This window comes from Pantherophis guttatus, chromosome 4, assembly GCF_059756535.1.
Source record: "Pantherophis guttatus breed Tessera chromosome 4, ASM5975653v1, whole genome shotgun sequence".
Classification (NCBI taxonomy): Eukaryota; Metazoa; Chordata; class Lepidosauria; order Squamata; family Colubridae; genus Pantherophis; species Pantherophis guttatus.
The window spans coordinates 128,170,882-128,242,970 of NC_142066.1; the positions used below are offsets into that span (position 1 = coordinate 128,170,882).

At 40.0% G+C, this 72,089-nt stretch overlaps 1 protein-coding gene across 5 annotated transcripts; it reads right to left on the reverse strand.

Moving 5' to 3' along the window:
* Window positions 1-17,138: 17,138 nt before the first annotated feature.
* On the reverse strand, window positions 17,139-55,902 carry SDHAF3 (succinate dehydrogenase complex assembly factor 3). 5 transcript variants are annotated; one of them, XM_034401802.3, is made up of 4 exons: window positions 55,559-55,902; window positions 53,988-54,073; window positions 50,218-50,451; window positions 17,139-18,187 (listed from the first exon to the last, which is right to left on the reverse strand). In XM_034401802.3, exons 3-4 carry the CDS (start codon window positions 50,398-50,400, stop codon window positions 17,984-17,986), a joined length of 387 nt encoding a protein of 128 aa, XP_034257693.1. In that variant the 5' UTR covers window positions 50,401-50,451; window positions 53,988-54,073; window positions 55,559-55,902; the 3' UTR covers window positions 17,139-17,983. The 5 variants fall into 5 exon arrangements, with proteins under 5 accessions (XP_034257693.1, XP_034257695.1, XP_034257694.1 ...); XM_034401804.3 differs by lacking the exon at window positions 55,559-55,902 and adding an exon at window positions 55,423-55,553; XM_034401803.3 differs by lacking the exon at window positions 55,559-55,902 and adding an exon at window positions 55,404-55,520.
* Window positions 55,903-72,089: the final 16,187 nt, after the last annotated feature.

The following is a 72,089-nucleotide window of genomic DNA, read 5'->3' on the forward strand; positions in this document are numbered from 1 at the left end:
GATGTGAGGAGACTGGATTCACCAAACAGAACAATATTAAGAACTTTTGAAATACAGCCACGTTTTCATGAAGGCAATTCATAAATTAGTAAAACTTATTTAATCTTACTGTGTTCAGTTTATCAACTAGTAGATTAGTGGACTAATCAGTGTTTATATATAGCCCAGAAAGATGCTTCTGCATAATGCACTGGTAAAAACAGGACAACCTGACCCAAGCACTCAAATGACAATTATTTTTCACATTTATATAGGGCCTCTTATTTTAAAGTACTGAATAGAAATTAAAAGCAGGAGCATACTTGTCCTTAATATGCTCTAATAAAGTAATACAAAAAGAGAAAAAGATTGTGGCAGAAAAAATAATGTGAATCTTAGCCATCTATTTTTAAAATTATATAATGCTCTTATGATAATTGACAATTACAGGGAAGAGAGCATTTAAATGACATCTGACTTCCTTTTTAATTGTTTGTTTTAGATTACTGAATGGAAAATATAAATCTACTATTGCTAATCAATCATGAAAACACAAAAATATATAGAAGTTAATGAAAAACAAATATTTCTTGAGAGATTGAGTTGTCTCCCAATTTCTCAAGAAATATTGGTGATATCAAATAGCTCAGTATTTGAGCAAGGAAAGCAGAAAGGAAATATAACCCTAAGGGGAACTGCAGAAGTTTTTAATCCTCTCACTAGTGCAAATGCAGAAACTGGAAACTACTATTCCATACATGCTATTTCACTTTCATTGACCCAAAGCCACTGCTCATATAAGTAGCAATTTACCTTTGTCATTTTCACAGCTACTATCATTCAAGAAAGATTATTCTATTCCTTTCTTGATCAAACTTTAGGATTTGCTTTTTCAAAATGTTTAAAGGTAGGACTCCAATACTTATATTATCTCCCTGAAACTTCTTGACATCAAAAGATCATATTTTATTTCACTGACAAGTCCAACAGGTCTTCCAGCAAACAGCTGGAAAAACAGCTAAGAATGAATAAAATATTTTTTAAGATTAAGACAGGGGTGAAATCTAAAAAATTTCCCTATCGGTTCTGTGGATGTGGCTTAATTGGTGGGCGTGGCTTGGTGGTCAGGTGACTCAGTGGGCATGGCCAATAATAATAAATAATAAAAATAATAAACAAAGTACACAAAACAATAAAAGGTACTAAAAACCAACTTTCACACTTTACACACACACAACACAACATAACTGACTCACACACAATGTAAAAGCAGCTGCCCTTCACCCAAAATGGCCCCTGCAACAAGCAGGAATCTCTCAGAGGCACAAAAAGCTCAAAAACCAACTTTCACACCTTTTCCACAAAAAATGCCACATACAGCTTTGTGAGATTTTGTATGTTTGTGTAGTTAGAGTGAAACACTACAGAAACACACCAAATCTCAGAAAGCTGCACAAATATTTTATTTTTTTATTTTATTTTATTTATATTTTTAAATAAAAGCAGCTAAATTTAAAACTTCCTTAACTTTAAATTGCTATGTTAAAAAAAAAAACTCCTAAAAAAACCCCAATTAACTATTTTTTTAAAGTCCCCCCCAGGCCCCCCCCCCAGTTACTTACCAAATTGAAAGCACAAGGCAGGCAGATTGAGTTGCTCACCGATTGGATTGATTGCAGGCAGGCAGATTCAGTTGCTAGCTGGTGCAATTGATTGCAGCAGCTGAAGCAAGGCAGGAAAAGCGAACGAGCCCGAAAGAAGCAGCAAGCTGCCAAGTGGGCAAGTGGGGACTGGGCGATTGGGTGGACATGGGCAGGGGGGGCAGGGATTTTTGCTACTGGTTCTCTGAACTATCCACCGCCATCACTACCTGATCGCCCGATCTGGTCCGAACCGGGAGCATTTCACCCCTGGATTAAGATAGCAAAAGGATCAAATGGAACTAGTTGCTACTGACCCCTCACCTGAATCTGGTAGAGATGAAGATAAAGATCAGAAAGCATAGTCTGTCATAATGTGGATAACTGTAGTGTACCATATTGGTTGGTCTTTGCTACCTCTATTCTACAGGTGCTATGTTAGTGAGGCAGATTGGACCCGACATTAGTAAAGAATGAAAGATGAAAATCTGTTATTTTCCTACTGAATTTCCAAAGTATGTCCTGAGATATTCAAAGATTACCAATTGGTAATAATGGACTGCAAAGTACATTCCAACTGTAATTCCAACTGTAATCAAATGTGGAGTGTAGGCACCAAACTAGCTTGAAAAGTCATTTAAAATTGGATTTATCTCTTCTGTATGTGTAGCTAATAAACTAGTGAATCTGAGAAAATGTTAGCGAAGTTTATAAAAACTAAAATGCAGCTGGTCTCTTTGCTGAGCAAAAGTAGTGGCTTGCACGGTCTACCCATGCTAAGAAAGAATAGCAGAATTATAAAGAAGAAAAATGAGGACTCTCGTCATAACTAACTCAGTGGAGTAGACTCTGGACCTAATTTTTCTCTCTGAAACAGTTGAATGGAATGGCTGTTAATAGGCAACCATTTGGAGAGTCATTCTGAGTGGCTGATGAAGGACTGTCATAGCAAATCCATTTAAATTGGTGCAATGTCAGAAGCCAATAGCTCTGTCTGAATGTCCCTCGATCAGGTAGCATTTAACAATCTAACTCGGGTCAGACAGTTTGGCATTACAATGGTATTGCAGGAAAACTGCTAAAAATCGACTCCGTCAAAGGATTGATGTAATACAAAATGTGGTATTATCTTTCATTTTTCTACAAAATAACCTGAATACCCAGAAATCTTTTGGGTGGGCTATAAAATCAGTTTCACAGCACTGTAATTATTTTAAATAATTAATTTTATTTCCTTTTTCTTTAAAAATGAATTAACACAACCAAACCGTGAAGCAAATGTTCATGTTTGGCATAGTAGTTTGGTAAATATGCTATTAGCTTGCTTTGAAAGATAAATGGAGGACTTGACAATTATTTTGGCCCAAACATTTTTCAGGAACAGTATATTTTGTGATGTCAAGGAATCACAAAATAATGTGTTTCAATCAGTGGAATTATTCTATTTCAGTTCATTGAGTTAGTTACAATGTTAGTAAATGAGCTACTAAAATATTTATCATGCGTTATAATGGAGCCAGTTTGGTGTGGCGATTAAGGCATCAGGCTAGAATCTAGGAGACCATGAGCGCTAGTCCCATTTTAGGCATAAAGCCAACTGGGTGCCCTTGGGCCAGTCATTTTCCCTTGCCCTAGGGAAGATGCAGTGGTTTGCCTGGAACTTGTCTAGGCATTTCAGAGAATCAGGTATAATTAAATGGAAGAAAAAAATATTGGAACAGGATAATGATTTAATAAAATGACATGGCATAAACCAACATAATTATTACATCTATGTCTATATGAGATCAAGCTACCCTTGCCTACTGATGAAAGAATAGACGAAACCTTTGAGAAGCATTAATTACTGCATTGATATTAATTGTGTCCATGCTAATTAAAGAAAATGAAATTATCTCTCCCTTTGGAAGCATGTGGCTTACATTTATAGATTGATTAGATATTGTATAGTTTATATTTTGCATATGAGCTACCAGTTCTATAAATATTGAGACATAGCCTGAATGCTGTGATTGTCACAGGATTAAACTACGTATTAATTAAATCTATAACATGTAGCTACACTGGCATTTTTAAATTAACAGTCAGTGTGGCAGAGCCAACCTAAATCATTACATTACTTTAATATGAGATACTGAATCTTTAGTACATCACCTCAAAATCAGGAAAACCCAATATGCCAGATGATACCCAACCATTTTTTGAACTCAGATTGGTCAAGTAAGACTGTAAAGGTCCTGCCTAGAGACTACACAGGCCAGAATGAAGAGGAACTGACTCTGACTTAGTCCTACCTAGATTAAATGGCTTTGTATGTTAGAGTCCCATAGATTGGGGAATTTTCTATCCTTAATCTTAGATAAAATAATATATCCCATTTAAGAGTGGTTATTTATATAGTGTATGCTGAGAACATGACAAAAGAGAAATAAACATATACACACAATCCATGTAATTGTATACAAAATTTCTATGGGGATACGGCAGTGGGCTCATAACTGGATGTCCAATTCAATTTTCTAGGCAATCACTCTGGCACAGCTTCATGCAGATCTTCTAAAGAACCAGATCTTCTAGAGAATCTTCTAGAGAATGCACATTGTGTGTGCATATCTTGCCCAATATGTATGCATATCAGCACCACAATCGTAGCAAGGGGAATCTTTCCAACCCCACTGATACAGGGTAGAGGCACTTCTTCCAGTTTCACATCTAATTCTGCTCAATTGTTTCCAGACAGAGCAAGACAGGTTAAAACCAGATGGTTTGATAGAGGGATCACTAATGGCCAGGCCACAAGAAGGTACATTGGACCATTCTTCTCTCCAGGCATCCTTGGGATTAAACTGAGTAGATATTAAGTGAATAGCTGTTTTTCATAATGGCCTATGGAATTTCAATCTTGTAGTGGACTGTATATTTTCCTGGTGAATAGGGAGAGCCTTAATGTTCAGCATCCTTGACCATAGATGAATATGATTTTGTTGTCTTCTAATGTAGGGTGGTATGACATTGCTAAGTACTGAACAGGGCTGGGATGCAATGTGCCAGAGATGGTATGCAATAATTGGTGGACATGGATCTCTTAGGGGTGGATGCTATTAAGCCACACACCAGCACAATATTCATCTGTGAAATAAACCAAAGCCAGGACTGTTATTTGTAGGGTGTTAGCATCAGCACCCCAGAACATTCCAGCCATTCTGTTCAGTAAATTATGCAGATTTTCAATTGTGCAGCTGTTTTTTTCCCCCCAGATTTTGAAAAGTTAAAGATGGTGTGCAATCTAGGGATTTTTTTGGGTGCAGAGCTCCTGCTCCATGTATACCAATTGCATCCTTTCCTGGACTAGAAGTTCTTCAGAATCTCTCATGCCCTAGTCACATCAAAGCTTGATTATTGCAATGTGCTATACACAAGGCTGTTCTTGATGATCACTCAGAAGTATCTTTCTGATGATCACTCAGAAGCATTTCAAAACACTAGTTGTCACCTATAAATCCCTTCATGGCATAGGGCCAGATTACTGCCTATGTTCGATGGTTTCAGTCCAGCTGGTATGAATAAAAAGTGACTTTTGATCCCTTCTTATAAAAGTGTCTTCTACCAGAATCCAGAAAGTATGGCTCCTTTGTTGTGGCACCCATCCTTTGAAATTAGATCACTCATTAAAATCTTGTGATGGCATTCTAAAAATCTTTGAAGAACAGGCCTTGGGTTACAGCAGTGGTGGGTTTCAAAATTTTTTACTATCGGTTCTGTGACTGTGGCTTGGTGGGCTTGGCTTGGTGGGCGTGGCAGGGGAAGGATACTGTAAAATTTCCATTTCCACCCCAATCCAGAGGAAGGTTACTGCAAAATCCCCATTTCTTCCCGATCAGCTGGGACTTGGGAGGCAGAGAATAGATGGGGGCAGGGCCAGTCAGAATTTTTACTACTGATTCTCCAAACTACTCAAAATTTCTGCTACCGTTTCTCCAGACCTGGTCAGAACCTGCTGAAACCCACATATGGATTAGAGTGCACAGAGTACCTTATTGGGTATGTGTCTCTCCAGTATATGCTTTTGTGCTGAATTATCTTGTTTAAATACTTCATATTTGTTTTGATAATAATTTGATATATTGGTAGCTAACTAGAGCTAGTTTAAATTAAATTTAAACTGAATTGCATTGTAGGAATTAATTCCTATTTGCTTTACTGGAAGCTCTTTTTTAATGGCACTTGTGCCAAAGATATAAAATTTCAAGGTTTTGTTAAACTTCTAGTATCCATCACTGTTGGCCAAATTGTCTCATAGTTCTTTTTGCAACTTTTGGAGAACCACAGGCCCTGAGCCTTAGCCTAAGGAAATCTCATCTCCAGTATGTATGTTTGAATATAACAAAAAACAAAACAAAACAAAACAAAAAAACCATGGATATAGCCACTTGCTATGTATAAAAGATAACATTATAAAAGTTATTCTGCATTATAGACTCACAAAAATGATATATGAGAAGCACAGAAAATGGGGAAAGGAATACAAATCACAGACCAAAATTATCACACTGCAAGTTATCATCATGACAAAAAGCACACCAACTCATATCCGATGTAATTTATTTTGTTCAGTTTGTTTTAAGAATATCAAGAGAGTTCATATCGTCTCATTTTGTTAGTTTTAAAAATGTCAACAAGACCTCCTGATCTGTTAGTGTATGGTACCGGTGAACTCACTAAGAACTAATGAAAAAATAATATGTTCCCATTTCCCCTAATTTTAGAAAAGCAAAGAATGCCCAAAAGAATGATTAATGCATAAATAGTCTCTAAGTGAAATTGGTTATGTGTAACTTGGCACAAAGGACTTTTATGGAAAACACTTTTATGCAATCTTTCTCTCTGGGAAAACATTTTGTTTTTCCAATTATAAAATATGGTCAGAGATGACATACTATCTACATATGACCTTGAAAAAGTCACACTGTCTGGGTACAAAAGAATGACCACTGAATATATAAAAGCACTAATAAGTATATCCATCATGAATTTTCAGTCTCAGGATCATTAAATAAGTTTTCAGAAAACTGAGTGTGTATGCCATCTTTTAGTTGAAACTCTGCCTTATTCATTTTTCCATCATCATGAATCTTATCCCATTTGCTTCTTCCATAGTAGAATGGCAGCATATATCTAGAATTCCAAATGGGCAATTTAAGGCAAAATACAGTATGTGATTAATACAATGGATAGACTGGGTCAAAGTGGGAGGAGTTATGAATACCTGGGATGGCTAAACCCATCTCTTTATGTCTACTTGTTTTGTCAGAGCAGTAATAGCAATAACAGTCAAGACAACTGTTTCTTTGGGATTCATAGACAATGAGCACACTAGTGAAAAGGGAACTTTAAGTTCTATTATTAAACATATTTAAAAGCAAAGCATAAAAAGCATAACATAAAAAGCATAATATAAAAAGCATACAAACCCAGCAAGACAGTACCCAAACCTCTTTCAAGCTGTGAAGAGCTCCTGGTTCTGTGCAGAAGCTGCCTGTTTAAAAACCAATACTAGTGTTTTCATGGCCCTGCTTCTTTGATCAGGAGACTACAAGAACTGACTTTGACTGGGTAGCACATGACACTGGGATGGGAAGCTAGATAATAAAAACTTTTCAGCTATGTGAAGATTCCACCAACACCTTCTTTATTCAACAAGCAAGAGCAAAAAGCCACCTGTTTAATTTTTATTAATATGAAGGAGAAATGAAAACATGTCATTAAACTCCTTGAAATATAATGGTCTTCCACATTGCCATTACATTACTTCATTTGGATTAGCAAACTGCACTATGAATATGATTGCTAAGCAAAAAATGGAAATATGAAATTCCAAATCATGCTCTTTAAAGAAGCATTATCTGGCTGATATAATACAATTATATCATATTAAAATTGAACAAATATATGTATAAATATAAGTAAGGTGGTGTCCTTTTCTATAACAGTATATTTTTGACACTGGAGCATGTGCAGAGGCAAAAAAAATTCAGATTTCTGTGTGACATCTCTATGAACGACTATATTCTTTTGATGTTTCCATTGGAAATGGCTGTATAATATTGAAGTTACAGTGAGTGACAAAATTCATGGGAAACTTCACCTCCTACTTGGTAACAGTTTGTGGTTGCTCAGCAACCAGTTGGAGAAATGTTAAATCTTCAAAATAAGCACATATCCGTAAAACATAGAAGATCAGTTTGGTGTCAAAAGGCCTCTCACATATTCCTTTTGAAGAGGCAAGGCTACTCTTGTTTTTTCTTTACATTGCCATGATATATGCTCAAATTATCTCAGCTTGTCACAAAAATACCCATCAGGTCTGCAGATTTCCTTGCTACTTCAGATCGAATGCTGAAAATATGTAAAGATGTACTATGCATTTCAAGGTCAAAAGGTCTCAGTCCCAAAGCATCCTTGGAATAGAATATCAGAACAATACAGTGGATGTTTGGGTGGTTTAGGGATAGGGAATTGTGGTGGGTGGGAGTGTGTTTGGGGATTGTTATGTGTGTTGGACTTGGTCTTTGGGTGTTAAGTGAATTTTGTTGTATGGGTATACTGTGTCTACATGTACAATGACAATGTAGTACATGTAGACACAGTTGTTGTTGTTATTATTATTATCAACAGGATAGCTAAGTGAAGATTTTTCATCTCAAAATATTTTGCGAAGTTTTAAAAATAACTACTTGCTTATAATCGTTCAGCATTCAAATTAATCTGAACTATTCTGAGGATTTTTTTAATTTTCACAATAAATCTATAATTAAATTTGTGTGAAATTAATATTTTAGTCCTTTGTTAATTACTGTAGTGATAGCTATGGTGGAAGCATCATACCCAGTTATTGTTAGACTATTTAGCCAAAGGTATTGGACATTTCAGAATAACTCAGCTAAGAACTTAGCTAATTCCAGGTTAAGCCCAAACTTTCTAGCATGCCCTGACCGTAGCTACAAAAGCATTGTTACTACCACTCTGTTCATTTTCTGACTTAAAGTTATCCATTAGGCATGACAGTAACATGATGGCTGCTTCTATGACCACCATTTTATATATAGGAACAATAATACTATGAATTCAGGCACCAAGCTCAGGGCACTTATTATCTTACTTAGCAGCCTTGTGAAATAGATGAGAGATGCTGAGAGAGAGTGGGGGGGGGAGGGAGGGAGAGATAGAGAAAGAGAGGGAGGGAGGGAGAGAGAGGGGGGAGGGAGAGGGAGCTGTGAGATAGACAGACAGACAACATAGAAGAAATGAGACAGGACAGGACAGGATAGGATAGGATAGGATGAAATAATAATATATATATATATATGTTATTTGTCTCCTATGTTACCTACAACAATAATGGGGAGGGGTGGTCTGAGAGAGAGTAACTTGCCAAGTCACCAGACAGCTTCCATACCTAAAATGAAGCTAGAATTCACAATCTCCTGGTTTCTATGCCAGCAGCGTAACTGCTACTACAAACTAAGTCTTGTTAATTAATTCATTTCAGTATATTTCAGGAACACATTTAAAGTACAAAGATCTGGGGGGATTTATACTTTTATTTTACTGTTAATTCAAAAGTCCCAGGAAAACACATTTGGCACACGTTGCACTGTCACAGAAAAGTGTTGCAGATGCTGAGGTTCTTTAATTTAATGTATTGTTTTAATTCTGAAGCCATCCAACTCCGCAACTGTGGCCAGTTTAGAATTAAAAAAGAATTTTAAAGAAAAAAACATATCTCAAAGAAAGACAGTACAGTTGACTGTAACCCTGGTCCATAATACAAAAAGACAAAATCCTATCACAGGATTTGTCAGGCTTGTGAGAAAGTCAGAAAGTTAAAAGTTTGTGAAAAACCAGCAAGGTGGGTAGCATAGGCATGGAGAAGTCCTTGGAGAATACTTCCAGAAGCCATTAGATGCAAAAGCATGTTAGACCAAAGGAGGCAATAAAGTATTGGCTGGCTGACAGCCTGGGGTATAAGAGACAGTGAAGTGAAAACATAGGCAGATTTCCAGGATTCTGTTATTGATAATCCTTTTTGATATACTGGCAACTAGGTGATTAAGAGGTGGTCACTAAGTGAAACCACAATTTAGCTTAAGAGCTGTGGTAATGCAGTGGGCTAGAACACAGTACTGCAGACTACTTCTGCTGACTGCTGGCTGCCTGCAGTTTGGCAGTTTGATTCTCACTGGCTCATGGTTGACTCAGACTTCCATCTTTCTGAGGTCAATAAAATGAGGACCCAGATTGTTGAGGGCAATAGGCTGACTCTGTAAACCACTTAGAGAGGGCTGTAAAGCACTACGAAGCGGTATACAGTCAGGTCCAGAAATATTGGGACATTGACACAATTCTAACATCTTTGGCTCTATACACCACCACAATGGAGTTGGAATGAAACAAACACAATGTACGTTAACTGCAGACTGTCAGCTTTAATTTGAGGGTATGTACATCCAACTCAGGTGAACGGTGTAGGACTTACAGCAGTTTGCATATGTGCCTCCCACTTGTTAAGGGACCAAAAGTAATGGGACAGAATAATAATCATAAATCAAACTTTCCCTTCTTAATACTTGGTTGCAAATCCTTTGCAGTCAATCACAGCCTGAAGTCTGGAACACATAGACATCACCAGACGCTGGGTTTCATCCCTGGTGATGCTCTGCCAGGCCTCTACTGCAACTGTCTTCAGTTCCTGCTTGTTCTTGGGGCATTTTCCCTTCAGTTTTGTCTTCAGCAAGTGAAATGCATGCTCAATGGGATTCAGGTCAGGTGATTGACTTGGCCATTGCATAACATTCCACTTCTGTCCCTTCAAAACCTCTTTGGTTGCTTTTGCAGTATGCTTTGGGTCATTGTCCATCTGCACTGTGAAGCGCCGTTCAATGAGTTCTGCAGCATTTGGCTGAATGTGAGCAGATAATATTGCCCAAAACACTTCAGAGTTCATCCTGCTGCTTTTGTCAGCAGTCACATCATCAATAAATACAAGAGAACCAGTTCCATTGGCAGCCATACATGCCCACACCATGACACTACCACCACCATGCTTCACTGATGAGGTGGTATGCTTAGGATCATGAGCAATTCCTTTCCTTCTCCATACTCTTCTCTTCCCATCACTCTGGTACAAGTTGATCTTAGTCTCATCTGTCCATAGGATCTTGTTCCAGAACTGTGAAGGCTTTGTTAGATGTTGTTTGGCAAACTGTAATCTGGCCTTCCTGTTTTTGAAGCTCACCAATGGTTTACATCTTGTGGTGAACCCTCTGTATTCACTCTGGTGAAGTCTTCTCTTGATTGTTGACTTTGACACACATACACCTACCTCCTGGAGAGTGTTCTTGATCTGGCCAACTGTTGTGAAGGGTGCTTTCTTCACCAGGGAAAGAATTCTTCGGTCATCCACCACACTTGTTTTCCGTGGTCTCCCGGGTCTTTTGGTGTTGCTGAGCTCACCGGTGCATTCCTTCTTTTTGAGAATGTTTCAAACAGTTGTTTTGGCCACGCCTAATGTTCTTGCTATCTCTCTGATGGGTTTGTTTTGTTTCTTCAGCCTAATGATGGCTTGCTTCACGGATAGTGACAGCTCTTTGGATCTCATCTTGAGAGTTGACAGCAACAGATTCCAAATGCAAATAGCACACTTGAAATGAACTCTGGGCCTTTTATCTGCATATTATAATTGGGGTAATGAGGGAATATCACACACCTGGCCATGGAACAGCTGAGAAGCCAATTGTCCCATTACTTTTGGTCCCTTAACAAGTGGGAGGCACATATACAAACTGCTGTAAGTCCTACACCGTTCACCTGAGATGGATGTACATACCCTCAAATTAAAGCTGACAGTCTGCAGTTAACGCACATTGTGTTTGTTTCATTCCAACTCCGTTGTGGTGGTGTATAGAGCCAAAGATGTTAGAATTGTGTTGATGTCCCAATATTTCTGGACTTGACTGTATAAGACTAAATTCTATTGCTATTAACTTATGGTCTTATTTTCAAAGTTTTCTTTTAGTTATTTTTTTTTCATCACCATTGTAACTGAGAACAGTTGCTAAATGAAGCTATCTGTTCCTATAAAGTATCTCAATAAAGAACGATCCTGTGGAGTTGGTTTTCTTATCTTGTCTACCTTGCAGAGCTAACCAATAGCAAGGCAGAAAATAGGAAAGGCATTATAGGAAAGCAATTTGGTCTAAAATCAGGAATTGCTTAAAAGTTTAAAAGGAACACATGTGGATTAGACCATTTATTCATTCCAAAATTAGTTTCTTCTAGGTAAGCATTTTCATAATGAAGCCAGAGAAACCTGCATTTTGGGCTGATTATGTTTTTTTGACTGGCCACAGTTATTCCAGGAAATAGATAAAAAGTTTGGGCAGCTTTTCTAAGAATTCTTTATGATTATTGTGACATTTCAAAGTCCCACTCGTCTCCTTTATTAGGTATATTGCTTTATTATAATCAAACTATTTTTATGATTACTTGTACTTTTCAAGCTTATGTTATTATTTTAAAAGCATATACCTCCCCACACACTAAAACCCATACCTGAAAGATGTAACTGCCTTTATACTAAATTACAAACCTTTTATGAATTTTCCCTTTAATATACTGAATAGGAAGGTTATTAAATGAATTCAGCAATAGATCAGGAGCCATGGGTTGGGAGGAGAGATTAATGGAAAACAGGGAGTTCATTCTATTCTATTACTCTTCTTAAGCTTCCTCCTGAAGCAGGGATTCTGTAGGAAGAAAACCTGAGGATATCAAAATAATGGGGAGGAAGACTGTGAGAGAAGCAGGATGCAAGCAGTGAACCTTAAAAGAAGGTTCTTTATACTGGGGCTGGAAACAAATAGGAGACCAATTCATTTGTCCAAATCAAAGATGCATGAAAATATTATTATTCCAAGTCTGTTAATAAATGGACTGTCCCAATATTAATTTCTGAATTTAACATATAGCAGTATGTCCTTTTTGGGGTGCAGTGGAAAAAATAAATTTCTTCTTCACTGGTGTAGGAAGTTAGTACCCACCCCTCTCCTAGAAAAATAATTAAAAGGCAGAATATTTCCCCTAAAACAGAGGCAGAAACTCAGCTTCCCCCCTCCCCACCTTTGTCAATGGGCTATTAAGGCCTGGGCCAGTCTATTCTACATAACAAAGATCTACCTCCTGCAAGCAGAGGCATAATAGGAATTGCCCAAGACCCCTTCATTCAGGGGTGAAATCTAAAATTTGTTACTACCGGTTCTGTGGGCGTGGCTTGGTGGGGGGTGGGGTGGGCATGGCCAACTTTTTTTTCTACTTTTAAAAGCATTTTTTGTACAATTTAAAAGGTTGCAGAAAAAAATGCTTTTAGAAGCCTCTGACGATCAGGCAAGTCAGCTGGGATCGCCAGAGGCTTTTAAAGGCATTTTTTTTCCCTATAACCTCTTCGGCTGAAGAGGTTGCAGAAAAAAAATGCTTTTAGAAGCTTCTGACAATCAGGCAAGTCAGCTGGGATTGCCAGAGGTTTTTAAAGGCATTTTTCTTCCTACAACCTCTTCGGCCGAAGGGGTTGCAGAAAAAAATGCTTTGAAAAGCCTCAGACGATCCCAGCTGAGCCGCACGATCATCAAAGGCTTTTTTTTTTTGTACTTTTTAAAGCATTTTTTCAGCCGAAGAGGTTGTAGAAAAAATGCTTTTAAAAGTAAAAAAAACAGCCTCTGATCATCGCGTGGCTCAGCTGGGCATGGGGGTCGAGTGCAGGGATTTTTGCTACCAGTTCTCCGAACCACCAGCCGCCATTGCTACCGGATCGGGCGATATGGTCCGAACTGGAAGCATTTCACCCCTGCCTTCATTACATCATTATCCAGCAAGATTCAACCAAGCTTGGGACCCAGGACAGACTATAGAGTTGCCCCTGCATGGCCCCATGGGAGTCTGACAACCAGTCAGAATACAAGCTCAAATTCAAAAGCCCAGACAGGGCATAAAACTGAGGCACTCTCAGCATCTGTGCCCTTTTTTTCTCTTTCACTCAACATCATCAAGGCATGTGATCCTGTCCACCATCTTTCCAAGTGATCTCCATGTTTCCATGTTTCCAGTGTCTTTTTCCCCACTGAACTGGGGAAACTGAACCCAAATGGACATTTCTTCCAACAGTGGTAATAACAGCAATGGTTATACTGTGTTCTTGTGTGTTTGATCATTGGTTCTTCAGCCTAAAGATTTGATTTGCATTCCAGTAACCAATCTATGGATTGAAATGAATAAACCGTGGTCTGGATGCAATTAACAGCTGCCTAAATAAATATCCTGTGGGTAATTGGTTAGTTAGTTTCTGTTACAGTTTTTTTGCTAAAATAAGGGCTTAATGCCTATTAATATAGTCATTTACTTTTTAAATTCCCACCATTAACACAAAAGGACCAGTATTTCAGCGCTACCTACTAAAGTTATAAAGTCTACAACCATCAATGAATTCTCCCTTAACAGAAATGAAACATCAAAATGCTGTCTATCCCATCCTAAAATAAGTACAGGTAATTCAACATACTGCTTGGAAGATGAAAATCTAAATTAAATGTACAAACTAGTTCTTTCTGTTGTATATTCCAGTAATTTGGAAATATAGTGATCTTTCTCTAGCTGAGGAAATAAAGTATCTGGATCCTGCTTATCTACTTGGTAAAGAATAATAAAATCCCCCTAAAAATGGCAAATAACTACCATAAAATTGTCTTAGGTAAGAACGACATATTTAGCTAACACTCAGTTAAAAGAAAATTGAAAACTGAATTAATTACTTGGAGTAATTTTCAGGAGACTTGTACTTTTTGACATTTTAATGGAAACTAATGTTATATTCAGCTATTTTAATCACTGTCACTTCTATTTTAATCTTGCAATGAAGTTATTTCTACACCAAATCATTTCTAAAATAGGAATTCAAAGTGAAATTATTGTTTTTGAGAAAGATCAAAATAATGTTAGGGGAAGATTGGAAATAGGTGATTACTTTTTTTTTATGCTGGAAAAAATCTTATTTCCATTTACAATAGTTGAGAGGTTTTTAATAAATGTTGAATGATAAAGGGCTCAGACTAGGCAAATGAGTTTTCATTTCTTTTTTCCATGATCTCTATATAATATCTTGGACAACCCACCCACATCAACTGAATGTCAAGAGAGATGCTAAGATATGAAGCACATGGGAAAATATTGCTATCATACTCCAGGATACCATCCTCCAAACAGTACTTACAAGCCAACAATCTCCTGAAATTTGTGAGCAGATCATGCTTCTGGATGGTGACACTAAATGGCCTAACTATTTATTCCACCCATAAACCTAGGTTATATAAATCAGAATCATGCTGGTGTCTGAAAGCCAAAAGATACATTATATTTGTCATGCAGTGAGATTTCTTTTCTTAATTAGTATCAATAATTAATTACAAGAAGGCAGAGATTTTTGTTCCAAAAACATGTAGCAAAGGAGGCTTACCTTCTTATCCTCGTTCACATTTTAAACAAAACCTGTTTCCTATAACTGGTTTGGAGCTTTTTCTTTTTTAAAAAAAACAAACTTTAGTATCAATGGAAACTCTCCCTAAATCTTCAGACCATGTTCAATCAGCATGCGAAGTGTTTTCAATTGGGATGCAAAAAAGAAATAATTAAATCTTGGACAAACTATTGTCAAAGTTAAAAATGGTTCTTTTTTTCTGCCTGTTTTTAATTTATCATGTTCATCATGACAAGTACATCATGCAACTACATGGAGGGAGATATATAGTGGGGTACCCCAGGGCTCTGTTTTAGGCACAGTACTCTTCAACATGTTCATCAATGATTTGGATGAGGGGATAGATGGGGAACTCATCAAATTTGCAGACGACACCAAGCTAGCAGGAATAGCCAATACTCCAGAAGATAGGCTTAAGATACAGAAGGATCTTGATAGACTTGAACATTGGGCGCTATCTAACAAAATGAAATTTAATGGTGAAAAAAGTAAGGTTCTACATTTAGGCAAGAAAAACAAAATGCACAGGTACAGTATATGTGGTATCTTGCTCAATAGTCGTGACTGTGAGAGGGATCTTGAAGTCCTAGTGGACAATCACTTAAATATGAGCCAGCAGTGTGCTGCAGCTGCCAAAAAAGACAACACAGTTCTAGGCTGTATAAACAGAGGGATAGAATCAAGAGCACGGGAAGTGATAATACCACTTTATAATGTCTTGGTAAGGCCACACTTGGAATTGTTTTGGTTGCCATGATGTAAACATGATGTTGAGACTCTAGAAAGAGTGCAAAGAGCAACAAAGATGATTAGGGGTCTTGAGGATAAAACATATAAATAACTGTTGCTGGAAGTGGATGTCTAGTCTTATGAAAAGAAGGACTGGGGGTGACATGATAGGAATGTTCTGATATCTCAAGGGTTTTGCCACAAAGAAGAGGGAGTCAAATGAGTGGTGGGTTTCAAAAATTTTTACTACCCACTACGGTTCTGTGGGTGTGGTTTGGTGGGCATGGCATGGCTTGGTGGGTGTGGTTTGGTGGGTGTGGCAGGGGAAGGATATTGTAAAATCTCCATTCCCACCCCACTCCAGGGGAAGGTTACTGCAAAATCCCCATTTCCTCCTGATCAGCTGGGACTTGGGAGGCAGAAAATAAATGGAGCGGGGCCAGTCAGAGGTGGTATATACCAGTTCTCCGAACTACTCAAAATTTCCGCTATCGGTTCTCTAGAACTGGTCAGAACTTGCTGGAACCCACCTGAGTCAAACTATTCTCCAAAGCACCTGAGGGTAGAACAAGAAGAAACTAATCAAGGAGAGAAGCAACTTAGAACTAAGGAGAAATTTCTTGGCAGTTAGAACAATTCAGTGGAACAATTTGTCTCCAGAAGTTGTAAATGCTCCAACACTGGACGTTTTTAAGAAGAGATTAGATAACCATTTGTCTGAAGTGGTGTAGGGTTTCCTGCCTAAGCAAGGGGTTGGACTAGAAGACCTCCAAGGTCCCTTCCAACTATTCTATTCTACTTTAGTGTGACTTTCACTGAGCTTTCATGGCTGAAGATGGATTTCAGAAGGTGTGAGTGCTCCAACACTGGAGGCTTTTAAGAAGAATCTGATGAGTCAGTTGTCTAAAATGGAATAGGGTCTCCAGATTGAGCAGGGGATTGGACTAGAATACTTCCCTCCCAACTCTGTTATTCTGAATCTAGATCTTCTGGGTCAAAGTCATCACTATAGTCACTAGTTTTTATCAAGCCCTAACAGATACCCATCTAAAAATTATGTGTAGCATTATTGATATAAACAGAGATCAATTTCTTTTTTACTTCCAGTTGCCACTTATAAAACCTGATTGTTTTTCACAAGCTCTGAATTCATATTTGATTTGTTTAAAACTGGAAGTATACTAAAAAACAATAGCCAGAGCATAAAATTTTTTAAACAAGGATAGTTTTATTGGGTTCTAGAGAATTGTGCATATTAAATAAAAGGAACTTCTCTTCTTAAAACTTGGATGCAGAATTTCTTCGAGTTTTTTTTTAGTTAAGAAACAGCTGGACTGTGTATGCAGATATTCTTCTCGCACTGAACAATCCTCTTCCCAGCAGTCTGGAGCTTGCTTGACTTGTTATATTCCAATTAAATCTCAAGGGAAGACATGGCAAGGGAACTTTTATCAGAACAGGAAGCAAGAGCAGAATGGGAGGCTGAAGAATGATGCGAAGGTGCATCACAGAAAGAGTAACAATGCCATCTGCTACTTTAGTGCTTTAAAATGAAATAGAAAAACCAAAATTTATTTTGCAGGAAAGAAATATTGGGCAAAAAAAGGCAGATTTTGGTATTTAAAAGTAAATTCAAAGGCATAATTTCATATGATCTTCAAGACACTTGAATCAAACAATAAATTATGTTAAATACATACACCTGAATTCTATTTTTCAAAAGCAAAATGACTATTAAACTTTGAACGCATCCATATGCAATTCAAAGGTCTTCCCTCTCTGATGTTCTGACCATCCACAAAATACATTCTTAGTACAAAGTCATTTTAATTCTATTTCCTGCATATGGTAAATTTAACACAGCTGAAATATTCCAAAATATTGAACTATTCTAAACATTTAGTGCAGGCTGTACATAATATGTAGATGACACTAGCTACTTTTGATAATTCATTATGCATATCTTTACCATCTTTCATTATTCTTTAGAGTAAAGCCATTTTGAAAATATTACAAAAAAAGGAACATCATAAAATGAAATTCAAAAAATGTGTTAATGTTTGCTGTCTCCATCATCTAAAATACTGAATTGCCTCTTGGGTTTGGTGGCCTCTTGCATTAGTTCATGTAGCTGTCCAACTTGCTCATCTCGAAAGGCATTAAGTTTCTCCTTTGTGAGATGTGCTCCAAAATCAGGCTGATCAGTGGTGTTTTGCACATGTTGATTAGCCTGCTGCTGCAGCATCATTGCGTAGTTCTAAGAAGAGGAGAAAAAAACAAATGAATAAAACTGATGACAATTTGGTGGGAGCCATAATTTTTCAAGATAGGGACTGCAGGGATGATAGATGACCTTATCATATAGAGAAAGGTTTTTTTTTTTTTAAAAGTACTTCAGTATTTTAAAAAAATAGAAATGTAAAATGAATCCAAAGGAATATAGATCTCATCTTTTTTAATTTAAAGATAATTATTTAAAATCATAAGCTAATCATACTTCCACTTTAAAGAACAATGGAGAGATCATTTTTAAAGCGTCCCCAAACTTTTATTTAATCAACATGACCAAGAATATCAAGTAAATCAAATGAATCTGACTGTCAACCAGGAGTGAAATGCTCCCGGTTCGGACCGGCTTGGGTGAGTAGGTAGCAATGGCGGCGGGCAGTTCGGAGAACCGGTAGCAAAAATCCCTGCCCCCGCTCCCCATGCCCAGCTGAGCCGTGCGATCATCAGAGGCTTTTTTTCTTTTAAATGGCTCTGACGATCCAAGCTTTGATGATCCAAGCTCTGACGATCCCAGCTGAGTTGCCTGCCAATCAGGCAACTCAGCTGGGATCGTCAGAGCCATTTAAAAGAAAAAAAGTTTTTTCTTTTAAATGGCTCTGACGATCCAAGCTCTGACAATCCCAGCTGAGTTGCCTGATTGGCAGAGGGTTTTTTAAAAACCCTCTGACGATCAGGCAACTCAGCTGGGATCGCCAGAGCCTTTTGAAAGCATTTTTTACATGTTTTACATGTAAAAGATGGTTTTAAAAGTAAAAAAAAAAAATGGCCACACCCACCCAGTCACATTACCCCCCCCCCCCACCAAGCCATGCCCACAGAACTGGTAGTAACAAATTTTAAATTTCACCACTGCTGTCAACCAATCCCAGTGGAAAAGATCTTGCTCCAGAAAGATTAGTGTTTGAGCAACATCCCTTTTTGTAACCTGATCCAGAAATTAAAATCCAATTTTTTTAAGCTAATGCTGGAAACGTGAGCTACCATGTCATCCTAGTTTGTAACAACAATAAGCATTTAAGTAGTTTGTAGTTTGTAACAACAATAAGCATTGCTGTACTTAAGGGATACTTTTACAAAAGCCCCTAGTCTTCAAGTTCATTTTTTTTGAACAAGTATACATCTATTTCTATCTTTGTGGACCGGGGCTTAAAGAAGCTCTGGCATTATTTTTATTCTACCCTTTTTATCTTAAGGTCAAAATCTATTACTTTAACCCTGTAATATATAACAGGAACCTCTAAAGCAATTATTTACACATTCAGAAACTTGATTGGCAAATTTCAACCTCATTTGGTTTGAGGATTAATTATATTTGGAGATCATCCGTACTCAGGAGCACTAGTAGCTTCACTGTATCATTTGCTAGTCAATATTTTTTTTACTTCTGCATCAACTTAACATGATAGGAACTTCCACACAATCACCAATTTAAAAGATTTTCAAAATATTAACCGAAAAAGTTAAGAAAAACAGTCTATGGAATTAAGAAAGCTAATAAAAACTGACAATATTTTACATTTCAGTTTGAACTCTTGATTGCTGTACTCTGCAGCAATGAATCACTGAACCACTTCAGGTTGTTTCTGAAAATGAAATAGCTCTGTTAAAATGTCATCTCTCTTCTCCATGTTTTTTGGTAAAAAATTTTCTGCTAAATTTGAATTAAAAATATCTCTGCTCAAACCACTTTTTATTTGCTGTACCAAATTTAACTGGCTCAATAGTAGTAACTGAGAGAAGGAACTTGGAGTCCTAGTGGACAATCACTTAAATATGAGCCAGCAGTGTGCTGCAGCTGCCAACAAAACTAACACAGTCTTAGGCTGCATTAACAGAGGGAAAGAATCAAGATTATGTGAAGTGTTAATATAAATTTCTACTGCCTTGATAAGACCACACTTGAAATTCTGCATTCAATTTTGGACACCACATTATAAAAAATGTTGAGACTCTAGAAAGAATGCAGGGAAGAAAAATGAAGATAATTAGGGGACTGGGAGCTAAAACATGAAGAACAGTTACAGAAATTGGGTATGTCTAGATTAATAGTAGTTATGGGAGCAGCATGGCACTCCCATGTGGCTCTCCTCCTGCGTGAGCTGCACTGGCTCCCGGTGGTCTTCCGGGTGCACTTCAAGGTCTTGGTTACCACCTTTAGAGCACTCCATGGCTTAGGACCGGGGTACTTACGAGACCGCCTTCTGCCACCAATAGCCTCTCACTGCCCAGTACGCTCCCATAGAGAGGGGCTCCTCAGGGTGCCGTCAGCCAAACAGTGTCGACTGGCGGCCCGCAGGGGGAGAGCCTTTTCTGTGAGGGCACCCACCATCTGGAACGAGCTCCCCCCAGAGATACAGAAGATCCCGGATCTGCGCACTTTCCGCCGTGCCCTCAAAACATTCCTGTTTCAGCAGGCCGGCCTGGCCTAACTTTCCCTTTATATTGCTTCTGATTTTATTTTAAACTGGGATGTCTTGAATTATCTGGGACCAGAGTGTTTAGTATATTTTAATTGGTTTTTTTAAACATTTGTATTACATGTATTTTTATCTTTCGCTGTTCACCGCCCTGAGTCCCTCGGGAATAGGGTGGTATATAAATTTAATGAATGAATGAATGAATGAATGAATGAATGAATGAATGAATGAATGAATAAATAAATAAATAAATAAATAAATAAATAAAAAATAAATAAATAAATGGGGGTGGGGCATAGGGATGACATGGTAGCAGTCTTCCAATACCTAAAGGCATTGCTACAAAGAAGAGGGGTCAACATATTCCCCAAAGCACCTGAACCCAGGACAAGAAGCAATGGATGGACATTAATCAAGGAGAGAATCCACTTAGAACTAAGGAGAAATTTTCTGTCAAAACAATTAATCAATGGAATGGCTTGCCTTCAGAAGTGGGCAACCACTTGTCTGAAATGGTATAAGATCCCCTGCTTGAGGAAGGTCTTGGACTAGAAGTCCTCCAATGTCCCTTCCAACTCTTATTTTGTTAAATCACTACAAATAAGACTAGGCAAATCCTTTAAAAGAAATCATTTAAAAGACATTGCAGTTCATGCAAGATCACCTCCTTTGGGATTATTAAAATAGCAGCATCTTTTTTCAAGCTCTAGGAGGTGTTTCAGAATCTGTTTTCAGCTGTTTCTGTGCACGAATGAACATACAGTCTGCATGTAGGGAGATAGCAAGAGACATTATAAACTGAAGAGGTTTATAAGCTACAAGCATCATGCACGTAGAATCAGCAGATGCAGTTCTGTTGCACTAATATGAGAAAAAGAAGAGAATCCGTTACTTTCATTATTCAAAAAAATGTTTTATCTGTGCTTCCGCACATTCAAAATCATATTTCAAACAAATTGAACAGCACTTGTTATTGATCTTTGGCTTTTATCCAGGTAGAAGTAGACCATAGTGTTAAACTTGCATTTAGTAAATTGATCTCTTAAAGTGCTTTTTTTCTTTGGGTTATGAGCATGCAGCAATTCAAGGAGGTCATGAGGCAACACTCTTAAAATCCAGCTAGATAATACGTCCTTAAAAATAGCGGAATCTGAGACTGGGTCATTCACATAGAAGGAAATCTATTTCCTATCTTCTCTCTTTGTTATCTCCAAAATAATTTATTATAAAAGCAATATTTGGTATGTTATTATCAGTATTTCTATAAGACAGTTATAGGCATTCTATACAAAAAGCTTTTCAGAGGACTTCCAGCTAACATCGCAGCGAGATCAGATGTGAGGAGCGAGTCTCCGCGCTCCCGCACTGAGTTCTCCCCATGGGAGGGCTCCAACCCTGTAGTGAAGAAAAGAGGGGCGCCCTGCAGGTCACAGAGAACAGCAACTCTCCTGCTTGACTCAGGAGACTCTCATCCACGACAAGAAGAGGCAGCTATCAGGAGACTCTCATCCACGACAAGGAGAAGAGGCAGCTATCATAGCTGCCAGAAAGCTGGGACAGCCAAGGCAGCAAAGAAATGTGCAGGAGCGGTATAGATGAACAGTGACTGCGGTTGGGTGAGAAGATTCCTTTTTTATTTAGACCCTAACCTTAAAAGAAAAAAAAAGAGGAAAATCCAGGAAAAGAGACTCTTAGAACTATTTCTTAAAGCGGCGAACAACCATAGAGACAACTAAAGGGAGAAAAGCTAAAGACCTTGTATTTTCAAACTGGGTAGGCGTTGTTTTGGAAAGGCATTATAAAATGCTGGAACAATCTACTTGTATCTGCTTGAATACCCAACTTTGCTTCCATAAATTGAACTAAATTTGGATTAATCAATTTATCACTCTTGAAACAACGCTGAAATCTAAGCTAAGGGTGCCATCTAATGGTGAATGGAAAATATACCATACTCCTACAAGACTAGGAAAATTCTTGATAAAAGAAATAAGCAACATTCATCTGGAGCAGGAGTCCCCAACCTTTTGGACCTCAGGGAACACCAAGTTCATAATTTTAAATCCCGTAGACCACTAATATGAACCCATGCACCGCTTGCTGAAGCACCGGACTCCCAGTGACGGGATGGGGTCCTTCAGGCACTCTCCCTCCTATCTCTCTCTCTCTCTTTCACTCTCCCCCCCTCTTTCTCTCTCTCTCCCCCTCTCTTTCTCTCTCTTATTCTCTCTCTCTCTCTTTCTATTTCATTCTCTGTCTCTCTGTCTCTCATTCTCTCTCTCTTTCATTCTGTCTCTTTCTCTCTCATTCTCTGTCTCATTCTCTCTCTGATTCTCTGTCTCTTTCTCTCTCTCTCTCTCATTCACTCTGTCTGCTTCTTTCTCTCTCTCTCTCTCTCTTCTCATTCTCTCTCTCTCTCTCATTCTCTTTCTCTCTCATCTCATGGGCCAGCCAGTGTCTTGGGGCTGAGAGGAAGTCAAGCATCTCCCTGAGAGACCGAGGTGTGCGGAGCACCAACAAGGGCCGGAAGAAACGGCCACGAGATCCAGCAAGAGACGAAGCTTTGCTCCCACTTTGGAAATGGAACAAATCTCCATCCCCCGTTTTTCCCTTGCCAGGCGACGAATGATTGGGAAGGGAGGGCGATGGACGGGTGTTGTGGCCCCGCCCTCTGAGCCTGTCCCATCGGAGGAAGAAAGCTCCGAGCATGAGGAAGAGGAGTCAGCCAGGCCTCCCTCTCCAGGCCCCTCCCCTCTGGCATTGTCTCAAGTGCTGGCCGAGGGAGAGGAGACAGCTGGTTCGGATCAGAGTGATGAAGAAACATCATTCCTGGACGCACGCCTCCGAAGGCGTGATAAACGTTTGCAGCAGTTTAGGAGGCGTGCTAGGGATTAGAACTGAGTCACTGGACCACACCCCAGAGACTATATAATAGAGGGTGGTGGTCAAGGATCCTTGTGACGAACAAAGCAAACCTTGGATAGTCACTAAAGCCTCGTCCGGAACTGCTGAGAGAAAGATTTAAAGTGTTGGACATTTGGACTCTTGAGTATTTATCTTTCTGTTTTACTTTGAAAATAAAGTCACTTGGCAGACGGTGTGTCTATCGCTGCCAAGTGGGAGATAAGACCTGGGTGCGTTCCAAAGTGTTTCCTTAACCCTCAACTGGCTGTGTTGGTGTGTGTGTGGGTACGGGGACAGATCAGACGGGGACAGACACTGGTGGGTTCATCAGACAGGAAGCTACAGTAGGGGGAAGAAACAGCCCAGGGTTCCCGCCACTCGTTGCACCATTACCTCATTCTGGCCGGCGAGGGCTGTGCTGCAAAGTTGCAAGTTGCAAGAAACTCCCTCTACAGTGGAGATTTACATCCCCACCATGCCTGGCCAGTCCCATATTCCAGAGCTCTGGTCACAGGGATGACCATTGTTCATCCCAGAGCAGCTCCTCTGCCCGGATGTGTCGCAGACCACCAAAATTTTCTCACGGACCACCAGTAGTCCGCAGACCACCTGTTGGTGACCACTGATCTGGACGACTATGGTGATACTTACTGTTCTATAACTATCTACTTTATGATTACTGGAGACTCTATTGTGAGAATAAGGAAGACTCTTAAGTAAAGTAAAGTGACTCTTGATTTATGGAAGCTGCCTGGACTACTTAAATGGAACTGAGATATAAAGAAGTATGATTATTGAACTTTCTGAGGAGCAACATTGGACTTGAATATATTGGTTTTGGACTTGAGTAAGAGCGGGACTTATTAAAATAAGACAAGATGCTCTATCAGGGGGAAATGAGTAAGATTTCAAGAGAAATGGCATTGATATTTCAAAGCATTAGGGGTACTATGACAAAGAATCACAGAGAGATAAAGAACCTAATGCAAGACATAAAGGGGAAAATAGAAAATATGCTACAACTGATAATGAATGGAGATCAAAGAGACCAGAAAAGAGAAGACAGCAGAAAGAATGGAGGAAAAGATAGAATAGACAAACCAAAAACAAAAGAAGATGAGGAGGAGAAGACAATAAATATAACAATAAATGATTAAATAAACCAAGGAAAAAGTACTTTAAGAGATTTAAAAATGGAATCGGATAACCTGGAAGATATTTTTGAAAGGGAGATAGGGGTTTGGGTGGATACTTTGGAGACCTGGCAGCTTAGGATAGAGATGGGAGAAATATTCAGACTGAAGGAACGTTGGTCTTACCTGATACAATCCTTCTCGTTGAGTGGGGGCAGCATTCAGGAATGGGTTGTCCTCATCTGCTAGCCAATAGGACTGAGACTGTCAAAGCTGCAAGGACACTCCTACACCAACGGTCCCCAGCTTCTGGCGAAGAACTGCGACAGTCTCAACATGTCATGGTCCGAAAGAAATCAACAAGTAATCAAATATAACATACAACCACCCATCAACTGACCCAGGCCGGCTCCCTGAAGGGTGGGGCTGGATGCTGCCCCCACTCAACAAGAAGGATCGTATCAGGTAAGACCAATGTTCCTTCTCCATTGTAGTGAGGGCAGCATCCAGAAATGGGACATACCAAAGCGGTGCTTCCCTTATGGATGGGCAGGAGCCCGGCCGTAGGTCCCCTCAGCAGTGTGCACCCATTGGAGGGAAAGGCTCCCGAAGGCTTCCTCAGCAGAGGCATACACATCAAGCTTATAATATCTGATAAAAGGGGACGGGGAGGACCAAGTAGCAGCTCAGCACACCTCCTCAAGGGAAGCCTGCATAGCCCATGCCACACTTGTGGCCGCACTCTTGGTGGAGTGTGCCGTAATATTCTTGGACAATGGAAGGGCCTGCATTTCATAGGATTTGGCAAAACATACCCTAATCCAGTGTCTCAGAGTCGAGGAAGTGACCTTGGCCCCCAAGGAGGCCGGCTGAAATGAAACAAATAAGAGATTCCATTCTCCTGAATGCGTAGGTCCCCTTTATATGCTCTACGCACATCTAATGTGTGCCACTTGCGTTCCAGAGCATGCTCTGGAGTGGGACAAAAATTTGGGAGCACCAGCTCCTGGGCCCTGTGAAACCATGAGTTAACCTTTGGTAAGAAGGGTGGGTCCAAACGCAACACCACCCGGTTGGTATGAAACACACACAGATCTGGACAGATAGAAAGGGCTGCAATTCTGAGATCCTCCTGGCCGAAGTTATAGCGACCAGGAAGGCCACCTTAAAGGACAGGAAGCGCAAAGGGGTCTCTCGCAGCGGTTCAAAGGGGCCTCCCATCAGAGCCTGCAGCACTTTGGTAGGTCCCAAGTTGGAAAGTGGTGAACAACTGGGGGCCTGAGATTTGCCGCACCCCTGAGGAATCTGCAAATATTTGGGTGTCCAAACCTCTGCAGGAGAAAACTGAAGAGAGAGCCGCCACCTGGCGACGGAGCGTGTTGGGGGATAGCCCTTTGTTCAGACCCACTTGCAGAAATTGAAGAATCTGGGCACTGTCACCAAGATTGGGTCAAGACCCGACTTACAACACCAGAAGCAAAATGCTCGCCAGCATTTTGGCATCATAAATTCTGTTAGTCAAAGCCCTCCGGGAGGCCTGGATGGTGTCAATGACCTTGGATGAATAGAGTCCCTCTCAAATGCCAGGCGGTCAAGTGGAACCACTGAGGATCCGGGTGGATCACGGCCCCCTGGCTGAGGGAGACTCTGTCCGGTATTCTCCAAGGCCTGGCCACTGAGAGGGCCATTAAGTCGGCAAACCAAGGTCTCCACGGCCAATACGGAGCCAGCAGGATCATCTCCGCTCATTCTGCAAGGATCTTCCTCACTACCCTCGGGATGAGGGAAAGCGGCGGAAAGTGTAGAGCAGCTCTGCCGGCCAAGGGCTGCGAAGCGTGTCGACTCTCTCCGCCCCCAGAACTGCAAACCTCATGAAGAATCTATCCAGGTGAGCATTGTCCGGAGTAGCAAAGAGGTCCACCGTTGGCTGTCCGAAGCACTCCGTCAGCTCCTGAAATAAAGCTGGGTGCAGACGCCACTCTGCGTGGTCGATTGTAGCCCTGCTGAGTCAGCCAGCCCTAACATTGGCAGTCCCTGCAATATGCTCCACCCTCAATGATATCTGGAGCCGTTCTGCCCACAGACAGAGTCGCTCAACCTCCTCCATAAGGGCCCTGGACTGGGTACCCCCTTGCCTATTGATATGCGCCTTAGCGGCTACATTATCAGTGAGGATCAAAAGGTGGCAGCCTGCCACCAGGTCCTGGAACTCCCGAAGGGCCGGGTGGGTGGCCCTAAATTCTAGCCAATTAATGTTGTGGGCTAAATCTGCCTGAGACCACCTGCCCTGTGCAACCCTATCCTGTAGATGAGCTCCCCAACCATAAAGGCTGGCATCAGTTGTCACAGTCAGACACTCTGGCTCCTTAAATGTACAACCTAAAGCCAGAGCCGGGGAGAGCCACAACTCCAGAGAATGTAATGCAGGTAGAGATAACCTAACCTTGTGCAGGGAGTAACTGGTGCCCACCCTCTAATAAGGAAGGAGAGCCCACTGGATGGTCCTGGCATGCAAGCACGCCCACGGCACGATTGATATACAGGATACCATCTTGTCTAGCAGCCATGAAACCTTGTCCTTTTTACCTGAAGGACAAGGTCTGTTAGACTCACCCTGTGGTCCTGGGAGAGATATACCCTGCATTCAATAGTATCAATCTCCGCTCCCAAATGCAGCAGTCATGTTGTAGGAATTAAATGACTCTTTTTGAGATTAACAGAGAAACCGTGCTCCTGAAGCACCTGCATGGTGACCTTGAGGTCAGCACATGCCAGGTCCTGAGAGACTGATTGGATCAGGATGTCATCCAGATAACACTGGACGCACACGGGCTGAGCCCACAGGTAGGCAGCTAAGACCACCAACATCTTTGTGAAGACCCTAGGCGCTGACGACAGGCCAAAGGGCAAGGCTCGATACTGATAGTGCCAGCCTGCATAACAGAAGTGGAGATATTTCCTATGACATGAAAGGATGGGGATATGTAAATAGGCCTCAGTAAGGTCAATTTAGGTGAGGAAGTCGCCCTCCCTGACGCCGTCCAATATGGATTTAAGAGAATGCATTTTGAACCGTTTATAAATAATGTATCGGTTCAGTCTTTTGAGGTCCAGAATTGCCCTATACCCACCCGAGGCTTTCGGAATTACAAAGAGGATGTAATAAAACCCCATCCCCTGCTCAACCTCTGGAACTGGTTGAATAGCATGAATATCCAATAGGTGTAGGATAGCAGTTTCCATGAAGCCCCGTTTGACCGGATTACCCGAAACCAGGCAAGAGATAAAAAACCTCGGGAGAGTAGAGAGGAACTCTAAGGAGAGGCCCGAATGGACCCTCTCCAGGGCCCATGCATCCATTGTGATACCCTCCCAGCGCCTGACAAAATAGGCCAGGCGTCCCCCCAATGGGAGGGTCGGTGAGGCAGTTATCGCTGGCGCCAATAAGGACGGCTCCCTCCCTCTCGAAAGGGCCACCTAGGAGGGAATTGCTTAAATTTCCCTGCTCTATCCTGAGATTGACTTTGTCTAGGTTGGAAGGAGCACTGTGTCCTACTCGAACCACCTCCCCATCAGAGCCCCGGAAGGACTGGCTTCTAAAATATGGAGAAGGGCGTAAGTCCGTTCGTCGTGACAGGGAAGGGACAACCTTACGTTTGTCTTTAGTTTCCACGAGCAGCAGCTCCAGCGACTCTCCAAACAGCTGCTTCCCCGAGAATGGGGCAGATGCCAGCCACCACTTCTGCTTGGCGTCCGCTTGCCACTGGCAGAGCCAGAGGAGCCACCTGGAAGCCACGGATGAAGCGATGGCCTTTGATGTGAACCTCGCTGCTCCAAGCGTTGCATCTGCAGAAAACTCAAGAGCGGCTGATAACTTATTTAAATCCTGATGGGTATGCACATCTGCCGCTGGGATTCTGTCCTGCAACTACCTGAGCTACAATAGTGAAGCCCGATTAAAAAATGAAGCAGCTGTAGAGGCCTTTACAACCCACGCTGCAGACTGGTGAGCCTTTTTAAGGGCGTGCTCATTGCATCTGTCCTCTCACCGGAGAGACTCTTCAGGCACATCTTGTCATGACAGATGGAATCTGTCCCATCCACAGCTGGCACCTCAAGTGCCTGAGACAAATCAGCGGCCATATTAAAATATCGCCTATCAAGCGAGCTGGGAGTTGGTCTCATTCCCAGGAGGTCCACTGTCGCCGTACCACATCTGTGAACAGAGGTGGTGCTGGAATCACCTCAGCCTCTGCCTTGGGCTCAGAAAACAGAGAGCCACTATGCTGTCTAGAATCAGGAGCCAGATCCACCCCTGTCAAGTGCCCAGCCAGTATGACCATGCTGGAAGCCTTGTATAACAATGACTTAAACAGTTGAGGCCTGAAAAGGCCAACAAAGGGAGGCTGCTCTGTAGCTAAGCCCTCATCCTCTGAGAGATCAAGCTCTCTCTGTCCATGTCCTCATGTGAACCCTCCTGATCTGAAAACCCAGGGGAATAAGACCCCTGGGAATGTATCACCTCAGCTGAGGACTGGCCCCTTATGGGCGCCTGTGAAGACGCCCTGAACTGAACGAAGGGAAGCCTCACCATGACTGTGGCTGCGCTGTAACCCAGCTTCAATTCCCCTCTCAATGGCCTGAAAAATAATGGCCTCCATGTTAGATGGAAACTGGCCTGTCTGTTGCTCCCCTGAACTAGTTCCCTGTGAAACAGAGATGCAGGCAGCCTCTGTAGTAGATGATCTGTGCCTGATAGGCTGTTGCCATGCCCCTTGGGCAGAATGGGAATCAGGGAGAGAGCCAAATAGAGCTGGCCTGTTGTCAGGCAGAATTTGAGGCAAAAACTGCTCAGGAGCATCTGGTGACAAGGCTGCAACAGCTGGCTGTCACCCTCAGAAATTAACGGTTGCTCCAAAAAAGGGAGGGAAAAATTAACTGTGTGGCTCTGAGGGACCCACTGCTGCTAACTGATGCTCTGGCCACCTGTTTTTCAAGTGCCTTTTGGCGCCTGGCAGCATCCTTCTCTGCTGCCTTTGAGAGCTTCATGGCTCTCCTGGATCTCTTAAAGAGTTTAGCTGCAGCCCTCCTGTTAGCCGACCTAGACTCTGAGGCCAGGGTCCCCTTGGCTACCTTCCTGGGCTCCTCACTCATCTCCAGCAACGATCTCTGAAAGGCAGCCTCTCCGCTGACTCCAGGAGTTGCGCCCGCCATATTGCAATCCACCGCTGAACAGCTGGGATCAAAGGTGGCCTCGCCGCGGCAGCTTCCAAGCGTGCTCGAGTGAGCAGAGGCTTGGGAATCAGGCCTCTGGTCTCCAATGACCAAAAACGGGGCAAAGGGAGCATGTCTGAATTGGACAGAGACTCCTCCTTCCGTCGGCTGCTGTCCTCTGACAGCTCAGGCTTGCTGACAGCCCAGCTGCCCTTCAGCTCAAAAGCAGAGAGCGAAGCTTCCCGCTGAGCCGGAATCAAAGCAAGCCGATGTCCAGGCTCTGGGTCAGCACTCTGAGCAAGCTCGATCTGGCTGCCCAGTCAGGACCACCAGCCAGTGGCCTGACTTGTCACAATGCAGCCCTCAGCAGGCTCGTGCTAAAAAGCACTTCACGCTGGCACCTAATCGAAAACTATAAAGACAGGAAAAACAAAAAATCTAAAAACCTAACAATGCCAAACAAACAACAAGCATTCAGGAATGGTTGACCAAGCAAAGACACGTCTGTCCACAGCCAGGACTGAGACAGAAGCTGGGGACCGTTGGTGTAGGCGTGTCCTTGCAGCTTTGACAGTCTCAATCCTATTGGCTAGCAGATGAGGGACAACCCATTTCTGGATGCTGCCCCCACTATAGTGGAGAATGGTGAAAACAGATGCTGATAGAGAAAAAGACCCAAGAGAGGAGTATGGGAGGCAAGCCAAAAAATGAATAAGAATTGAAGTATTAAAAAGGACAAGGGATGATGGATAGAAAGGAATTATGATTAGTTTTTTTTTCTTTTTTCTAACATAATGATGGCCTGATTAAAAACTAGAATAGTGGTAGAAATAAGACTACACACCTTTATATAAAGCAATAGTTAGATGGAAAAATTGGAGGCTGAAAGATGGTATTATTAAGTATGTTTAAATAATGGAATGACTGGTACTTGAATGGTGTATTGTGACTTTGAACAACCAAATAATTAATAATGAAGAGTCAGGAATGACTAGCATATATGTGCGAGGGGGACCTTTACCTTTAATTTTATGTCTTAATATAAACAAGTGTATTAACACTAGGATTAGTAATGGTGGCCTGACTAGAAGTTAGATCAGAGGTAGAAATAAGAAATGGGGGGAATATTAGAAGATATAATTTTTATATAATAGAATGTAAGTAATAACAAGATGGAAAGATTAGAGGTTAAAATATGGTATTACTATATATGCTTAATAATATCATTGGCATTAAAATGGAACATTGAAATATTGAAAAACTACTCTAAAACAATCATGTATATCAATACTAGGGTTATATAAATTTGATTAATGTAACAACTATTATTATCATTGCTGTTTGTTGCAAATTGAATTATACCCAGAGGCCACACCATTCATGTATTGATATTGATGAAAAAATAAAAATCCATTTAAAAAAAAAAAGCATTTCTGCCCCTTTAGATCTGGAGTGACTGAAAATATTATCCACCTATTTTTATATTGTATTTTTTTTACAGAAATTGTTCTTTATAGAAATAGCACATTATTCCATTTTTGTTGAAAATCTCAGACAATTCAGATCTCCTTTTTTGTACATTTTGTACATTTATTAGATAAGGATAAAATGCTATCACAATGTGGCAAATTTTATGTAATAGCTTCCAATGTCAGAAAGGAAATAACAACTGTTCAAAGTGTGATTGTAATCTATACTAATCGAATATCACTTTTTTATCAGTGTAAGATAAAAGAGTGTAAGAAGACAGATGTAAAGAGTTTTGTTAACATGATTAATAGTAGAATCAAAGGTCAATCTGGTAATATGGCTGGCCTTTAGCTAGTGCAGATTTTGTTTTGTATAGATGAACTGATCTTGAGAATCATCAATCCACACTACATATGACTATGCAGATAGTAAAGTATAGTAAGTATTTTGTAAGCAAAGATTAATATTGGGGTGAGATATCATCAATATGCTGATGATACCCCAGCTTTACATTTCCACCCTTGACCACCCTAGGGATGCCCTTTCCGTGATGTCCCACTGCCTGGAAGCGGTGCGGGTTTGGATGGGGAGGAACAAGCTTAGACTCAACCCTTCCAAGACTGAGTGGCTGTGGATGCCGGCATCCCGGGATCTGGAGGTTCCATCCTTAATGATCGGAGGTGAAACCCTTGCTCCCTCCGATAGGGTCCGCAACTTGGGTGTCCTCCTGGATTGTCGGCTGTCTTTAGATGACCATCTGACAGCCGTAACCAGGGGGGCCTTTGCACAGGTCCGTCTTGTGCGCCAGTTGCGCCCGTTCCCAGACCGGGATGCCCTCGCCACAGTCACTCACGCCCTTGTTACCTCTAGGTTGGACTACTGTAACACCCTCTACATGGGGCTGCCCTTGGGATGTGTCCGGAGGCTTCAGCTACTCCAAAATGCAGCCGCACGGGTAGTTACGGGGGCGTCTAGATACTTCCGTGTAACACCTCTCCTGCGTGAGCTGCACTGGCTACCGGTGGCACTCCGGATACGTTTCAAGGTGCTGGTGCTCACCTATAAAGCCCTTCATGGCTTAGGCCCGGGGTACTTGCAGGACCATCTCCAGCTGTTCTCCCATCGTCCTGTGCACTCTCACAGAGTCGGCCTCCTCAGGGTGCCGTCGGCCAAACAATGTCGGCTGACGACCCCCAGGGGGAGGGCATTCTCTGTGGGAGCCCTGACCCTCTGGAATGGATTGCCCACTGAGCTCAGGACAGCCCCCAACCTTCTTTCCTTCCGTCGCGAGCTGAAGACGTGGCTCTTCCGCCAATTAAACTGATACGTTTGGGGGTACACTGATATAATTTTAAATCGTTTTTTAATTGGGTTACTGATTTTAATTTGGTATTGTATTGTGATTTGTATTGAAGTTGTCATTTTGTCAGCCGCCTTGAGTCCCTTAGGGAGAAAGGCGGCATATAAATTGCAATAAATAAATAAATAAATAAATAAATAAATAAATAAATATTGATGCATAGTGAGAAGGGGCAAATTGTAACATGCCACTTCTGATTCTATTGCACTATACTAAAAATGTATGAAAGCAATCTGAGAGCACATTTCCCCTATAGCAACTGCCTATTTCAGACTTGAAGAAATGTAGGTCTAATAAGAACCAATGAAAATGATAAGTGAGTCTCATCAACCCAGCTGCTCAATAGAAGCACTTTAAAGGCAGGAATCAGCTTTGGTAGCAAAGAAATCCCATTATATTACATGTCAGTCCTCATGTTTTAAATGAACTCAGGTAGTGGCAAGACAAGCCCTATCAATGAAATATGATCTTCACTTTGAATATCATTATCCTAATTCTTCTCTCTTGAAAATGCTATGTTCAAGATTCAAGCAGCCTAGAGATCCAAAGTTAAGCTACTTTAGTTCTTTGGTATAAAATTCTCCATTCCAATTCCTATTGATGAATGTATCTCTCTACAATACAGATGTTCTAATTTTTTATTTATACTACTGTTTATTTTGTTGGACAAACACATTGGATTTTATGTCTGTTTTCCAACTGGTATAATCAATTCCCTTTTGGCCTGACATAAGCATGTGGATTTCATTGGAATATCTGAAGTATGGAAAGGATGCTTTTCAAAGGCTCATATGCAAAGATCTTTCAAGCTTCACCAAATTAGCTTTGCATTACATGAACTCATTATTCTTGGTTTTTTAAAGTAGTTTAGAAGCAAGAATGTTTGCATGTTCAGTCTAACATATACACAAGGATTGCTTTGTGATTATCAAAATGAAGAATAAAGGCCTTTGAAAGTGTTTGCAATTTTATAACTGATGTTATTGTAGAACAGGGCTGGAAAAACATTGCTAGATAGATTAGAAAATGTATGTTGGAAGGGTGAATCTAAAGAAGGTACTTTTTATCATTTGGTAGATTTCTAATAAAACAAAGAAATACTGTGCTCATTCATGTTATAATGCAGATTTTTAAAACTAGCATAAAATCGAAATCTGAAGTTTTAGAAGTATTAGATAAGGAGTTGGGCAAAACGTTTGGTGCTTTGTTATTGTATATGTCGACTGCAACAAGAATTTGATATGCACAGAAATGGAAAGATATATCAATCCCTACAGAAGAATAGATAGAAAAAGTGATGGAGCTAGTAGAAATGGCAAAATTGATTGTTTTAATTAGAGAAAAGAACATATCCAGCTTTGTTTTTACTTGGCAACCGTTTCTGGATTTTGTGCTCGAGACAGAAAAAAAATGAACACTTGACATTGGGCTTTGCTGATTAATATAGTTTGTTGTTATAGAAATGGCTAATATTTGTTAAATTGATAAAGTAAAAAGTTGAGGTGGTAATTTTATTCTGTATTTTACTGCTCTGAAAAATGTTGGAAGTGGATGCTTCTGTCGTCTTCTCCAACCTCCCTCCATATCTATACCTTTCATTCTCCCATTTTCTATCATCTTTATTTACATTTACAGGTGAAACTCAAAAAATTAGAATATTGTGCAAAAGTTCATTTATTTCAGTAATGCAACTTCAAAGGTGAAATTAATATATGAGATAGACTCATTACATGCAAAGCGAGATAGTTCAAACCTTGATTTGTCATAATTTTGATGATTATGGCTTACAGCTCATGAAAACCCCAAATTCACAATCTCAGAAAATTAAAATATTACATGAAGTCAATAAAACAAGGATTGTACATCGAACAATATCGGACCTCTGAAAAGTATAAGCATGCATATGTACTCAGTACTTGGTTTGGGCCCCTTCTGTGTCAATTACTGCCTCAATGTGGCGTGGCATGGATGCTATCAGCCTGTGGCACTGCTGAGGTGTTATAGAAGACCAGGATGCTTCAATAGCGGCCTTCAGCTCTTCTGCATTGTTCGGTCTCATGTCTCTCATCTTTCTTTGGCAATGCCCCATAGATTCTCTATGGGGTTCAGGTCAGATGAGTTTGCTGGCCAATCAAGCACAGTAATCCCATGGTCATTGAACCAGGTTTTGGTACTTTTGGCAGTGTGGGCAAGTGCCAAGTCGTGCTGGAAAATGAAGTCAGCATCCCCATAAAGCTCGTCTGTGGAAGGAAGCATGAAGCATGCTCCAAAATCTCCTGGTAAACGGCTGCGTTGACCCTGGACTTAATGAAGAACAGTGGACCAAGACTTGCAGATGGCATGGCTCCCCAAATTAACACAGACTGTGGAAACTTCACACTGGACTTCAAGCATCTTGCAATGTGTGCCTCTCCATTCTTCCTCCAGACTCTGGGTCCTTGGTTTCCAAATGAGATGCAAAAGTTGCTCTCATCAAAAAAGAGGACTTTGGATCACTGAGCAACAGACCAGTTCTTTTTTTCTTAAGCCCAGGTAAGACGCTTCTGACATTGTTTGTTGTTCAGGAGCGGCTTGACAAGAGGAATACGACATTTGAAGCCCATGTCCAGGATCCATCTCTGTGTGGTGGCTCTTGATGCACTGACTCCAGCCTCAGTCCACTCCTTGTGAAGGTCCCCAACATTTTTGAATGGCCTTTTCCTGACAATCCTCTCCAGGCTGCGGTCATCCCTGCTGCTTGTGCACCTTTTTCTTCCACACTTTTCCCTTCCACATAACTTTCTATTAATGTGCTTTGATACAGCACTTTGGGAACATCCAACTTCTTTTGCAATTACCTTTTGAGGCTTTTCCTCCTTATGGAGGGTGTCAATGATGGTTTTCTGCACAACTGTCAGGTCAGCAGTCTTTCCCATGATTGTGATTCCTACTGAACCAGACTGAGAGACCATTTAAAGGCTCAGGAACCCTTTGCAGGTGTTATGGCTTAATTAGCTGATTAGAGTGGGACACTTTGAGCCTAGAATATTGAACCTTTTCACAATATTCTAATTTTTTGAGATTGTGAATTTGGGGTTTTCATGAGCTGTAAGCCATAATCATCAAAATTATGACAAATCAAGGCTTGAACTATCTCGCTTTGCATGTAATGAGTCTATCTCATATGTTAGTTTCACCTTTTAAGTTGCATTACTGAAATAAATAAACTTTTGCACGATATTCTAATTTTTCGAGTTTCACCTGTATATTTAATGTTATGATAATTAAAAATTTAAAAATAGATTGGAAAGAGAATGAGTAAATCATCTAAAGTGATCACTGTTATTATGGGAACTGAAATCCAACATAGTTGGATTGTTTCAGATTGGAGAAAGAGCTCAAATCACTACATATGACAATGGTACTCAAGTTTCTGTATCAGAACAAAATGATATTTTTATTTATATCGGTACCAAACTTTGCATAAAAAGGTGTTTTATAACTGAGGTATGGTGTTGGTCGTAAATGGCCAGAATCACACAAGTATGATGGACAGAATAGTAATTTGATAATTAAATAAAATTATTATATTTAAAAGCTGTCCCTTGCCCAACTTCCAAAACAGAGTCTCTGAAGGCCCAATACAATTGATTCTACTTATATACACTTAGCCCAGATAGGAAGAACACTGAAGGTTTATTTACTAGCAAAGTAAGAGAAAGGCAAAGAAAGCAGATTCAATAGGATACTGCTAGGTGCAAACACATCTGGCACAGGCATCAGATTCAGGATTTACAACTATTCATTTAGTGAGCATTCAAAGTTATGGCACTGGAAAATGTGACCATTTTCCACACTTGTGACCATTGCAGCATGTCCATGGTACATGATCAAAATTTGGACACTTAGCAACTGGCATGTATTTATGATGGTTGTAGAGTCCTAGGATCATGTGATCACCATTTCAATCTTCTGACAAGCAAAGTCAATGACAGAAGCCAGATTTACTTAATGACCACACAATTCACTTACAGTGATTTGCTTAACAACTGTAGAAAGAAAGGTTGTAAAATGGGGCAAAGCTCACTTAACAACTGTCTTGCTTGCAATGAAAATTTGGGGCTAAACTGTGGTCGTAAGTCAAGGACTGTCTGTACATGTGTACCAATTCTGAAACGTTTTAAACATACAAAAAATACTATTTCTCATCCAACATTATAGCTTCCCAGCTGCACAACACAAAAAATTACACATTACTAATTCTAGGCAACACTTTCAAGTCATGCATTTATTTGATACTATTGTCAGTATCTCTAAAATCTTTATTTCCCTGCAGGATTTGATCCTGTTATGTTTTATTGTCATAAAGATTCACTGCTGGGAGGGGAAAAAAATATCAAATGCATGAAAAATGATCACAGCAAGGATAGCTAATTCAATGGCAATACTAAGATTTTAAGGCACAGTATGAAAATAAAAAAGATACTCAGCCTACAAAAATACAGATTGCTCCATTTATTTTCACAATATGTAAAAACAAGGACATTTTTCAAACCAATAAATTTGAATTGTAATTAATACTTTTTTGAAAAAGTTATATACAGTACTGAAATATCATCTACAACAGGGGTGTCAAACTCAAGGCCCAGGGGCCAGATTCAGCCCACAGGGTGCTTAGATCTGGCCAGCGGGGCTGCCCTGGATTCAGCAAAGGACCGGACCATGGTGCCTCTGCCAGCAAAACCAGCCAAAAACTGAGCTCAAGAGGGCTGCGTGCAGGGGCCCCCGAGCTCAGTTTTTCACCGCGATGCCCACCTGCAGCCCTCTGCCAGCAAAAACAGAGCTCAGGGGGGCCATGCACAGCCCACTCAAGCTCCATTTTTGGTTGTGATGACCTTCTGCAGCCCTCTGCCAGTGAAAATGGAGCACTGCCCTCCCAAGCTCCATTTTCATTGGCAGAGGGCTGCAGGAAACCATTGTGACACAAGTGACATCGAGCTAGCCATGCCCATCCTGGCCATGCCTACCCAGCCCCCCGAGGTCAAACACAACCCTGATGTGGCCCCCAATGAAATAGAGTTTGACATCCTTGATCTACAAGAATGGCAGTCTCTGTTTCTGAATTCAGGTCTTTATGCAGCCAATCAGTACAGAGAGTCTTTGACTTACAACAGTTCGTTTAGTGACTGGAGTTACAATGGCTCTGAAAAAAGTGATTTATGATCATTTTTCATACTTACAACAATTGCAGCATTCCTGTGGTCATGTGACCAAAATTCAGACACTTATTAACTGATTCATATTTATGACGTTTGCAGTATCCCACGGTCATGTAAACACCTTCTGTGACTTTCGGACAAGCAAAATCAATGGGGAAGTCAGATTTATTTACCAACTATGTTACTAACTTAACAACTGAAGTGTTTCACTTAACAAATGAAGAAATTTCATAAAATGGGCAAAACTCACTTAGTAAATGTCTCACTCAGTAACACAAATTTTCGGCTCAGTTATTGTAAGGGCTACCTGTATATCACAGTATATCTATATATATAAAAGTGAAAGCCACTCACGCATTAATCACAAAATCTCCAGAACCGTAAAGCCTACAAACTTGAAATTTGCCAGGGATAGGATATGAGACATTTCTGTGGGACAAGGCTGAGGGAGAGAAGGTGGGAGGAGAGGATCTATGGGGCCAAGCCTGAGGGAGAGAGGGGTTAGGAGAGGATCTATGGGGCAAGGCTGAGGGAGAGAAGGGGAGAGGAGGGAATCTATGGGGCCAGCCTGAGGGAGAGAAGGGGAGAGGAGAGGATCTATGGGGCCAAGCCTGAGGCAGAGAAGGGTAAAGGAGAGGATCTATGGGGCCAACCTGAAGGAGAGAAGGGGAGAGGACAGGAGAGGCTTCTATGGGGCAAGCTTGAGGGACAGAAGGGGATAGGAGAAGATCTATGGGGCAAGGCTGAGGGAGAGAAGGGGAAAGGAGAGGCTTCTGTGGGGCCAGCCTGAAGGAAAGAAGGGGAGAGGAGAGGACAGGAGAGGCTTTTATGGGGAAAGCCTGAGGGAGAGAAGGGGATAGGAGAGGATCTATGGAGCCAAGTCTGAGGGAGAGAAGGGGAGAGGAGAGGATCTATGGGGCCAGCCTGAGGGAGAGAAGGGGAGAGGAAAGGACCTATGGGGCCAGTCTGAGGGAGAGAAGGGAGAAGAGAGGACCTATGGGGCCAGCCTGAGGGAGAGAAGGGAGAAGAGAGGATCTATGGGGCCAGCCTAAGGTAGAGATGGGGGTAGGATAAGAGAGGATTCTGTAGAGGCAGCCTGAGGAAGAGAAGGGGAGAGAAGAGGCCGATCGTAACTACTCATTAATTTTCAAACTCTAAGTATTGCTTTATCAAGCCCAATCACATAGTTTTGTAGTGGAACACAGGTATTCAGTTAGTTGATGATAAAAGTGGTGAATGTATGGTATTAATCTATGCTTTATTTGGGTGTTGGTTGCTGGAGAGGATGTATTGTGGTCTTCTTAGTTTTGTTGCCTTTTGGTAATGTATATATATGGTTTATCTCTCTGTATCTATTGATGGTCATGACATTTGTCTGAATGCCAAGCTTCCAGTATTTTCCTAGAATTTTTGGATTTAGCTTTTGGGTACTCTCAGTTTCCCAATTAAAACTATGGTTGGGTCTGTCCATGTTTTGGGAGATTAAGGAGTTTTCATTGTATCTTCTGACAGCTAATTTTCTGATAGCTAATTTACAGCTAATCATGGATACACTCTGTTAGCCTTCTACCTGTCTATCCAACATAGTAGTTGTTATGGTCCTTATACTGTAGTTGTTCCTGGATCCAATTGTTCCATATTATTCTTGGTCTTAGGTAGATTATTTTTCAATAGACTTGTATTCCCATTTTTTACCATAATTTCCTCTACTGATGAGGATACCCAGGAAAGGTAATTATTTCCGTCTACTGTTGTGAATATTGTTCCTTTGAAGATGTTGTTGATTATTTCATGTATCTTCTCAGGTTGTTCCTTTTTTATTATGATAGTGTCCTCTATGTACTGGATCCACAGTTTGTATGTATGGGAGTACTTATAATTTCCAGATGCTACATTACAATATTTGCTATAAGTTCTGAGAATGGTGATAAATGTTCCTCTAACCTGTTGCCATATTTGTCCATCAAACTGAAATAGACAGTTAGGCAGAGGATGAGAAGACTCATGGTTCTGAGTATTTTGATCTTAGTGTATTTGGTTGGGTCAACTTTATTATATAGTACTACTGTCATGAATTTTTTGCTGGTTCTGGAACTATGGACATAAAAATGTTTTGACATTGAATGAAACCATAATTATGGTTTGGGATTCCAAGTCCCAGCTGATCGGGAGGAAATGGGGATTTTGCAGTAACCTTCCCCTGGAGTGGGGTGGGAATGGAGATTTTACAGTATCCTTCCCCTGCCATGCCCACCAAGCCACACCCACCAAGTCATGCCACACCCACCAAGCCACACCCACAGAACCGGTAGTAAAAAAAATTGAAACCCACCACTAGTTCTATGGTTTCAAATGCTGCTTCTAAAGCTACAAAGAATTCTAACTGATTAGCATTGTCTATGTTATAGCTGAGGCCTTTCTAGAGAATATTGCGTTCTGTGGATAGTAGGCACCTAGACATGTTGATTTTCCATTTATGTTCAGGTACCTCTCTGTTTCCGGGATTTAGTTTAAAGAATTTGCTTTGGAATTTTCTTTTCCTGTTTTCAGCTTGTCTTAAGAGATATACAGTATATTGATGAATGCTGTCATAATAGAATCCAGATACAATACAAAACTCTGAATTTCCCACAGGAGTATTCACATGAACCTCCTTAGCAGATGCTGATCACTGTCCTGTTTTTAGGTCATGAATACATAGTTTCGTTGCTAGGCTGATAACTAAATCCCTGTCAAAAAAATATAATAATAAAGGGTACATGATTTATGAAGCTAGCAGGAGAAAAACTACTATTATTCAAAAAGCAATGGAATATATCATGATATTTTTTATCTTTAACTGGTTTAGCCAAGCACTCTTTATCTGCCCCTAGATAAATGACATGGCATTCTTCAGAGTTTCCTTAGGAAAGGAACTATATAAAAATTTCCAGAAGATACTGGGTTGTGCCAAGCACATTAAGAGCATGTTGTGGCATCTTAAAGAAAAATAAAATGAATAAAAATAAATCTTATTTGTTTCTGAATAATGCATTAGCATCTAGGTACCCATTCAAATACTACAGAAGTCCTGTACTGCTGAAATTTATGGAGGAATAAACCATCTCTTTTTGGAAAGCAAGCATTCTTCTAAAACCATTGTCCTGTGCACACTTACGATTTTCAAGGAGTAGTAGAAACACTTACAGAGGTAATTTTTATGTAAATTGTGGTTCATTTATATTCAGAATTCCATTTACCATTAACTAGATTTCAATACATATTTGTAGGGTTAAACCATTTTTTTTCTTTCTCTTTTGATAGCAAAGCTTTGAAACCCTCTTTAAGCTCTTCACAGAAACCAAACAATGTGCCAGCCTTGCTGTCTTAAAAACCAGGTTATTCTGGCAATCAGAAATAAAGGATGGCTTAAAATGAATACCCTGTTTTAGAAATAAATATGGAAACTCAAGCACCCTTTCTGTTTCAGTTGCCATGGCTACATTTTTATCCCATAATAACAACCTTTGTATCCCTGAGAGGAGAAGTGAAGTAATGCTTAACTTTTCGATTAGGAAAGAAACACAAACTTTTTGGTTATTTTCTGAAAAGAAGTATAGACAAATACAACCAATGTTCCGAAAGTATTATACACTGTAGCTAGTTGTCCACAGTAAAAGACTGCATCTCTCGGTCAAAAATGTTGTTTATCTACAGGTACAAGTAGCTCTCCTTAAACCAGCAATCTCCTGTTTTGGATGATGCCAATGCTTTGCATTTTGAGCTGTCTTTGCAACTAAGTGCAGTAATGGCCTAAATGCATCTTCCACACTCATCCAAAATACTTTGCCTAAATTCTTTAAAAAAAAAAAAAAAGTCCAGAGATTTTATCAACTTCATCCTAAATTTTTGTTTTGTTCATAGTATCTCAATCTTTTAATTTTTTTTAAAATCCATATTGAAGGGCTAGCAATGCCAGTTATGCATTCAACAGATACTCTTGCACATACAGCTATAGTGTTACTGAGTTCTGGTTAACAAAAAAAGAGTGAGGGCTGATATAATCATAGTAGATGATGCTGTGTGATCTATAATGCTTCCAGGTTGTTTCTAGGTCCAGTTCGAATTGTACCAATTCAAATTGTTATCCAGCTGTTTTTATTCATACATAAATAAATTGTTCTGCCATTAAACTGCCATTGTCACTGATGCTGATTGAGGAAATTTGCAATGCTCTGCATTAGACTTGAAAGTCTAATTCCCTTGAAAGTTAAAAAATGAATCATTGTTCTTTATATTTGTTGTTGTTATGGAACACACCAAAGTAATTCATTGCATAATAAATACTAAGACTGCCCTGCATGGAGATTTTGTTTTGCTAACTCTTCAAACTACTGCCTTAATAGGGAAGAAGAAGCCTGACACTATCAAAAGTAGCTTAGAAGGGCATTTAGATATGCAGGTCAAATTCTACAGAAAGCACACTTTCATTTGGAGATATCTACATAAATATGATGGCTCCTGAGAATATGACTGCATGAGGCAGGAAAGAATAGAATAGAGCATCTGACAAATCAGGATAAAAACAACTGAACTCTTATATAACAATAACTGGAGGCCAACTGCATCACTGGATAGAAAAACTAATTTTAGCATAATGTTTGTTTTGGAGATAAAGCTCACTTTTCATAGGCAAATGCATGTTAAGAAACCTAGGACAAAGACAAGAGCAAAAATATTATTCTAAATATGTGGATGGTAAATGTTAGGTTTTTATTTGATTGCTCGGTCTGTGAATCTTAACACAATTCACCAGCAGTTACATACATGTGATATACCATATACTACGGAGCCATCTTTGTCTCATTGCATCTGCCAGTCCCATCTGGCCAGTCCGGGAAAGTATGTTGCAGACTCCATCAGTTAAAAGAACTTTGAGAGGTGGAGTCCTGGAAGAGAGCTTTCTCTGTCATTGTCCCTATCCTATGGAATAATCTGCCCCCTGGAGGTGAAGCATGTCCCTACTTTCCTGGCCTTCTAAATAGGAATCAAACATGGCTCCGTGGCTTCAGGTGAGGAGCCATGCAGCGATGGGGCTATCTGGTTCTTTGAAAAACCTCCCTTCACTTTTTAAATTAATTTTAATAGTGTTTTAACATCCCTGCCTCTTTTTAAATTTTTTAATTTTTACATACTGCTTTATTTACAGCCCAGAGTCTCTCTCTAAAGAAGATGGGTTGTTCAAAACTGAAAAATACATACATACTTCTAGTTTCAAATCATTAAATATATCAAACTGATTTATTGTTATAATATGTATTAGCTAATAGCCAGCTATCTCCAATCTCATGCCTTCCAGGTACTTTGAATTTAAGGCTCGTATCCTATGTGCAGGATAAACTTGTTCTTTACTTGGATCATTGATATTTTTTTTCTTTTTCAACATTAAATAAAGAAAATAAGAAAATAATACTTCTGAAATTTACTTCATTAACTAACTACTTTATCTAAGTAAGTGTGATTTGAAACATTGTAAAGATATGAAATTAAAAATGAATTTTCTTGAACTGTATAATGTAATTACAATAGATATCAAGATTAATTTTAAAAACAGGAGAGATTAACACATTTGTTAAAGAAAAATTATTAATGATTTCATAGATATTACTATTATGCATATATATAAAAAACCATATAGGCATTTTTACCTCATTTAATTATTTTATTTAAAGAACTTTCAATTATAACATAGCAGTACAGGATCTATTCTTATGTTATTCACTCATTTCAAAAATAACCCGATTTTGATGTACATGTTTCATTGTCAAACTTTTCAAAGATCAATTCATTAAAAGCATTATTTATTATATAAATATTTTATAAAATATACTATTAATAACAATGTGCAGGTATTTTAAACATTCTAACCTTACAGTTAACATACCAGAAATAGAAATATTTTTCTTAAGAAATATCATTGATATTTGAATGAAAAAAGGTGTACAGAAAAGGTTAACACCGAAACTATTAACCTCTTCTCTACAAAATTATAAGGAGCAATTCACATATGAACATTTGAATTAACTATTGTATTGCTCATGTGTATAACACAACAATCTTCTCACATTGGTTCTTTGCAACTGGACCAGAGCAGATAAGGTTCAGGAGGATCAAACCTTGCCCTCTTATGCTTATGTAGAGATTTCAGCCTAATTCCCCACTTTACTCCTCTCCTGGCTTGGCGAGTCTCTTGCTGTCATCAACACCCATTATAATTTTCAAGATGAAGGAAATTATTTTAGAATGGTGATCCCATTCTCTTATATTTTTATAGCTGTTTCACTCTACTTGCATATCCCCAATTTAGAGATGGGGAGAAAGATGACTTTATCTCTGTCACTTCACATAAAATTTTGTTGGGTACATTTTGTGTGAAGTCTGAGTTAAACATTCCCCAGAATCAATACTGTCAAATTCTTAATATGGGTTTCTAAATAACATTAGAACATGATGCTGGAAAAAATGTAGAATTAACAAGATGATGAATAAATGATGGATAAATAAGGATAAGACTTGCTAAATGGTTATTTAATAAAATTATATGATGGAAGATTCAATACAGAGGAAAAGAAATTCTTATTCATGCCATAGAGTTAAAAAATAGATTCAGTACCGCTAGGTGTAGCAGTATCTGTATAAAATACAGTGGCTGATTCTACTTATTAATCCAAGTAATTCACATTATCTCTTAGACCCTCCATCCAGTATGTGAATACAGACAATATGTTTATATCAAGAATGGCCAGAGAACCTACTTTGTTTATCATCAAAAGGCACCGCACCTGGATCATTAGAATACCTTTCCTCAACTTGTATCCTCTTTTATGTGTTTGAACTATAATTCTCAGGGGAGTTCAGAGACTTTAAAAATCTAATTCAACAAGTGCCCCAAAAAAGAATCAAAATCATTAGTCCTTTATGCATTCTCATATAAAAGGACACAAGGAACTATGCAGGTAGAAAACTTTCCCTTTAAAAAAAATTCAGCTCCATTCTCTGCTATATGCTATTTTTGAGTTGTTTCCATTAGGCAGTCTGTACACTGAATTAATAAACAAAATTTAAAATCCCTAATGAATGTGATGTGAGTAGAATGGCTAAGCCTTTATGTTTTATGTCAAGGAGCCCTGATTCAATTAGTGGCCTTTCCATTTGAAAGGATAAGGTAATGGAAAAGATTCACTACCTAGCATTTTATCAAGCCACTGAACTACTAATAAGCAGTGTCCTATGTTGATAATATTTAAGATATTTTTTTCCAGTCCAATCCCCTAATATTTTCATCCTGCTTATATATATGGGAGTCTTTAAATTATGAGGTGACGTCTGGTTTTTGTACCAGTATAGCAATAAACAATTTTGCAGTGAATCAGTTCACAGGGCCAGGTTAATGCACTTTACCATAAGCCCTGTGACTACTTACTGCCTACACAGAAACTAATTATTATTATTTTTTTCAAAAAGCCTTGAAGCAGGTATTTGGTGCCATCATGTGGGTCATTTCAGAAAATGCAACCTTATATAAAAAGACAATAAAATTGTCATGAAATGCCAGTTTGAACTTCTACAATAAGCAGATCTAACATGAACTGACAAAATGATTGGTTAGATATTAGTGGCATGAATATTTTCACTGGAAGTAAAAATCCATTCTATTGTTCTGAAGTTGTTTGGAGAACAATTTGCCTCCAGAAGTTGTGGTTTCTCCAACACTGGAAGTTTTTAAGAAGAAATTGGACAACCACTTGTCTGAAATGGTGTAGGGTTTCCTGCCTGAGCAGGGAGTTGGTCTAGAAGACTTCCAATGTCCCTTCCAACTCTATTATTCTGTTCTGTTCTGTTCTGTTGTTCTGTTGCAAATTTCTAGTTCCTGAGTTTAAAATGCTGGGTCCTATATTCTCCTTGGATTATTCAATATCTTTTCTTCAATCTTTGGAGCTTCAAAAGACCTACTACTTTTCTGCAAATAGAAGGAAGTTTTGCAGGGATCAACTACAAAAGCTGCTGTCTTTCCATTATTCTGTTACTAATCAACAGAGTTGTGAGCAATCCATAGTACATATTAACCTTTGGCCATATAGATCTATTTATGCAAATCAGCTGCTCACTGAAACATGGATCAGTTGATCGATGCTAGATGTATGTATGATGGCATATATAGGGTATGCAAATACATTTCTTCTAACCTGCCAACTGATACACCTGGGTTGCATCCCACCTGGGATGGTTTGCAAAAACAGTTCCTCTATTATAGAACTATTCAGTGAGAAATTAAGAAGTACCAAAAAACAAATTTCAATTACAGGTGATTTTTAGAAGTAAAAAGAGTTGAACCTGCTACAATAAAGCAAGATGACTGATAGTCTTACTGCACATCATTCTTTGCCCAGAATAGATAGTCTATCCACTAATGCAGGATTTTTTAAACTCATGCTGACTGAGGAATTCTAGTTGAAATTCACACAACTTAAAAGTTGCAAAATTAAGGTTATAATGCCTCACCTTTAGCAACTTCAGGAAACTCTCTTAGCCACCTATTATTTTGTTATAGATAGGATATTCCAGAAACTTAATAATTAATTCTGAAGTAAAATAAGTTAAAATCCTATTCACCAAAAATCTAGAACATAACTCCCAACCAGAAGCTGTTGAACATCTCATCTACCTATAGTGATAGATTTGAGAAAGATACATTCAGTTCTTAATCAATCCCATTGCTCCATGCCTCATGGCATACGTTTACCTGATTCCCAGCAAGTTGCCTCTAGCACTTGATTCCAATTAATAGATTAATAGAAGGAACTCCTTCAATTGCTTAAGAACAGTGCTGAGATAATTTTTTTCTTGTTCTAGAACCCTCAGTTAGGAAACCATCACATATGTGGAAAAAAATTCCAGCATCTGTTACTTTAAATGTAAAGATAATGATTTTTGAGAAACAAGAAGAAATGGTACGAACGAGAAAATTATATAATTTATCTGTTTCTTTTTTTTCAGTAGATTTCTGCAGATAAAATAATTTGTGGGTTTCTCATCTTTAAATCTATTTTAATTATGTTTCATGATATACATCTTTATTGCTTTCTGTTGTATTTTAATATCTGATAGTACAAAATATTTGGAGCACACTAGATTGGGAAGGCTGAAATCTCCAACAGGATAAAGTTTACAGCAACAGTACAACAGAATTTGTTTTCTATTGATTTCCCTTTTCCCTTTTCTGAACTAATATACTACTTTACCTGGTTACTATAGAAAGTTACTTTGAGCATAGGGGAAAGAGTTCTGTTACTGAAGTTATAGGTTAAGTATATCTAAATTCAGTCCAATTCATTACACAGTATACTATAAGGAAACTATGGTAATCTTAAATCTGGAATTATGTATATTTCAGGAGCAAAACAATATATCCTGAAACTTGAGTTTAAGGGCTGACCAGTACAGACTGGATACAAGCTGCCAGTTTTGGGGGCGGGGAGAAAGGAAGTACAAAAAAAAGATCCACCAAACCAACATAATGATGGGTACTAGTACTGACAATATAACTTTTTAATGAAGCCAAAATATCAAGAAGATTTCAATTATTTATCTAAATAAAAAGCTGTAATGAAACTGGGAAGCTGTTAATTAACTATATTTTCCCAATTCCTTTAGAAACTAAAACCTTAGTTATAAACTTTCGAATAAGCAAAATATTACCTCACATCATAGACCCAAAGCATATAACCTTAGTTTCCTGGTTTAGACAAAAGAAACTTGGGGGTAATTGAAGATTTCCTAGTTTAGTTCAATTCACATCAAAAGAAAGAGAGAATAGGCTGATATTCTGTCCAAAGGTTTGTATATCTTGGCTTAATAAGACATCCCTATACCATCAAGATCAAAGGGGACGGGACACCAATAATATTTTGCAATCCTATAAATATTTCCAGGTCAGATTCACTGATTAATCTAAGTAGCTCTCTTTGGGAGAACTGCTTCTTGATTAATTCTATCTTACAGCTCTTCATGTTACATAACTTTAAACATGATTTCTGCAATATGAAGAGCTGTAAAATGTGTATCTTTTTTTAAAAAAATAATATTTATTGAAATTCCAACATTTAAAAACACAATACAAAAATACAACACAGAAAGAAAAAAAAGAAAAAACATAGAAAAACAACATAACAAAAATTTGCCACTAATAACAGCTTTTCTATATCAGTTTCTCTATCATAACGTACAAATTGGATGTGTATCTTATAGTCTCCAGTCTACTTTCAAACAGCTGTTAGGCTAAATTTCAAAAGTTCTTTCAAAAAGCCAGTCTCAGCCTCTAGTAAGAAATATCTGTAATTTCCTTCTGTTTGGGAGACAAACAAAAGAAGAGATTTCAGAGAGGGGATATTTATTTCTCCATCTACTTTCAACCCTAGCGTCAACCATATACAATTTTCAACAAAGTGTCTGTGTGGTGAAGTGGCCCTCAGCAAATAAAGGTTTTCCTCCCTTGATGTAAAATAAAATTAGATCATTTGAAACCCTAGGACATTGTGTGGTCCAAAAAAAGGATTTCCAACCACTGAATCCCACAATTGCTAAAAAAACAAAAAAAACAAAACAAAACAAAAAAAAACCAACAGTTTCCCATCAATTTAAAATAATGAAGCTGCAATATAAGCCTTAAAGTTGGCATGTAGTCCTTGAGTTACAACCGGTCATTTAATGACTGTTCAAAGTTACTACAGTCTTCAGAAAGGCTATTTCATGGCCCCGTGAAGGAGTTACAGGTGATGTAAAAGGTCATGGCTCCCCATCACCCCAGTCACAGTAATCATGATCTGGATGCTTGGCGACCTTTTTACACTTACTGCCAGTTGCCAAGTGCCCCGTAATCATGTGATTGAGATTTGCACTCTTTTCTCTGGCTTCCTCAGAAAATCAATGACTGTGACTGACTGAAAGACCTGCCTGCCAAGGGGAGGGGAGAGGGCTGAATTCCTTTGGCAGGGTGGAGAAAACAGAGCTCAGATCCCAAAAATCCAAGCTCCATTTTTTCAGCCCATTTGAAGAAGTAGTCGAGAATGGAATAAATGTATGTAAATCTGCATATCCATTTAAAATAGTACAATTATACAATAAAGAAGAGAGCCAACCTTTTCGGTTAGGTTGAGCCCTGGTTTCTCTCCATAATCCAGCCATTTGCCAAGGCATTTCATTATCATAGAACCAAAGGGTCATTGTGAATAACAGCAATTGTACAAACATCTAACCCCCAATGATTTCTCCATTCCGGTATTAATCAGGGTTTCAAAAGAATCATCTGTAAATTCCACAAAGAATGCAATAATCCTTTAAGATCTCTACCTCTTCAGACATCCAGAGCCAAACCCTATTTAATAATTACTTGTTTATGGCAATCGACTTTTGTCAACCCTTGTCCTAATTAGAAAGATAAAGGTAAAGGTTTCTTTCCCCTGTCCAATCTTGTCCGACTGTAGAGGGTGTACTCATCTCCATTTCTTAGCCAAGGCAGCCAGCCAACATGACTATATGCCAAGCCACGGAGAATGCTGTTACCTTCCCACCCAAGTGGTACCTGTTTATATACTTACATTTACATGCTTTTGAACAGCTTTGAAGAAGCTGGAGCAAGTAATGGAAGCTTACCCTGTCACATGGCACTTGGGTCTTGAACCCAAACTGTCAGCTTTCTACTATCAAACTCAGCATCTTTAACCCCTGGGCTATTGTGCCTCCTCGTCCTAATTATTAAAAAACAAAGCAAATGAAGCTGGTGCCCTGCAACATATATTATTTATGGAACAAGCAAAAAGCGTTTGACATTGTTTTAATTTAAGATTACCAGAAAGATTGCACAGTAAGATAGATAAAGTCCAAATTTTATTTGGATAAAGGGCCACATTTAAACTTAAGTAAAATATAAAAAGATGTAGTATAAGTTCAAATAGCCAAAATAAATAAGGTGGTAAGCTCAGGAGAAAAACTACATCATCTGATTTCTTTTAAATTTCCTTAAAATTATTTTAATTATTAAATACAGTAGCATGTTTATTTGCTGAGTACTTAACAATTTTCTACTGATGTCGTATTAAGCATTTCAATTCAACATCAACTTTTTAAGGATCTCGGGAGTATCTGGGAGAATTGCATGTGGCCTTTGGGGTGCAAATGACGAAGGTTCGACACACTGTATCTGACACTAATCCAAAGCACCAAAATTAAAGCAAGGTAACTCCAAGTATAGAAAAATCACTTGCCTCCCACTCCTGTAGGAAGTGCCGGGCCTCCTGAAGACTGATGGATTTGTGTCGTCTGAATTCATCTTTCACATATTGATCTCCCAGGGCTTTCAGTTCCAGTGGCAACACACGATGAAGCTGAAGGATCTTTTTGTACAGCGTCCTTACTTGGGACACATGATGGAGTATACTGCCTGGCATAATGTTCAAGAACTGGACTATCTGCTGTTGCTGCTTGCTTCAGTATTTGTTCTAGAGAAGCAATTTAAAAATAAGTAAGTCAGACAGATACCCTTATGTAGCCACTTAATTAAATGCTACTACAATGCTTGCAATGGGTGTAAAATAGATGAAGTAGGGGATGGGTGGTATGCGTGGGACTTTGATGATGCTTTCCACACACAAAATCTCTGTAATCTGTGCAGATAAAAAGAAAGGAATATTCAGAAAAACAGTACCACATTCAGCCTCAGAAAATGTTGAGTTCAGCCTCCCCAGTTGAAAAATTACCACTAAACTGTAATTCTTCAAGTGATGGGAAGAGAAAACCAGTATACACATATGTAATAATCAAATTGTCACCATCTATTCACCTACAAATAATAAGGAAAAGAAATTAAAAACATACTAAAAAAAGGGAAGATGGTTAATATTAACACCATACACTTTACCATGTTCATACTATTTTCTCTTTCAGATGTATATGCCTCATTGCATCAAACATTTGTTGCAAATCTACCCAATACATGGACTGCATATAAAAATATACATACATACATACATATAATGAACACTCTCCTAACTTCATCACAAATATTCTTCATATTTTTTTATCCATAAATATCTTAAATAATGGAACATTATGTTTTATTCTTCTAGTCCCTGTTGAACAATTTACTTAGCATTTCATTTGTTCACATCCATGCTTTACTTTCATCATATATTACCATTACTACTTAGAAACTATCATATTGTATTTCATACTCATACAAAACATTCACTCACTCAAATCTATGCACTTTATCATATGCATTTTCTAAATCAGCAGTCCCCAACCTTTCTAGCTCCATGGATTGGCAGAAGTGGCGGTAGGAGGGGATGGTTTCACATGCAACTTAAATCCTGTGCATGTGCTAATGAAGTTTCATGTACAGTCCCGCAGTTTGAATGGCCCAATTCCCAAGGGGCTGTAAACCGATACAGAACCACAGCCCAGGAGTTCGGGACCCTGCTTTATATCACCAAACTTTTCTTCTCACATTCTTATATTTTCATATTTTCTGCTAAGACAAAACTCTAGTCTGTAAACTCCCTGCCTGGCATAAATTTGCACCACACTTCTCAAATTTTGATCAATGTCAACACAGAGGCAGCCTCCTAAATATGACACATTGATCTAAAATGCAGCATTGGAAAGATACAGAAATGCTTTCCAAACTGAAGTCTTCTAGATGTGTCAGAATTTTGTTGGGAATTTTCATCCACCATGATGGAAGATCTACATAAGAAATGAAGACATATGTCTTTTGTGCTGCGATAACACAAGCTTAAGAATTCAATCATTTCTGTACAGTTTTAGGAACATTCGAAATGCCCAAATTTGAATACTGGAGCACCAGAGAAGTAGGGTGAAGCATCAGCTAAGTTACTACCGATAGCTGTTGCTCAGTAAATTGGCCAATCTCATTCAGTTCAGGTGAATATGCTTTTGTGCATCATGGTTAATGTTCCATTAACATTTTGAATGTTTACAGCTATCATTTTCAAGTGAGAGAGTAGCCTGGATTGTTATAGGTGCTATTATATTACTGATGTTTAAAACAACTAAGTTTTGGTGTGAACTGCTTATTTATGTCATAATACAACATGTAAAATAGTATAGCATAGTATTTAGCGATGCAGAAGATTATGCATTCAATACCACTATTAAGCTCTATTCATGAGGCTCAAGTCTGAGGTAGAGAATGATTAAAGGAGTCCTAAATGTTAAGCATTTCACTGCTCAACCATGACAACAAACTGCGAAGAGGAGGAGGAGGGGGGGGGGAGGAGGAGGAGGAGGAATATATTGCTGAACATATAAGATCTGACATTAACATTATCCAGAGCAGCCATAGAATTGTATGCAATAATTTTCTGGAATGATTAAAAAATGTGTTTTGCATTAGGAGCACATATACTACTTTCATTATTGTTCATATTAGAATAGCTTAGTACAATGGTTCTCAAATTATAAACTGCAACACTCCCATGGTAACATAGACATTTTTTATTTGCTTGGTTTCTATTTTTCTCCTCTCTTTTCTTTTTATTATTAACTAAGGATTTATTTATTAAATTTATTTGCCACCCATTTCACTGTGAGGCTACTCTGGGAAGCTTATAACAATAAGATGCGAGAGGCGGGTTTGATAAAAAATGTAGATATTACAATAGCAAAGGAATACAGAAATTAAAATTTAACAATGGAAATGTAGTAATATGAAATTTTTAAAAAAGTTTGTTTATTTTGGTATTTTGTCTATATTTTCTATTCTTCTAAAATAAAGAATTAAAAAATAATTTCTGCAGTTCAACTTAAAAGTGGGCTAACAAAGGAAACTTCCAGATCAGATCTACACTCCACAGGATGGAATTCTTATGAAAGTGTTTTGACCTCATAGGTCAAACATCTTTGTTCTCCAATTTCTTCCAGCCTTTTTATCAGTTAAAAAAAAGACAGAACTTGGGAGTACTAAGAGCTATTCATCTAGAAACATTCCTTTATACGTTGAAGTTCAGGTAGTCCAGGGGTGGGTGTAAAATTTTTTACTACCGGTTCTGTGGGCATGGCTTATTTTGTGGGCATGGTTTGATGGTCATGTGACAAACAATTCTTTAAGATTTAGCAGAGGTACTGGTCTGGCTTTTAACTGCTTGCAGAGCCATACCGGTTTACCCATTAGTTTTTGGAGCGTTCTGGTCTACTTATTTGTTTTTGGAGTGCACAGGTCTACCACCACACTGCCTTTTACTGCTGATCAGCTGTAGGGCGATCCTTTGAAGCGCCACTGCAAGAGTTTAAACAGTTTTTTGCCGCTCTGCCACCACCGAGAGCATCGGAAACCGTTTTCAGGCAGCTTGGCCTCAATTGCCAATCTATCACCACCGAGCAGTTTACAAGGAGAGGATCGGTTCTAGCCGATCAGTTGGGAGGCTTCTTGGCTTCTCAATTTAAAGCTGTCTTGTTTTTTTTTCTTCTTCTTTGTCAAGTGAGCCCTGATTTTTTCCTTCTAGCCAATCAGCTGGCTAGATTGCGGGGCCAGGCAGAGGTGGTATTTACCGGTTCTCTGAACTACTCAAAATTTCCACTACCAGTTCACAAGAACTGGGGAGAACCAGTAGCAACGCATCACTGAGGTAATCCTCCACTTATGACCACAATTGAGCCCAAAATTTCTGTTGCTAAGTAAGACAGTTGTTAATGGAGGTTTGCCTTTATAACCTTTTTGCACTGTTGTTAAGTGAATCGCTGCAGTGGTTAAGTGAATTATGAAGTCATTAAGCAAATGAATACTGGCTTTCCCTATTGACTTGTCAGAAGCTGGCTGGGAAGACTACAAATGGTGATCACATTATCCCGGAAGAGTGCAACTGTCATAAATACATACCAATTGACAAGTGTGATCACATAAACATGAGGATGCTGCAATGGTCATAAGGGTGAAAACCAGTAATAAGTCACTTTTTTCAGTGCTGTTGTAACTTTGAATGGTCACTAAACGAATGGTTGTTAAATCAAGGATTACCTGTTAGCTGTGATTTTTAGATCTTGAATAAACTGGCTGAGAGCATACAACATCCTGATCATCATTCCCAATGGCTGCGTTTATTCCTACAGTAACCAAGGAAACCACATTATGACTTCATGAGTAATATAACTCAGGCCAATAATGAAGTATTTGGCATCTGCCTGCAAGTTGCATTGATCTCATTGATATTCGTATCTAAACTGAAATGAGAAATCTCACTGTGTAAGGAGGCCAGAGTTTCATAGCCCTTTCTCTCTCACAAAACACATACACACATATACAGATAGATACACATCCATTCATCCCATCCATCCATCCATTCACACATATGTATAAATATTGTTGGAGAAGATTCCTGAGAGTACCCCACACAGCCAAAAAAACGAACATGGGTCATAGAACAAATCAATCAGAATTCTCATCCAAAGAGCAAATGCCCAGAAACAGGCTTTTTACTATTTACAAAAAATAGGAAGACCCAGCTCTTTGGAAAAGACTCCAATGCTGTGAAAAGTAGAAACAGAGGAAGAGAATGATCAGCAGCAAGGTGGATAGATTCAATTACAATGGTGACGGATGCACCATTGGGAGGCTTGAAAGAACAGGTTAGGGACACATCAGCATGGAGAAAATCTATATGGTCACTAGGATTATAAAACTACTTGGTGGCACATAATCACATATAGACACAGAAAACATACACGCCTGCACACACACACACAGAGACTACCTACGTATCCCTAACACTAACCCTATCTATCTGTGTCTGTGTCTGTCTATGTCTGTCTATATCTATCTATCTATCTATCTATCTATCTATCTATCTATCTATCTATCTAATCAATCGACATAGATATCTGTCTATATTTATCTATTGATCAAGCGATCTGTCTATATCTAATTGATCAATCAACAGATATCTGTCTATATCTATCAATCAATCTGTCTATCTAATCGATCAATCGACTGACAGATATATGTTTATATCTATCTATCTATCTATCTATTTGATTGACCGACATAGATATGTCTATATCTATCTATCCATCAGTCTGTCTATATCTATCTAATTGATCAATCAATCAACATAGATATCTGTCTATATCTATCTATCAATCGATCTATGTCTGTCTATATCTATCTATCTAATCGATTGATCGACAGACAGATATCTGTCTGTATCGATCAATCGATCAATGTCTATATCTATCTAATCTATCTATCTATTTAATCAATCGACATAGATATCTGTTTATATCTATCGATCAATCGATCTATGTCTATATCTATCTATGTAATCGATCTTGATCGACATAGATATTTATCAATCAATCGATCTATGTCTGTCTATATCGATCGATCGATTTATCGATCTATGTCTGTCTGTCTGTCTATGTCTACCTACCTACCTACCCGCCTATCTGCCTATCACCTCGCCACTGCAGAATGAGTGTCCCCAAGGCATCATCGGCCCATCAAACTCTGCCCGGCGAGGTTCACTGCTCGTTGCCCAGGCGACAAGGGGGGGGGTGTTTTCTACAGATCGAGAGCCGCGCTTGCTCGGCTACCTGACGTTGCGACCGAGAAGATGACATGCGACTCCCCGAGGGTTCTTTAGTCTCCGCCCGGCTGAAGGAGGGGGGCGGGGGCTGCCTAGAATGGAGGAGACGGTGGCCGCCAGGCGACAAAGCGCGGAACGCTGGACATCGGCGGGTTTAGCCCAGAGCACCGGAAGGCCGCGCCGCGCTCCGCCCTAGGCTGGTCTCTCCTTCCTTTGGGGCTCGCTGCTTGGGAAAACCTAAGTAGATGGAAAAAGCTTTTTCTCCGGTTTAGCGGCTCGTCCCCGCGAAAAAACTAAGGTTGCCGAGAAAATAAGCTGCGGAGGGGAAACTCCCGTTCCGTTATTCCAGAGGTCTTCAAACTTGCCAGCTTTAAGACTTGTGGACTTCAACTCCCAGAATTCTCCAGCATAGCATAGCTGGCTGGAGAATTCTGGGAGTTGAAGTCCACAAGTCTTAAAGCTGGCAAGTTTGAAGACCTCTGCCTTATTCGTACAAGGGTCTGCCTACTGTCTCTTGGCTGGGATCCACGATAACTGCTGTCCCTTCAAGGTCTTTCGGAAACCTACACCGCGTGGGCATGACACGCACTCTTACACGCGAGGTTCACAGCTCAGACCTGTAGCCTCTGTTAAGCTCTCAGAACAGATGGCAACGCCGTGAAAAAGTTGAACTCCATGTTAAAGGCAGCGGGACACGCTCGACGTTGATTGTTTGGAGGAGCATCTCTGCGCCTGCATCCCGACCCTCGCGTGGTGGGACAGGACCTGTGACCCAAGAGCCAGGCCCCTCAGAGAAGGAGAGGAGCAAATACTCCCCTAGAAGCTCACCTAGAAGCTGGTGGGGCAAACGGGTGGGATGTCAATAAGAGGCTGATCAAGAAAGGCTGCCAAATCCTTGTCACAATACAAGGCTTTCTTCTAAAAGCATTTTATAATCTGGGCCATCTAATGTTCATGTTTTAGTTTTGACTTTTGATTATTCTTGCCTGCAACAAAATTGTGCTTATTCACCTGTCAAAATTATGGCTAGAAAGGCATGAAAGCCCTCCAGTCCGGTATCTAAAATTACTTGATCCCATCATTTCATAAATGGTATTCTCTGCCTTTCCTTCCCTCCTTTGAAAAAGTGTCATCTTTTTACAGCCTTTGAATTCTTGGTGTTTCCTGTCACTCCAGCACTGAAGAATTCTCCTCTGAATTGAATTGAAAGTGTGGGAGGAAAAGGAGAAAAAGGACTTTTATCTGTTTTGCTCAGATTGATTGACTGCCCAATGAACTGGAAAAAAGATAAAAATCAAATTAGAGATGGGATATGTTTGGAAAAATGGAAGCAGGCGAATAAGTAGGATATACTGTATAGGCTTAATACTGATGAAATAAAATATTGGAAATGCATTATATGCCATGTTATATATGGTTTGCTTTATACCACTGACTCTTAACATTATTTTATTTAATTATAAGCTGGCTATTTAGATAATGTCTGGCACTAAGGTTGGTATGTTTAGTGCAAATACAGTCTTTTGTGTGCCACCAAAGGATAAGTATTAAAGGCTGTAACTTAACATTGCCTTTTCAGTGGGTTAGGTTCCTCTCTTGATGCAAATATCTATTTGAGTCATAGGAATGAAATGCCAACTCCAATTATTCAAATGTTTTAGAATATTAGAATCTTGAATACTTTGGACTATCAGAGTAGATTCATACAGATCTTTTCCATTTTTGAAACCTTGATGGTTATATGGATAGTTGGTTGGTTGTTTTTTTTTCCTTAGCTATATTTAATTCATATAAGTTATATTTCATTTGATCACTGACTGGAATTAATATTATCTGGTCTATCTACGTCCCATTAGTATTAAGCCTGAAATACATCAGTTTATGGCAAAAGTGGATTATACAGTGCAGCCACTTGGGGGCAGGAGAATACCTTTTCCCAGCTTTGTCAAACCTAAACAAAGAACAGTTTTAGAGCCATTCTACTGTTTTTAAGAGTACTTGGTTTTATGAAGCAATTATATCACTTGCTCTCTGTTTCCTCTTCTACAGCTGCTACAAAACATCTATACCGTACATGAAAATTCAGAATTTACTGTACTCCCAAGATGAAGAACAGTGCTTCTGTTAGGATGTTAGGGAACATTACAGAATGCTGGTACTGCATTTCCATACAGCTGATACTTTTGTATTTACGTTTTGTTTATGTACTTTTTGGGATAGGTGGAAAGCTGGACCTGACCTATTTTTGATCACCACATTGCTGCTGTAGAGCTTGGTTTCTGGTCACCTCCCATATATAGCCCTGACTTGACCTCTGTGGCTTTAAATACATTTTGAGTCATTTCTTTAATAGTGCAACTCACACATATTTTGAGAGTCAGCAAGCTTGAGTATAATGCTGAAAATCAGATGACTGAAATAAAAGTTATGCCTAACTTCAGTTTTGTCAGCATATATTTTGTTATTTAGTTTATTTATTTATTTCTCTGATATTTTTGTAGGTTTACATTCCACTTTTCCTCCAGGAGCTCAGTAAGGCATATTTAACACATTTTCCCAGAAATGAATTCTAAATTTACATAGTGATTTGTCATCCTGTACCAAAAATTATGTTTCTAAGCTTTATTGGATAGAGAACACTTTCAAAGAGACATTCTAACTCCCTGAAATCCACAAACTCTCTGAAGCATGTCTTCATTAATACTTTTTTTTTTCAGTGATCATTCCTTCCCTTCAAGCAACCATCAATCCTTCCAATTGACCGACAGAAGAGTGTTAAATTTGGCATGTAGCATTGCCCTAGTTTCATGTTTATCAATGCTTTGCAGAATGGGACTACTCACCTCAGCCAACTTGCCAGAGCCAACTTGCCATGGGACAATTTGCCATGGCCATCTCGCCATGGGACAATTCAACAATTCAGTTATTTAATTATTTTATCAATTTAATTATTTAAAATAATTTTAAAATAATGTTATTTTTTGTCATTCACATTTTATTTTGTCCCTCTTTTGGCATCCTTGCTTTAACTATTCTATTTGACTATTTCTTCAGTATTAATGTAACTCTTATCCAAGTGAGTTGTTACAGACCCACTATGTTATGCTATTTTTTTTTAAAGGAAGAAGAAACAAAGGGGTCATTTAATTTAAAAAGCAAAATTAAGAAACACTTAATTTTTAAAAAGCATGGTAAAATATCAAAGTGGCTGCCTTCACAGCAGGGAAGTGGGAGGAAATTAAGAATTCTTGTTGATGAGAAGCAGCCCATATTTCAGTTCCAGCATTAATATTGAAAAACTATGTTCTAATGCTGGAAGTTAAGCTAATTGACTGCAGAGAATACTAATGCTGTGAAAATATACAAGCTATGGCAGCACCAATGTTAGATCAGCAAAAATGTCTCGTGGAGGAACCATGGGTTTTGGGAGGGGGGACTTTATATTAACAGATTTTTGACTAATTGCAGAATTGATTATGCTACTGGGCAGTAAAGCAATTGGTTCAAATGGCAAGTAACACTAATTAACATTTCCTCTCTCTTGGACACAATGATATCACACACATTCTCTTGCAATCCTCAGTTATCTGCTGCTGTCAGGATAGGATCTTATTGTAGTGTAATGGTAAAGCAAAATTCAAGAAACAGTCCAGTTGGCTTCTGTAAATGTAATGGAAAGCAGTATCATTTTGTCTTTAACCTCATACATCATTGTTGCAGGATCAGGGCACATGCTATGTTATTCCATCATGCATTTTAGTGGATACAGTTTATTATTTTGACACAGGAAAGCATAGCACTTGGCAAGTAATAAAAAAAGCAATGTGGATAAACTTGATATTGACAACATTCTTAGATATCATACAATACTTGTTTTTCTGTTGGAGACGATGGGGTCCTATTTCAAGAGGGAAGTATCACACAAAGTTGCAACACAGAATGTACCTCAGCATCATGCCAACCAAGTACTGCCTGTAACTATTTCGTTCCAAACCAGTTTTAGGTTGATTGAAAAAATATTTTTTAAGTCCCTGTATTTGATCAGTTGCATAGATTTGTTTGAAAGGAAAAAGAAGCTCTTTATTTCCAGAGGCTGTTGGAAATTTACCTTTTCCTCTGAAAGACCTTTTTAGTTGTGTGTCTGAATCCTGTTACTGCCAAGGACACATAATGTCAAGCAAAGTTCAAAGTACAAGTAACTGGTTTGTTTTCCTGAAGCTTTTGTTTGAATCAGATACATTTCTCCCTTATTGGCAGATAATTCAAGTTATTCACAAACAGATGGTGCTTGTATATATAAACAAGCAATATTGGAAGGCAGGAAGCTGCCGTATTCCAAATCAAACCATCTAGTAGAATACTGTATCATGACTTACAGAGGCTACTCAAGATTTTAAGCAGGGAATTTCCCAGCTTTATTTGGCAATGCCTGAAATTAAACCTCAAATCTTCTGCATCTAAAACATACAATACATAATTGATCTAGGACCTAGATTCTAGACTGTTTCCTTCCCCTTTTTTGAGAAAAAGTTGGTAGGGATTGTTTTTCATATTCTGATCATGCTTAGCAAGAATCAATTGAGCATCTCTTTAACTTTGGGATCGAGAAGACCATTACTCATTTAAATGCCAAGTAGTGAGTTTTAAGAGCAGTGGTGGGTTTCAAATAATTTCACCACCGGTTTGCCGAAAATGTGAGCACAGCTTCCGCCATGCGGCGAGGCTCGACCAAGCATCCTTTCGGGATCTGCTCCCCTCCATCTCTGCTCTCAGGAGCAGCGGCTGCTTCTCTCTGCACTCCTGAGAGAGCATCTTGTGCAAGTTAGCAGCTGTGAGCCGCCGCTTTCCTCTAAGTCTCATCCGGACAGCGCTACAGCACAGAGAAGCAGCAGCCATGTTGAATGCTGTTTCTCTCAGCCGCAGTGCTTTCCAGATGGGACTTAGAGGAAAGTGGTGGCTCACAGCTGCTAAATTACACAAGATGCTCTCCCAGCAAGAGCAGCAGTGGAGAGAAGCAGCTGCTGACCTGTAGAGCACATGGAGCGTCTCAGCAAGGGATGGAAGGAGTGGCTGCAAGATCTCCGCTGCAGCACTTTTCGGATGGGACTTCTTGCAGGTAAGAACCATCCGATCCATTCCCAAATTGCTTTGGTCCACCTGTGCCCATGCTGCTCCCCCCCCACTACGGCCCTTTGGCCTAGGATGATAGGCTACAAGCCGAATAAATTGCTTTGGCCCAGGAGGCCGTAGTTTGAGGCCAGAGGGGGCGATGGCATGTGGGTAGAGGCCCGGGACAAGGCCAGAGTGGGGGAATGACACATTCCCCGACCCAGCTGAAGTAAACAGTGAGCAGGAGGAGGCTCTGGGGCAAGGCAAGAGCTGGGGAATATGCGTTCCCTGACTTGGCTGAGGCAAATGGTGAGTGGGTGGAGACTCAGGGGCAAGGCCGGAACCAGGGAATGGCACATTCTCTGACCCAGCCGAGGTGGGCAGAGGCTCCGGGACAAGGCTGGAGCCAGGGAATGGTGTGTCCCCGGGCCCCACAGCGAATGGCGAGCAGGCAGCATGCTTACCTTTGGTGAGCAGAGCAGGTGAGGCATGGAGACGAGGCGCGGAGATTAGCTTGGTCACGTGGCGAATGTAAAATATATAGGATGGGGTGGGGCAAGATGGGTGGGGCCAGCTGGTGGTGCAATTTGCCAATTCTCCGAACTACTCAAAATTTCCACTACCAGTTCACCTGAACTGGCTGAATACCAGCTCTGTTTAAGAGGCATTTCACTCTCCATGGCTGGTTGTATTCAGAAACCAGTTCTTAACTAAGAACTTTTTTTCCCTTTCATTCTTAACAATCCATCCAACTGATAGCTTGAATGACAATGCTATTTCAAACCTTCAAAGAAAACAAGCCCAAAGATAAATTAGACTTATTCTGATGTAGAAGAGAAGCCATGTTTTGAAATGGAAGGCAATAAACTTACTGGTCAATTATCCAACAAAGTAGGCATTAAAAATATTGTTTTCAAGCAGAGATGCCATCTCAATTAAGGAACAATTGGTTCCTGAACAGGTAAGAGGCAAATCAAGTTGAACAGAGAGGCTAGTGAGGCCAACATTCAGAGTTGGTTTCCCATAGCAGAGAGATTTACCTCCTTCACATTTGGCATCTGGAGAATAGGAAGGCACCTTGACTTGTATTTGGCCCTAGGATTTCTAGGCTGGATTAGCATCATTGGCATTTTACAGGCTGTGCTTTATTCTTTTATCCCTTTACTCTTCAGAACATGTTGCCCAACTTGCCTAAGAAAGAGGCAATGTAAATTAGATTACCAGTCTTAGTTGAACCCATGCCACATTCAGTATTCTCTGCTAACAGTAAGAACAGTATTGGACAGCTTGGATGCATTTTGGTCATTATGCCAGAAGCACAACCAAATCCCAGTTTTATCTCAAGCACAATCATGCTATTCAGTGCAAACTAATCCAGAAACTATTTTGCAAGCCAATTCACTGTGACCGCATCTAGAGGGTACATGAAATGTACCGACATGCCCTTGAGATACAAATCCCCAATATTCTTTAGGAAATCTTAAAATAAGAGACACCAGGCAAAGAGAAGTGTCTTCAATTATTCCTCCAATGCTTCCTACCAACAGTAGACAGGATCAAACTGTCCTTATGTACTATTTTCAGAGCTGTTGCCATGGTAGTTTTTAAGAAAAAAAATAAGAAGAAACCTTGATGGCTAATTAGTTTATAATTACATAAATTTTGTCAACCATAGTGCATATTGTATTGTTATATAGCCTTTAAAGAGATATGGATTTTGTTTCTTTTTCTTTTCAGTGTAAATGCAGATGAAGAGATGGATGGATGGATGGATGGATGGATGGATGGATGGATGGATGGACGGACGGATGGACTGATGGACAGATGGACAAAGAGGCAGAATGTCATGCTGGCCAAACTATGTAGAAACCTCAAATGAAGGAAATTTAGCCTGCTAAATTTTGCTGTACTACCATCCATATTAGCTGAGAAATCATGGCCAATATTCAGAATTTCTTCTCAACAGCCTTGTTTTCCTACCTTATCTTAGCAACTAGTTATTTTTGCTCTTCAATTGTGTGTGTGTGTGTGTGTGTGTGTGTGTGTTTAGGAGGACTATCACTTTCATCCTATGGATAGAGAAAACTAAAGGACTAACATGGTTTTGTGGACTGGGTTTACTCTGTCTATTAAATTAAAGGTAGAAGTTTCTTTAAAGCTAATGCTGTTTATATTTAGGAATGCAGCCTATTTTATACATTTGCTATTTGATCTTTAGTAACAAGTTTCTTGGGTGGCCTCTGTTATATGTTAATTCAGATCTCAGTTCGGGGAATGTATTGAAAACAGTTTTGTTCATCAGAACCAGGAAGTGTTAGCTTGATGGTTTATTTACTGTAAGGTTAAAGACTCGTTCAGGATAATGAATAAACTCTTCAGAGAGAATATTTCCCCAATAGCTTAGTTAGTATTAAGCATCTTCAACAAGCATAGAATCTTCATTGATAGTTGTGTAGTAGTAAAGAAATGGGAAAGCTGAAATTTTAAAAAGGAAATAGTACATTTTTTCTGTTCCCACTTCTTTTTAAACAGTGGATATTCCTTTCTCTTTGCAGCAAAATGCAGTAAGCAATATAATCTGAAGAAATTATATGTGGCTTCAAATATATAGTTCTCCTCAAGGCCCAAGAATTTTCTTTTATCCTTTGTACATTGAGAACATCTTGACAGCAAAATCCAATCCCTCTCACCTCAGGTAACCCATCTCTGTTTGCTTTAGATGGGGAAATTCCAATCTTCCTCAACCTGGCACCAGGCCAGAAGAGTAGGACTATAGTTCCCATTACTCCCAACCACTGTTATCATTTAGGAAAGGTGTAGTCCAGGACATAAGGGGAACCTCTAGGGAAAGAAAGGCTGCCTTATTCATGTTTATTCAGAAATGAGGCCCCTCTGTATAAATCAGGATTAACTTCCAGGTGATTGCTTGTAGTTACAGAGTTTTAGCCTAGAAGGCTGACTTTAAATTAAATTCAGCAGTAACCTGCATTTAACAAAATTAAAAGAAAGCTCATTGCCCGATTTCTTGTTTTAATTAAACACACATTCAGTGAGAGATGGTTAACTGCAAGTTATGGGACTGTTTTGGCAGGATCACTGCTCTCAGTAAAGAACTGTACTATTATTTTGTTTACTTTTCTCCCCCATTTCTAAATTTTTATGTTTTCCTTACCTTTCTGTGTGGCTGCTTCAGTTTTGGCAATCAGATTTATGGCAAAAAGGAACTGGAAAAGTTCAGTTTTTTGCTTTCAAATAAGTTGTCTAACATAGGTCACACTCTTTTCCTCCTTCCTTTTAATATAACAATAAAAAATATACATAAATGGAAATAAGATCATTAATGACGGCCAAGTTGAAGGTTGCTAATACTTGCCATATTTTTTTTTATCTTTAGATTTTTACCTTGCCTTCTTTCCAGGAACTCAAGGCCATGTATTGGGTGACTGCAGGGAAACTCAAAAAAATCAAGATCATGGCCACAACCACACAATCAAAGCCTCATTTTGATGCACATAATTTAGCAGCAGACCTTCATTTGCATAGTTGTGGCCATCATCTTGACTTTTTTGACCTTCCTGCAGGCACTCCTGGCTATGTACCAATAAAAAACCCTATAAGATAGGTTAGATGGGAAAATAGTCACTGGCCCAAATAGTTGTCCATTAAACTTACATGTCTATGGCTGGAATTTGAAGTTACAGTAAGTCTTCCCAATCTTATTTCATCCTTTTTCACGGAAGCTTCCTAAATGCTCTTCAGCATTGTTTAGTATTGCTTAAAAACCTTTGTCTGCTCTCCTATACCATAATTAAGAAACAGTTGCCAACTTGGTATTCTTCAGATGTGTCATACAATTCTCATAATCTATAAACCAGCATGATTGCAAATCAGATATGTTGGGCAATGTGGAAATTGAAGCACTATTTATTTATTTTATTTATTTTGTCAGATTTATATGCCGCCCTTCTCCCGTAGGACTTGGGGCGGCTCACAACAATTAAAAAAAACCCGACACTAAGTAAAATTTAAATAGTATTAAAACCAAATTAAAATCCCCAATACCCAAATTAAAATCCACGGCAGATCAGGGAAGTTGGTGGAAGAGCCATGTCTTTAGGTCAGCGTGGAAGGTGCGGAAGTCGGGGGCCGTCCGGAGCTCGGTGGGCAACCCATTCCAGAGGGTCTGTGCGGCCACAGAGAATGCCCTCATCCTGGGGACTGCCAGCTGACACTGTCTAGCTGAGGGGACCCAGAGGAGGGAAGTCCTATGTGAGCGCACTGGGCGGTATCCTGCAAATACCCTGTGCCCGTGCCATGAAGGGCCTTATAGGTGAGTACCAGCACCTTGAAGCGAATCCGGAGGACCACTGGCAGCAAGTGCAGCTCATGCAATAGTGGTGTAATATGGGAGTAGCGGGACGCACCCGTAACTACTCGCGCGGCCGCATTCTGGACCAGTTGGAGCCTCCGGGTACACCCCAAGGGCATCCTCATGTAGAGGGCATTGCAGTAATCCAACTGAGAGATAATGAGAGCCTGAGTGACTGTACGGAGGGGGTCCCTGTCTAGAAAAGGGCGTAACTGGCACACCAGGTGGACCTGTGCAAATGCCCCCCTTGTCACGGCCGTTAGATGGTCCATTAAAGACAGCCGTGAATCAAGGAGGACGCCAAGATTATGGACCCTATCTAAGGGAGCGAGACACTCCCCTCCCATCAATGGTGATGGGGCAGCTAGATCATGGGATGCTGGAATCCACAGCCACTCTGTCTTGGAGGGGTTGAGTCTGAGCCTGTTCCTACCCATCTAGACCCGTACCGCCTCCAGGTACTTAGACATCACAGAAAGGGCATCTCTAGGTTGGTCCGGGGTGGAGATGTACAGTTGGGTATCATCAGCGTACTGATGATACTGCACCCCGAAACCTCGAATGATCTCACCCAGCGGCTTCATATAGATGTTAAAGAGCACAGGGGAGAGAACCGACCCCTGTGGCGCCCCACAAGTGAGGGCCCTCGGGGAGGATCTCTGAACCTCCATCCAAACAAACTGTGAACAGCCCAAAAGGTAGGAGGAGAAGCACTGTAGTACAGTGCCCCCCACCCTCAGCTCCATGAGACGTCGCAGTAAGATACCATGGTTGATGGTATCAAAAGCCACTGAGAGGTCAAGTAGCACCAGGATGGAGGAATAACCCCCATCCCGGGCCCGCCAGATATCATTCACCAGGGCGACCAATGCCGTTTCCGTGCTGTGTCATCTGGAGGATCCTTAAAGGAAGACTGATGGTAAGATCTTTTATTAATATTATAGACTACCTTCTCTTTGAGTAACTTGCTAGATTATCCACATGCAGCAAAGAGATGCAAAGCCCAAAAATGGCAGAGATGGAATCTAGGTGGATGAGTCTAGCTCTGCATATGCTAATTAGTCACCATCTCCCAAGATGGAAAAAATTTAGTGGTAGATTATATACTCTGCATGTAAAAGAGCCCGGTTTCACTCTTTGAAACATGTAAATCTGCAAAAAGTTCTTGAAAGATAAAGTCAGATAAAGTCAGATGAAGCAATCAACTCAATTAAAGGAAGCTATCTGTCTTTCTTTATTCCACTACTACTATCTCGATTTTGTGGGTTTTGTGGGAGCCAGAGGCCTTTAAAATGAAATTTTCTATTTACACAATTAAAATTTCTTAAAATATTGAAAAAAATCCTGAAATTATGTCACTAAAATTGCTTGGGAGAATGGGCTTACTTTTAGCACTGCAATTTGGGACCAGGAGTGGGAGAGGCATTTAAGGAAGGAAATGGGAGTGACTTGTCTCCATGGTGGCACAGTGGTTAGAATGTAGTATTGCAGGCAAATTCTGCCCACTTCTAGGAGTTTGAGCCTGACTGGCTCAAGATTGACTCAGCCTCTGATCCTTCCAAGGTCGATAAAATGAGGACCCAGATTGTTGGAGGCAATATGCTGACTCTGTAAACCACTTGGAGAGTGCTGTAAAAACGCTATGAAGCGTTTCATAGAATCTCTATTCTCACCTTATTTGAAGGAAAAGATGGAGAAACTGCAGTCTGAAGAACAGCCATTTTGAACCAATTTTTGAGCTATTGAGAAGCCACATACAACCTGTATAGTCTTTTCTAAGTCCTAAAGCTTGAAAGGATGTTTGTTATCAGTACAATCAGTAAGTGATATTTCATTCCATGTTTTCTATCCTGGTCATGGATTTCCTTCTTCCATTTATACTCTGGTTCTCTTCAGATCATATTAATCTTTACATTATATGCAGCTACAATTCTGCAATTTTACAAGGAAAAAAATACTCTTTTTTTTAAAAAAAAATCCTCTGTGCATAAGGCATCTTTGGCTGGCATTCATTTCTGAATATTGTGGATGATGAGTTCTAGATAAAAATAGTCATTTAGTGTAATTGCCTTGAACTGAGATTTGCCCATCATTTTTTAGTAATTAAAAAAGACTTCTGGCCCTTTAATTGAGAGTTTGTATAGGGTCTATACTGAGTCACCAAGTCTCTGTAGCAACCTTGCTGTAGCCTCTCTATTGGCATTTGCTGACATGCCACCCACCTTGAACTCCAAATGCGGATCCAAAGATTGCTGAGCTATGAACACAGTATTTGTGTAACTCTGCCAGTATTGTAACCACCCATATAACCTCAGGAGAGTCAAGCAAAACCATGCTGAAAAGTACAAAAATAGATTGAACATCACCACTGAAGATGTTCAAGCTAGGCTTCTGAATCCAGATCTTTAGGCATATGTTTCCTAAACGTCAAGAAGTTCTTCCTCCCTTGGCTTCAGGTTTCGAAGGTTTTAGCCATACTTTTGGCACATGGTAATAAAAATATGAATACTTTGACAATTTTACCCAGGAAATCAAACCCTGCCCATCATGCTTCTCTAAATTAGAAGGTGAAGATGCAGAATTATGGCAACATGACTTACAGCAAGAGAGAAGTACAAACATCTTGGGGCAATTTTGATTCTGGAATATTTCTCCTCTATCTTTCAATCAACCATGCCACCTCCCTCAGACTAGTGTCTCCCCAACATGGGGGCCCAGGACCCCAACTACCATCTCTTGGTCAGAAGTTCATTGGCCCCATACTGCCTAGAAATCTTGGGAACTATTCTCCTGCACATCTGGAGAATGTTGAGGTCGGCTGGTCTAAAATGACATTGCAGCTCAGATTTTGTCTATTTTCCCCACCCCTCACTTCATAGTAGGTCAGGCAGAAAAAAAATTATTTTCCCAAGGCCACCCAGTAAGTTTCATAGTAGAAAGGGAACATATAATCCCAAACGTACTCCGTCTGCTCTGTAATAATTAAAGCTGGATAGCTAAAAATACATTACTATGGTACATTGAATAAAATACATGATACTATTTGCTGAGAGTTTCCCCCATGCTGCTTTGTTTCATGGATGACAACACATACTGGAACAGTCAATATATGGTTCAACACTTCAATATACGGTTTGTCCCTCTTTCTTGTGGAGAACTTGTAAAAACATGGGCCCAGGGAAATTCTATCTTCATGATACAACTTTGTGTTCCCAGGCTCAGTGTTACAACCAGTTGTCACTGGAAGAAAAAAAAATCCATCTGAATTGATAGAATACAGAATAATAGAGTTAGAAGGGACCTTGGAAGTTTTCTAGTCCAACTTCCTTGACCAAGAAGGAGAGTCTATACCAATCTGGACAAATGGCTGCACAATCTCTTCTTTAAAAACTTCCAGTGATGAAGCACTCACAACTTCTGAAGGCAAGTTATTCCACTCATTATTTGTTCTCACTGTCAGGTAATTTCTCCTTAGTTCTTAGATCTCTCTTTGATGTTTCCATCAGTTGCTCCTTGTCTTGCCCTAAGGGGTTTTGGAGAATAAGTTGTCCCCCCCCTCTCCTTTGTGACAGCCTCTTAAATATTGAAAGACTATTATCACGTCAACCTTAGTACTGACTGAGATGTTCTGAGATCTTCTTAATACATTCTGAGATGACATATCCATAAGTTGTAGGAACCAAACACTAAATGTTTAACCAGATGAGGAATAGACTTAGCAGATGCACTTGTATTATGTACTAAGCTTAGTTCTTGTTCAACTTTAGTTCATGTTGGGTTTTGCATAACTTAGTATGTGTTACAAATCCAACCTATTTCTACTTCGGTGAGTGTGAGTGCCGAATAGGGCTTTACTAAATAAAATATGTAATGCAGGGCTATAGTATCTGAGCTACAAAACTCTTAAGATAACTTAACATGGCAACAAAAAGACACAGGACAATAATGTTTTGCTGCTCTCTAATGGTTGTTTGAATTTTTACAACCCAGATAGAGTAGCTGTAATGTGTGAATGAGGTATGGCATGAAAGTCTTTATAGGATGTAAATAATCACTTCATTTGATGTTTCTGATTCTTGACTTTTGGTACAGGCCCTGTTCTCTTGTCTCATGTACAAAATTCTTACTAAAAACTAGTTTTCAGAGCTTGTGACTTCAGACAAGAATTCTGTGAGACTTGCCTTTACAGTTAAAATATTACTAATGAAATGGGGACTGAAATTAGATTTGGAAGACCAAATGATTTCCCTTGGTCATTAAAAAACTACCAGTTTATTTAAAATCAAAATCTGTCATCAGGAGCAAGGCATCAGTCTCTTCATCCAACCTGTCTAGAAGTACATATGAAGGCCAATATTTTGAAGAATCTTCTGAATGAAGCTGGGAGAGAGTTCTATATTTCCAGGTAACACCGTATAGAAACCTCTTTATCAAATTCTGCATGTTAGGACTTTGTAAAAACAATATATTCTTTCAAAAATGACATGAAAGTTCAAATATCCCCTCACATTTTTGCCTCAAATATAACTGCACATATCCATAAATATGACAACTAGGCTGCAAAAACTTTTTATTTATTTTTTCATTCCCCCAGTCACAATACACCCATTCAGCACTAAAATATCAAGAGGCCATGTTCACCAGCTCAGTACATACATACACATACACACATTCCTGCTTTGTTCTTCAGCTTTTGGAATGCCATTGGTAAAGGAATCAGAGTAAAGCTAACTTCGAAGGGACCCTTTGCCTCACATTTCCCCGGCTGCTAGTGCTATTGCAGTTACAAGCAAGATCTCCAGTTAAATTGCAGCCATGAAGTAAGTATAGCAGTGGAGCTGCGCATTTTGTATCAGAATTTTCTATAGCCTTTCCAAAATGATGATATGTTATTATTATTATATTATTTTTATATAAATAAATCTCAAAACATGAGGAAAAACACATAAGGCACCAACAAGTGTCTCTTGCTGTTTACTTTCTAGCTTTCTCTTCTTTTACTTTTAAGTATAATGAAAAACTACGTCACTGTATTTGGTGATATAATTATAAGTCCCATTCACTATGTTGTACTTTTGGCCATGAAGAGTTTTCAGGAGGAGTGGCAGAAAAATCAGCAAGATTACAAAATACGTAGTGGATATATTCAACAATCAAATTTCTTTCTCCCGGGGCTGGTGGCAGAGGGGAAGCCGAGCCAGGACTGAGCCATCACCGATCGGCTTCCCTCGGGCCAGTAATCTCATCCCCCACCCAGATTCTCTGCAGCTGCTGCACCTTGCCTGCCAGTGTCACAACCAGAGAGCATGAGGCTACACCACCAGCATTGCCCCTTTGCCAGCCGCAGCACCACTTCCATCACTGGCCCGCACACATCAACCAAGCATGGGTCGCCACTGTGAGAATGGTGCGGAGGGAAACCAGGCAGCATGGGACTATGCCACTCATATCACCCCTCTGCCATCTGAGCATGGCTGCCGCTTTGACAACAGTGCAAGGCCCATAGGCTAGAAGGTAAGGCTGATGGCAGGGAAGGAAAATCTGTTCTGGGCTTGCTGTGCTCATCCAAAAAGGCACCTTGTGGGGGGGAGGACATAGTGAGGCTTGGCTGCCTTTCGGGCCCAGTTTCGGCTTCTGCAGGACCTCCGGGTGGGAGGCCTGAAAGAAAATGCCTCTCCCGAGGGATGCCTGCTCACCCATCCACTGGCTGGGCTGGCATGGAAGCAGCATGTCCCCTTGTAGCAGGCTGGATGCAGGACCTGAGGCAGAAGGGAGAACGAGCAGGCAGCAGCCCAGAGCAGGGCCTGAAAGGCAGCCAAGGGACAGCTGGCAGAGGGGTGATGTGGGCAGCATAGCCTCGTGCTCCCTCGTTGCCCCCCCCCACCCGCTGGTAGGTGAGGCCCAGCAGCTGTGGAGAATCTGGGCTGGGGGCAAGAGGGCTGGGGTGGGGAGCTGAGCAGTGATGGCTCAGCCCTGACTCGCCTTCCTCTCTGCCACCAGCCACAGAAGGGATCGTGGGTCGCCACCTGCCCTGCTAGCCTTCCAAGGCCTTAAAACCCTGGCTTTGCTGTCAAGCCCAGGGCTCTGAAATTCGGACTGGGCTCTTCTTCACGGGTGATTTTCACTTGCCCAAGACGGCTGCAACAGAAGCAGGAAAAGCACACCAGCTCTGATATCTCTTCCAGAGCCTGGGCATCACCCTGCAGCTTTCTGCACATGCTCAGGAGCGCTCTCTTCTGTCCCACTAAGCAGCCCAGGGTTGCTTGGATGGTTAGCAGGCAGGCAGGGGAGCGAGCAAGAGGTGCCTGCTTGCTTCATTCAGGGTGGCTTTCGCTTTCCCAACTCCTTCCTCCTTTCTCCACCACCAGTTCCACCTCCTCCAGCTGGCCACCAACAGGCAGGAAAGGTGGGAGAAACAGCGAAAGCGATGATGGCACTGCTCTTCTCCAGCCTCCACATGCTACTGGGCCTTTTCTTCACCATCAGCAGGGTGATCAAGCTCACTGACTGGATTCCTGGCGACACCCACTGGCAGCTGGTGAGGCTGGAGGGGAAGCCCGCTTGGGCCACCACTTGGCAATGCAACCAGGAGGGTGGTGGCCGCAACCCTCCAGGCCGCCATGCATTTGCACCCACTCCAGCCTCCAACTCAACCCTGATCTAGCGACCTAACCAGATCCCTCGCTGAGCAGATCTGCGGGAGATCCTCTCTAAGGAAAGGCTTGGCAGGCTGGCTCGTAAGCAATCTTCAGAGAAGCTGCGCAGGCAGTGGTGGGATTCAGCCAGTTTGCACCACTTTGGGAACCACTGGTTGTTGGAAGAAGTCATTAGGGCAGAGAACCGTTGTTAAATTACTTGAATCCCACCATTGTGTGCAGGGCACTTTGGCGCTACTTGGTGAGCCCACTTCTCGCAGTTATTTAGGGTGCTAAATAGCTTGCTTGCAAAGGAAAAGGTGCACAGCTTCCCTGGCACATCAGCGCGCACTGCCTCCTGCATGCAAAGGGCCTGTTTGCATCTTGGGAGAATACTCCCCTTTCAAAGCAGGGATTCCTTTTCT

Coding starts and splice junctions, on each gene's coding strand:
- SDHAF3 (XM_034401802.3), bottom strand. CDS start 50,400: ATGCCAGGCAGTATACTCCATCATGTGTCCCAAGTAAGGACGCTGTAC. Junction 18,188..50,217: donor ACTTCCTACAGGAGTGGGAG/GCAAGTGATTTT, acceptor TCCTCTTCTTAG/AACTACGCAATGATGCTGCA.